At 41.4% G+C, this 72,089-nt stretch overlaps 1 pseudogene across 1 annotated transcript; it reads right to left on the bottom strand.

The window, feature by feature from the left end:
* Positions 1–36,854: 36,854 nt before the first annotated feature.
* LOC308419240 (protein disulfide-isomerase A3-like) lies at positions 36,855–38,367 on the bottom strand (annotated as a pseudogene). The gene has a single exon. The product of its transcript is annotated as a protein disulfide-isomerase A3-like (transcript).
* Between the last annotated feature and the right edge of the window lie 33,722 nt (positions 38,368–72,089).

The following is a 72,089-nucleotide window of genomic DNA, read 5'->3' as shown; positions in this document are numbered from 1 at the left end:
TTTTGTAGGGCTGGATTTGTGAACAGGTATTGTGTAAATTTGCTTTTGTATTGGAATATCTTGCTTTCTCCACCCATGGTAATTGAGAGTTTTGCTGGATATAGTAACCTGGGCTGTCATTTGTGTTCTTTTGGAGTCTGTATCATGTCTGTCCATGATCTTCTAGTTTTCATAGTCTCTGTTGGGAAGTCTGGTGTAATTATATGTCTTTATATGTTATTTGTCCTTTTTCCCTTACCATTTTTAGGATTCTTCTTTGTTTTGAATATTCTGTGTTTTAACTATTATGTGTCAGGAGAAGTTTCTTTTCTGGTCCAATCTATTTGGAGTTTCTGTAGGGTTTTTGTATGTTCAGGTCATCTCATTTTGAAGGGTAGGGAAGCTTTTTTCTATGATTTTGTTAAAGATATTTACTGGGCCTTTTAGGAGTCTTCGCCGTCTTCTACACCTATTATCCTTAGGTTTGGTCTTCTCATTGTGTCCTGGATCTCCTGGATATTTTGGGTTAGGAGCTTTTTGTTTTTTGCATCATCTCTGACTGTTTTGTCTATGTTTTCTATGTTGTCTTCTGCCCCTGAGATCCTCTCTTCCATCTCTTGTATTCTGTTGGTGATGCTTGCATTTATGACTCCTGATCTCTTTCTTAAGTTTTCTATCTCTGGGGTTGTCTCTTTTTGTGATATCTTTATTGTTTCTACTTCCACTTTCAATTCCTCCACCTGTTTAGTTTTGTTTTCTTGTAGTTCTTTAAGTGATTTTTGTTTCTTCTTTAAGGGCTTCTATACGTTTATGTGTGTTTTCTTGTAATTGTTTAAGGGAGTTATTCACACTCTTCTCGATGATCTCCATCATCATCATCATGAAGTATGATTTCAAGTCTAAGTCTTGTTTTTCTGGTGGAGAGCTGGGTTCTGATGTTGCCACATTGTCTTGGTTTCCATTGCTTAGGTTCTTTTGTTTTCCTCTTGCCATCTTATTAACTATGATTGTAGGTGATCTTGTTGTCTCTGCCTGGAGCCTGTATCTCCTATGAATCTGAGGGCCCGTGGGTTTAGAAAGGAGATTGCTTCTGGGTGTTTGGCTCTTTGCAGGTAGGCAGTGAGTTCTGATGGCAGTGACTTTATTCTGTGTCTATGTGCTCAGGTAGGAGAGTGCTTTTGAGGCTGTTCCAGGGGCTCAGCTGTCTCTGAGGGGGTTCTGAGTCTTGATGGCGGTCACCTGGTCCTCTCGATTGGCTGGAAAAGACCAGATCTCAGAGTGTACTACAGTATCTGCCCTCTGAGAGATCCAGGCGTCCCCTCCCGGCACAGCTGGTAGTGTGTGTGGCAGGCTCCATGTGATCTCAGGTGGGAGAACCCTTGCAAGGCTGTTTTGGGGGCTCAGTTGTCTATGGGTGAGTCCCGAGTCTTGATGGCAGTCACCCGGCCCTCTTACTTAGAGATTGTCTACTTTTTTAAAAAAAATTAGAACCTTTTGAAAAGAACTTCACTGTGAACTTCATATATAACAAAGGCCTTATGTCACAAAAAACCAAACCCAAACCCAAACCAAACCAAACAAAACAAAAAAGCAAAAAACCAAAAACAAGCCCAAAATGGGTATAAAATTTGGTATGTGGCTATCAGTCTTACTGTAGTCTGGACCTTTGAGTTAAAGGAGAAAAATGGGCTAGCCCAGTAGTAGCTAGGAGACAGCAAGGTGGGTGCTTTGCTAGGGCAGTGCGTTTGGAGATTCTATGAACCAGAGAGGTGTTGTATATGGTAACGAGGGTGACAAAAATCTATGGGCTTCTTAAAAGGAGTTCATTCTGAGGCACACTGGAGCGATGCTGCAGGTGTCATGTTCGTCACAGCCATAGAAGGAGCAAGAGATCCTCCAGTAAGCTACATTCCAATCACACAAGAGGTCCCCGTGACAACACAGAAGATCCCAGTTCTGTCTGATCAGGGACAACATTGGCTCGAACTTATTGCCCAATCTCAAAGCCTGAGGTCATCAGTCAGGAGGCCAGGTGGGTAGAAACTTGCTTCTCCTCTTTGTCTCCTTCAATCAACCACCCATTCTTGGGAAGCCAGCAGAGGCTCCACACAGATGGAAAGGGGCAGTTGGCATATGAATCACTTTCAACACCCCCCCCCCAACTTGTAGCATGCCCTGGCAGGGGTCACAGGTGAAGTCTCAGTGAATGCAGATTCCAATGTATCATCAGAAACTGTAAAGGAGACTGTTTGAGGACAAAAGACCGCCCCTCCCACACTCTGTGCTACTTGAGAGCAATCACAAAAGCAGGATTTGGGGCTGCTGACTTTTCTCTACAGGGATTATATAAAAGTAACACTCCTTAAGAAATCATTGTGAAATTAAAGTTATAGTTCCTTTCTGATCAAGTCCGACATTAACTCTTGTCAGACTCAGTCATCTACACTCATGATTTCTTAGCTTAGATCCCAGGAACACATGTGAACCTAAGACGGCACCATTGCAAAGTTCACCTATGCAGAAAGAAACACACACACACACAGACACACAGACATACAGACACAGACAGACAGACAGACAGACAGACAGACACACACACACACACACACACACACACACACACACACACATGAAGAGGACGGGAAAGGGTCTTACCAAGAGAAAAGATTGTGAACTTGGAGAGTTACCAGCACAGCACCGTACCACAAAGAGTTCCCAGATGGATCGGTGAACCAATGTCTGTAGCCCAGGAACAGACAGTCTCTGTGAAAGCTAAGCATACGGCAAATGGCATGAAGTAGGAGCGGACTGCCCAACACCAAGCGCCAAGACAAGTGATTAGATGTCTTAAAACAAAACAAAACAAAATGAAAAACCCAAAACTCACCAAGTTTGAATCTTCCATTAAAACACTCGAATAAATAAATAAAGCTAGACTCTAGAATGAAATCAAGCCAGCTGAGCAGGATTTTCTCTTTGCTTTCAGGCCATGCCAGGGAAAGCAATGGCCGGACACACATAGGACTGGGGTGTTGAAGTGGAACTTCATTATGGTGTCTTTGCCTGGCACCTGGCAATCAGAATTAATGTGCTGACTGCGTTTTCTACTCGTAGAATGAACTCTGAGTCTAGGCTTCCCAAAATTAGCAAGTTGTGTCTGTTTTAAAACTCCTGAATGCACCTGTAAGATATTAAAAAGCCTGAAGGCAGATGAGAGGGAATCAGAAATACCCATTTTTTTTTCTTTCTTTTTGAGGCAGTGTGTATGGCTTAGTTTCTATTACTGCCACACACAGGGAGTCAGAAGCAGCCTTGGTCAGATTGGCCTGTGGGCAGGCCTGGGGGCATTTTCTTAATTTCTCCTTGATGTAAGGAGGGATCAGACCACCATGAACAGTGTCAGTCTCAGGCAGGTGGGGCCGAAACATTTAAGGTAAGTGCAGCATCCTGCAGAGCAAGCCAGCCTGCAGCATCTCTGCATGGTCTCTGCTTTTGTTTGTTCTAGATTCCTATCTTAGGTTCTTGCTTTCCGTTTCCCTCGACCATGGGCTATGACACGGAAATGTAGGACAAATCCCTTCCTCCCCCAAGTTGCTTTTGGCTAGGAAGCTAACTAGGAAACAAGACCTTGTCAAGTTATAGCCTAGGCTGGTCTGGAACCTGTGATCCTCCTACCTGAGGCCTTTGGATGCCGAGGCTCAGGCCACAACTTGCTTCATTATCTGGCTCTTGACTCAAGTTATTTGCTAAGATCATGGCACGGTCTCAGATTTTATTCCTGCTAACTATGCAAGGAAGAGATTTGGATAGGAGACACAGGACAGCTAGAATTCCAAAGAGCTACATCATTTGAATGTTGAATTAGGGGGAAAAATCTTGCTTTCTCACCTTCAGGGGGTGGCTAGAATACAAGTTGGAATTGAACTTTTGAGGAGGCTATTGCATGAGAATTTTCTGACAGACTAAACCTTTTGTGTGTCTGCTGTCCACAAACCTGCTGTCCTGGAAGTCAATGAAACTCGATTTGAGAAATTTAGCTTAAGGGGATGGTGATTTCCACAGGTGTCTGCCAAGACTGAAAACTGGTTCCAACTGGAATATGGATCCTCATTTTCAACTCAGGTTCTGGATGAGAATAAGGAGCTCATTAAAAATAAAACCACAAAACAAAATAAAAGACACCCTGAGTGGAAGCCAGCAGCAGGAAAACCCAAGACCCCTAAAGACCTCAAATGCTGCGGTGTTCAGATGACAAACGTGACATTTCAAAGCAGAAAGACCCAATCTGAAACTGGAGAACAGGAAGATTCCTAAACGAGACAGACATTTCAGGAAAAAAAAAAAAAGGTTGACATTTAAAACTTAAAAGTAGTCTGCTTCCAATTTTGGTCAAAGTTGAGGGACAGAGACTGCCTTCTTATACTTTTAGAAAACAAAATAACAAATTTGTGCCTGCATGTAAGTACAACAGCTCATGTCTGGTGCCTATGGCAACCCAAGGAGGGTGTTAGATCTCCTGGAACTGGAGCTATAGATGGTTGAGAGCCATCGTGTGGGTTCTGAGAACCGAACCCTAGTCCTCTGGAAGAGCAACTGGTGCTTGTCATCTTTCCAGTCCCATTCTCATATCTCACCTTAAGTAAGGGATTGGAGGAAATATACAAAGCAAAAGCTGACAGGGTTTCTTGTAGCCCTGGGTGATCTGCACTTGCTATGTAGCACAAGATGGCCTCAAACTCCTCATCATCCTAACTTCCAAGTGCTAGGATTACAGGCAAAAAGGAACACTCTTGGTTTATGTACTGCTGGGTATCAAACCCAGGGTTTTGTGTATGCTAGCCAAGGACTCTACCAACTGAGGTACATAAATGTTGCAGTAATTATAAAAAATGGAAAGGCTTATCTCTTTATTGGCCCCCAAGGTCTCACTCCGCAGATGCCGCTCTAGTTTGGAGTCATGCGCATGGACTCTGTCACAAAGTCCACGAGCTACACTTTCCACGAGATTCTCTTCCCAGTCGGTTCACTTTACCTGCCCTGGTGCTTCTGCTCTGGCATGTTTCTTTACCCCACCACCCGGCACAAACATGACTCTAAGGCCTGATAGCTTTTCATGCAGGTTTATATATTACATTCTCAATCCACAAGCCCTCTATACCATAAGATTACATAAAATGGACAAAGATACAAACTGCCCTTCTATAAGAGATAAAAGACCTATAGAATCCCTTAAAAATATTCAATTCTACCTAACACCAATTATGGCCACCAGGATCCAGGTCTACTTTCTCCAGCTCCATCTTGGTCTCTTCTCACCTCTCTTCCTCTCTCGTTTTCCTCCTTTTCTCCGTCTATCTCTCCATTGTCCAAATACCTGCCAACTCTCCACTGTCCAATCATATATCAACTTAACATAAATCTCTACATCAACACTCTACAAAATGTCAACTTCTAGAGGCTGAGTACCAGGCAGGCAAGGACAGCAATCTAGTTGCCAGCTTAACAAACCACAGAGCCCCCATATGAGTTGCCTCACATTTAAATGGGAAATGCTAGGCTCAGGGAGGAAAGACTCTGACTAAGGCTAGTGAGACAGAGTTGAAGAGACAGAGATAGAATGAGGGAACCAAATGTACAGAACCTACAGGGCAGAGTGACAGCAATAATAATAAGTCATTTAACAAGTTCTGGATCGTCACAAGGAGCCCCAGGGAACTCTGCCTAGCAAAGGATTGTTAGGGTAGTATCATTGTGCATGGTGTAAAGACTGTTTTTGCATTATTCAAATGCTGATTTCTGTAACCACAGAGATTTGAGGACAGGCTGGAGTGATCTGTACTTGTTATTAACAACTCTGCTGTTGTTAATCTAATTGCTCAGCACCTGTATCATATTTTGTAACTGTTCTCCATCGCCTTCCAATTGGTTTAATAAAGAGCCGAATGGCCCATGGCAAAGCTGGAGAATGTTAGTGAGACCTGTGGGCAGGGACAGGGACTCTGGGTAAGAATCTGGTGCTGGAGATTTGCCAGCCAGACTCAGAGGAAGTAAGATGTACGAAGCCGAGGAGAGGCAGTGAGCGCATGTGGCAGAGCGCAGATGAGAAGAAACGGGATAATTTAAGTTCAGAGCCAGTTGGGAACAAGCCCAAGCCAAGGCCTAAATCTGTCATAATTAATAAAAGGTCTCTGTGTCATTATTTGGGAGCTGGTGCTTCAGAGTCAGTCTGGTGATAAAGAATCTGTGTACACTTACAAAAGCACCCAACTCCGGGAAACAGGCGGTGAGCCATTTCCTAGGGTTCAAGAAGGACAGAACTCATTTGGTTCTGTTACAAAGAATAAAACTGTTCCTGCCAAAGGTCTGTTGAGATAAACTGGCAACAGGGTGATCAGCAGAAAGAAATGCTTGTGAACTTATTACATGCCCCACGGGAGCAGAGAAAAGTGATTCTCTAAACCGACTGAGGTCTCAAAGCTAATGTAACACCTAGGCTACAGAGAGAAATGAGTAGGGCTTTGCAGATGGTGCCAGGGTGGCTGCAATCGCAAGCTATGGGAGAATGCAGAGAGGGGGTGAACACTGCACGGAGACTCTCTGATGCAGAGGGGAGGTCTCTCAGGTAAAAAAAATCCTACCATTTCATGACAGAACTGGCCAGAATAGGTGCCAGCCCTTCAAGAGACTTTCTGAGCCAGTTGGCCATCTCCCTAGACTCTTTTGTGGTCCCACTTTCCCTGGTTGCTGAGCCTCTCGAGGGATGGTAGTCATAAGGGTACTTGAAACCTTCTCTAACAAAACCTAAAATGATCCAATTCTACTAACATGTGGGTCAGGGTAAAACCACATAGTGCTTAAAGAAAGCTATAGTTGACATCCAGCATTAAATTGTTTTGCTAACTGGGATCCAAACCCCCCTCCCCCCAAAATCACCATGCATGTAACTCTCAGGAGCATATGAACCACACCCAACATAAGCATCACTAAATATATAGATATTTACCAGCACCACCACCACTGTAACTACCACCATTACCACCACCACCACCATCACCACCACCACCATCGTCACCACCATTACCACTCCAGCTGTCATCACCACTACCACTATCACCATCACCACCACCATCATCATCACCACTACCATCATTGACTATTAGCAATAACGTTCAGTTTTATTTTTAAATTTTATTTTTATTTAATGTGCATTAGTGCTTTGCTCACATACATGTCTGTTTGAGGGTGTCAGATCTTTACAGATAGTTGTGAGCTGCCACCTGGGTGCTCAGAGTTGAATCCAGGTCATCAGGAAGAGCAGTCAGTGCTCTTAACTGCTGAGCCATCTCTCCTGCGCAATGTTCAGATTTAAACATAAGAAACAGCTATAAAGGGGAAAAAAACAATTCCAGTTCATCAAAGTTAAATAGATTGATTCCAAATTAGACACTGTCAAGAAAATGAAGGGTAGGCGCTGGACTGGGAGGAGACTGTATGTAGGACCAATATTTCATAAAGCCCGTGCGCCTGGAATACACAAAGAATAGAGCGAAATGACCACATTGCAGAACGGACAAACGCTTTGGATATACATGTTACCAAAGATAGAGGCACAGCTGGGCAGAAAGAAACCATCCCCAACACCATCGAGTGGTCCTTAGAATGGGTGAATCACCCAAGCCTGATGCAGTGTGATAGAGAAGGTGTGTCTACATACATTTTACATACATGGAAATGTAAAAATGGGACAAAAAGTTTGGAGAAATTCATCTGATAGAAATGAAGACACGGCCCGAGGAAATATCTCAGATATGGAAATGCTTGCTGCCCGAGTGTAAATCTAGGATCTCCGGAGCCCACATACGAGCTGGAGGTAGGTAGTAGCATCTGTAACCCCGGTGTGGGACAGCGGGTTGGGGGACGGAGACAGGTGCGTTCCAGGGACTTGTTGTACAGACATTCATAGTTTAACCATCGATCTTTGAGGTCAGTGAGAAGTCCTGTCAATGGAGAAAGGCACCCAGCATCAACCTCTAGCCTATACACATTTCACACTGGAAAGCACTCCTGCATACACACACCCACACATGCATATGCACAACACACACATACACACATGAAAACGTGCATTTGTGAAAGGAACTGTACCTACAGATTATAGTAGATGTTTTACTCGAATAGCCAGTACTTATAAAAGACCAAACTGTCTGTCATCTAGTGAACAGAAAAACATGTTAAAACAGTTGTATTTCTCACTGGAAGAGGGAATAACTACTTACACACAATAACATGGATGACTCTCTGGTACTGCGCTGTAGTAAGTAAAAGACCGTGTAGATAAAGGGATGCATTGCACCATTTCACACATGTGCTGTTCTAGCAGACATAAAGTATCTGTGGCAGAAGACACACAGTGGAATCTTAGGGTCAGAGAGGGGAGTAGGAGGGAAACCCCAGGGGATTCCAGGATAAGAAGGAAAGGGAAAAAATCGGTCCCCAGTGGAATATTTGAATACAAGAAGAAAGTAAAGAGTATTAAAATATACAAATGCTATAAATAGGCTTTGACTACACAAGATAATGCTTCATGAGGCAAAAGGAGGACAATTCGTAATAATGACAGAAAACATGTAAAAACTTTTTGCACATGTGCACCAGGAGGATCATTGGATGTTCACAGTGGTGCCCACAATAAGAGAAGTTGGACATTACCTCAGTGACCATTGCAATAGCATGAATGGTGAGTACGGTCATGCGATGATATGTCGGGACATGAGTTACAGAACACGATGTTTTAACTCTGGGAAAATATTTTTGCATTACAGATGATAACAATCAGAAAACCCAGAGATAGAGTACCTAGTTTTTTTTTTTTTTTTTTTTGTAAATTAAACAACTCAATTGTAAAAAACAGGGATAAATGTACAGATTTTAAAAGCACTTTTGAATAAAATTATATGAATATATTTTTTCAGTACTTGGTTTTTTTTAAAGGTTTGAATGTATGCAGTGAAATCTTATTAGCTACAATGAGGATGAAGTACATGTAAAACAAAAATGTAACATGGAAATAGTCAAAGTTTTTTTCGTGTGTAAAGATTAAACATAATGATTTTTAAATACCAAGAATTGCCACAAGGCTACATTCCTAACTCTTGAATTATTAATGATTCAAGGTCTAGGTGTACCACACTCTGAGAGGGTGCTATACACATTTTTTTTTTTCTAAGAAGGGCCGAGGCTTCCACTTTTTGGCCTTTCTTTTGTTTGAGCTTCATATGGTCTGTGAGTTGTTTCTTGGGTATTCAGAGGTTTCTGGGGCTAGTGTCCTATTTTTTAAAGGAAATAAAAAATGAATGTCTGTTTATGTACCTAAACAATATGGTGAAACTAAACAAAAGACCAAGATGTAGAATATGGTTACATCTGATGAGGAAGGAATAAGTAGTATTCCTGTGTGCGTGTGTTCATGTGCGTGCGTGCGTGCGTGTGTGTGTGTGTGTGTGTGTGCTTGTGTGCAAGTACATGAATGTATGCATGTGCATGTGTATGTATATGTGTGCATGTGTGTGTGCATGTATATGTGTGCATGTATGTGCACACATGTATGTGTGTGCAAGTGCCTGTATGTATGTGTGTGCACATGCATGCATGTGTGTGTGTGTATGTCAGGTACAACTGAATTATCTTTTCAAATGGAGAGGCTGGTCATAAATGACAATCATTTTAGGACCCTTTGTCTCTTGTATGTATACATTCCACTATGTCAGTTTTTAGTCACTCCATTAAATAAGTATGTAGCTGCCAATGTCTTCCATTGGCCCAAAGGATGGTGGGATGATAATACGAGTGCAGTCCACTCTTAGAGGCCACAGGGTAAGGTGGTAGGAGCAGGGGCATACAGTGGTTAGTGAAAAGGTATCTCTCAGCTTTATGACGGTATATGACTCCTGACACAATAAGCCATTAGCCCTAGGTCTACAGTGGGGCTCAAATCCACAGAAATGTGAGGGTCCCATGAAACTCAAAACATTCATGGGTCAAAATCCAGGACATGGAGTTTCCTGAAACACTCCTTTCTATTTTGCAAAACCCTAGTTACTTAGAACCCCACCGAAACAATCAATAATATTGATGGGGTACACACAGGAATTGTCCCACCAGCTTTCAGCGGTGAGCAGGACAACCAGGAAAGCAAAGGATGTGATTTGGTTTAAGTCTGAGTCAGAAGAGCCAGGGGGCATAGGTCTCAGTTGAAGTTCAGAGGCCAGAGAGTCAGAAGTGTCAGGTCCAAGGGCAAGAGAAGATAGATATTCCAATTCAGAGCCCATTCACATCTTTGCTTCTTTGGTCCCCTGTGTCCTTGGTGAGGACCATTATCTTTACTCATCTATCAGATCCTATGCTTACTCCCTCATAGGCATACCCAGAAATAATGTACTGCCCCTGGGTATCCCTTAGCTGAGTGAGAAAGGCTCAGGAATTTATCATCACACTGCCTAAAGAAGTGGCTAACCCTCCCCGTTAGAGCCCATGCAGTTTTTGGTAACTTGGTCACCTAGTTCTCCAGCATCTTATTAGAATTTCTATTAAGAACTTCAATAAAATTTAATACATAAAAAGGAATATATCTATTTGCCACACTGTGCAACACTAGGACCAGATTCACTCCCTGAGGGGCCGGACTTTCCTCTACTGCCTAAGGTGGCCATTTTCCCTTTAAATCCCCTGACTAATCAACCTACTGTGTTTTGCTTTCTTATCACCTCACCCACTATCTCTGTTATTCTTTTATTGTCACTGAAAGACACTTTGTGCTAGTTATGTAATTTTCATCAAATTTACTGTTTTTCTTTGGCCAAGCAATTCCCGTTAGCATTAAGGCAATCGAGGGTTTTGAGACATTCTCCGTAAGTAATGTGTGGCCAGGAGATTATTATCCTCATATGTTTTGTGTTTATTTAATTCTATAATTGAGCCCCTTATTACTTTTTGCATAATTGAAGCAAAAGATCAATGCTTAGTGCACTTACATGTCAATATTACAGAATTTGTTTTCCTTCCTTCACTGTAGAGATGGATTTACTACAGTTGGAGTTTACAGTTCTCTATCTCCCTCTTCTAGAAATGTCAGGATTTGAATTTAATCATACCCAGTCACAAGGAACCCAGTTTCCAAAAAACAGGAGCTTCCCAGATACCAGTGTGGAGCACCGGCCTCTCCCCTCGGGCATGAAATGATGCTAGTCTTTAATCTGTTCAATCTCAGATTGTACCCAGAGGACAGGCAGCTTTTCCTCATTTGCAGCCACTTAACCATGGGAAAACAAAGGGCACAGTAACCACAACTAAAGCCATGCTACAGAAGACCCACAGAGTCCTCGCCATACCTGGGTCTTCAGTTCCCTCAGCCAGATTTGCCTGTACTTAGATCTAAATGAGGGTGTATGTGTCTCCCTGCAAATGGGCTTTCCTATTGACCTGGCTTCTTTGGTCATCAGGAATATGTAAACTTTGAGGCTGCATCTTACTCCAGTCAGGGTGGTTATCAGCAAGAAAACTGGCTGGAGTGAAAGCTCAGTAGTTAGTGCCTACCCTTCCTCTAGAGGACCAAGTGATAGTCCCACTACCCACACAAAGCATCTCACAACCACCTGTAACTCCAGCTCTACAGAGCCTTCCCATGGGCCTCCATGGGCACCACCCCCATACCTGTAGCCTATAGACAAAGTGGAAAAAAAATATTAAAGAAAATAGCAGCAAATGTTCCCAAGGATGTGAAAGAAAGACATCTTTACATGGGGTGCTCAAGCACATAAATGAGCACAGATTGTGGAAATACTGTGGTGCCTCCCCCCTCAAAAAAAAAAACCCCAAAATCAAAACCACAAAAAAAATCTTCAAATAGAGCTATGATGTGACCATGTTCCTACCACTGAGCATATACCTAAATAAATCTCAGTCATCGTGTGACGGAACTACCCACATCCACATGTTTATTCGTGTGCTATTCAGAGAAAAACAAGTCATTCTTTAGTTGTAAAGAGCGAAACTCAGTCCTTCGTAGGAAAGTCGGTGGTAGAGGACACGATGCTGATAAAGACAGTATCGGGTGTTTTTCCTCATACATGGAATGAAGATGTTGAAAACGACGAGGAAGTACAAGGGGAACTCTTTTGGAAGCAGGAGAAGGGCAGCAGGAACTGGAACCAGAACAGGGGAGCACAGCAAGGAATGGAGATGAACAAAGCTCATTGTCCAGGTAGTCCCTCCCTGGACACCTACTGGCCACAGGGCAAGGGAATCAGGTGCCTGCTTGCTTTCTAATGAGAGAAAGCAGGAGAAGAATGGGGGTTTGGGTAGGAAGGGGTAGGGAGGGTGTGGGAGGAGTTGGGGGAGGGGAGCAATAATTGGAATATATCGTATAAAAAAACTCTTTGTACACATGGGTGAGAATGTAATAAGAAAACTAATTGGTCTTCATGTTCTATTGACATCACAGCCATGGCCCCTCGGACAAAAGAAAACATTTAACTGGGGCTTGCGTACAGTTTCACAGGCTTAGTCCCTTGTCCTCACAGGGAGCATGGTGGCATGCAGACAGACAGGGCACTGGAGAAAGAGTTCAAGGCCACGAAGGAAGAAAAACACTGGGGTTGGCTTGGGCATTTGAAACACTAAAACCTGCCCCCTAGTGACACACTGCCTCTAACAAGGCCACACCCACTCCAACATGGCCATACCTCCTATTCTCTGTCAAGTAGCATCACTCCCTGATACACTAGTATTTAAATATTAGCCTATGGGAGCCATTCCTATTCAAACAATAGCACCGCTATTTTTTATAGTAAATATACATTGATACAAAGGAAACCTCCCAATTTTACATTTTCTCTTGGAAAAGCTAACATTTACAATATTTCTCTCCATCAATCTTATCCTCCACTGTACCTAGAGTAGGTCTGAGGAAGTCAAGATTACCATGTTCCTGTTGGATGAATGACTATTTCAAGAGGGTCACCTCTACTCCAGCTTCAGGGCTCTGCAACTAGGTCAACAGATATCTAAAACAATTGAAATGTGGGCTTTAGTTGATGAGTCAGGCTGACCAGGAAACAGAATTCTCTGGTGGCCAGGCCTGGACTACACGATTTACCTGGGCATCTAAGAGCACATTTTTCTTCATACCATATAGCTTTGGTTGTCTAGATCTATTTCTTTATGAGCACTGATGAAGTACCTATTTTACAGGAAGGGATTTCACCTCACTCCCTTAAAATCAAGGCTATTCTAATGTTGTGAAATGCAAATCTTTCTCAGAAGTATTCTCTGAGTTAATGCTGCCTTCTGTATAATCACACAAAAATGACAGTCTCTTGTTACCATGAGGTCATCATGATACATGTCTTTCATTGTTTTGTATAAAAACATTACTTTCCTAGGCTACTAAAGTTTTAAAATCCTTTCCTTAAAAAAATCACAACCCCTGCCAGTTGTATTTTTAGCCTGTTGTTATACAGGTTTTGGGGAGGTATACCTCTTTTGAGGCTATATTCCTGTCTTGGTTAAGGTTTCTACTGTTGTGATAAAACATCATGACCAAAACCAAACTGGAGAGGACAGGATTTATTTCACCTTATAGTCTGTAGTTCATCAGTAAGGGACATTAAGGCAGAAACATGGAATTAGGAACTGATGCAGAAGGCATAGAGAAAGGTTGTTTACTGACTTGTTCCTATGGCTTTCGCAGTCTGCATTCTTATAACATCCTGAAATGCTACTACTCATGATGGGCTGGGTACTTCCATATCAACCACTAATTAAGAAAATGCTTTACTGGCTTCTCTATAGCTCTACCATATGGGGAAAGTTTCCCAGTTGAGGTTCTTTCCTGTCTTAGGGTTTCTATTCCTGCACAAAACATCATAACCAAGAAACAAGTTGGGGAGGAAAGGGTTTATTCAGCTATACTTCCACATTGCTGTTTATCACCAAAGGAGGTCAGGACTGGAACTCAAGCAGGTCAGGAAGCAGGAGTTGATGCAGAGGCCATGGAGGGATGTTGTTTACTGGCTTGCTTCCCCTGGCTTGCTCAGCCTGCTTTCTTATAGAACCCAGGTCTACCAGCCCAGGGATGGCACTTCCTACAATGGGCTGGACCCTCCCACCTTGATCACTAGTTGAGAAAATACCTTACAGCTGGATCTCATGGAGGCATTTCCTCAACTGAGGCTCCTTTCTTTGTGATAACTCCAGCTTGTGTCAAGTTGACACACAAAACCAGTCAGTATACCTCCTCTCACATGACTAGCATGTATCAGGTTGACATAAATCTAGCTAGCACATCTCTTAATACATGAAGCTGTTAGCTAAAATATGATGTTCTCTTTTCTTTGTTTGTTTCTTTTGTTTTATTTTTTGTGTGTGTATTTAGGGAGGAGAATTTTAGACTACATATAAACAAAGAATAAACAAGTTACAAAAGAAAGGCCTGATTTTCTTATTCCCATGTAAGAACACCACAGCTGAGCTCTCTAAAAATTTCCCCAATTTCTGAGACAGAAATGATTGTAACCTCACTATTTCAGAGGACTGTGTACAGTTTAGGCAAGTCAGTATTTGTTAAGCATCTTGGAACACAATATTCTGTTTTCCATCTAAAACCCAAAGAGTCCATGACCGTACCACACTGAGAGCAATTGATCTCACCTGTAAACTAGAATGACAGATGATTGATTGCCTTTCTAGGGATGTATATGAAAACTTTCAAATCTACACTACTGCTGCACTCTAATACCAGCTGCAGAACACAGCTGAATCTCAGCCCATTACCCTGTTTCTACAAAAACAAGGAGGCGAGTTGTGGCTGGTCTTCTAGGAGGTCATTTTGTTATTATATGAACCGAAAAGTCCAAACTCCAATAGAAGGTAGAGGGCTGAAACTGTGCTGGCCCTAACACTGGTAACTCTTGGTGACCATATTTATTACATTGTTTTAATCATTCTACCTGTGCTGGATAGGGAGATGGATAAGCTTGAGAGTATGGGGTATAGCTAAACCTGTCAGCTGTTTATAGTCTATTAAAGTAAACAGAAACATTTCAAAAAGAGTATAGTCTACAGCAAGAGTATGATAGAGAGGTCTAGAAGAGGGGAAAGATTGACTATTTGGGTCACTCGGTGCAGGTGTCAATAATGCTATACTTTCAAATATCATTAGACACTAGCTGTTGAGCATGCATGAGTCTTAGTCTTTGTTTTATTTCTGTGAAGAGACACCAGGACCAAAGCAAATATAAGGGAATTGGGGCTTGCATACAGTTTCAGAGGTTTAGTCTATTGTCATCACGATAGGGAATACAGTGGTATACAAGTAGACATGTTTCTGGAGAAATAACTGAGAGAGTTTTACATCTGGATTCACAGGCAGCATTAGAGAGAGACTATGAGCCTGATTTGGGCTTTTGAAACCTCAAAGCCCACCCCAAGTACCATAATCCCTCTAATAAGGCAACGCCTCCTAATCCTTCTCAAGTAGTTCCACTCTCTGATGGATGACTCAGCATTCAAATATATGAACCTATGAGGACCATTCTTATTCAAACCACTAAAACAACAAAAAAGTGTATTTGTTAATCGATGTTGCTGTGCTAAAATACCCTGAGAAAAAGCAAGTTAGGAAAGAAAGGGTTTATTTTGGTGTCTAGTTCTAGAAGAGTACAGTCTGTTATGATTGTGAACGCATGGCACCAGCAGGAGGATGAAGGCCCTTGGTAGCCAGGAATCAGGCTGATCACACTTCATATGCATATAGGAAGAAACAAGAAAAAAAGATAAGAGAAGGAAGAGGAGAAGAAGGAAGGAGGAAGGGGAAGAGGAAGAAGAAGGAGAAGGGAGCTACGAAACAATAAAATCTCAAGTCCTGCCCTTGGTGACATATTTTTTTCAGCAAGGGTCCATGTCCTAATGGTTCTAACAACTGGAGACCAAGTGTTCAAACCATGAGACTCCAGAGGGCATTTCATACTCAAACCGGAGCACCAAGTGACATCCAGCAGAGGGTTTGGGTTGTCTGCGTGTGAGCAGAGGAAGAGAGCTGGCGACTGGCCCTGCATTTCCAGTTTGAGCTTTTTGGTAATGGATAAACGCAAATCTACTCCATTAGGTCATGTGTGCACCTATGAGGTGATGGAAGGCCAAGCACATAGTATGACCACAACAAATGACAACCTTCTTTTTTCTCCATAAAGGAGTAAACTCTAAACTTAGCATTGTGAGGAAATCAAAAGAAGCCACCTATGTTTTAGAAATGTCAGGGTTTCTATTGGTGTCTGGGTGACAGTGTCCCAGCTGCTATTGTCAGCGAAGTGGAACGACCCTGCTGTGCTCCTTTGCAAAGTGTCCTTACAGGCTGAGTGAGCATTGCATTAGGGCAGGGAGACTCACGGGGACATAAGGGACAGATACAACATCAGCAGATGCACTTTATTTTGATTTATCTGTGAAGTTAGATGTCTGCTTGCTTTTGCCCTTCACCCTTCCTGGTTCCTAGGCTGCTCACTGGTCCCACATGGAAGGACATTTTCCCCCCTTGTCTTTGAAAGTGGGAGATAAAATTCAATGTCTTACTTTTCTGGCAGTCCTTTTCTCAGCATACCATTCTCAGATGGCATGAAGCCCACCCTGCAGTGCTAAGCCTTCCACCTTCACTCGAATTCCAACTCTCTGGGTTCCCTTGGGCATAGTCCAGGCTGTCAGTGCTTCCAAGTGTTACCTTACCCCTTACCCCAGTCATCACAGAGACCAAAGATGCTCAATTGTCTTTTGATCCCCTTCACCAAGGCTCCTCATCAGCCCAGGGCTAACTAGGCTGCCTGCTCAGCTCAGGGACAGTGTCTACTTCACATCAAAGGCTGGTTTACATCAGCAGGTACTCCTTGGCTCTGCTCCTACCTCACAAAGGAGGGAGCCACGGGCTGGGTGGGAAAGGGAAATTCAATCACAGTTTGAGAGGGACGGGAGGCTTTTAGTCAAAGTGCCAGTCACCAGGGACCAATGATACCATCGCCCACCAGGTCTGGTTACAGCTCTCTGCCTCCCTGGAGCACTACGGGGAAGCCAGCAATGGAGACCTGAGAAGGGGACGAGGCGTTCCTGAAGGGCCTGGAAGGGTGGAAAGAGGAACGAAGAGGAGGAGTGAGGTGGCAGCATGAGTTCAGCAGAAGTTCTTACTCTCCAGGAACATCACCTCTCACCCATGGAAATGAAGATCTCTTCCCATCCTATTTTCACCTGAGAAAAAGATAATAGAAAGCACATAAAGAAGCTGTTCTTTCGGGTACAAAAGGCTTTCCTTTTGGTGTATGTGGGATGTGTCCCCTTGCATTTGTAGCAATAGCTGCTACCATGTGGCTTGTGGATGTTCAGAGAGGCCGTTATACCCTGGCCTTGAGTCTGAAACTCTCTTCTTAAACGGAACAAAAACCACCTAGGAAGAGAGGCATCAGGCCATGTAAAGCCAAGGCTAAGTTGCTACCGTGCATTCAGGGCTAGGGCTGTCCTGTCTTACGTCCATCTTGTTACCTTATTTGGTCAGAGTTTTGTTTTTGTACCAATGCCAAGAAGGTAAGCCACAGACAGTTACTTATTATTTTATATGTGTGTGTGTGTTGTGTTATATGTATGTATACATGTATGTATGTGCATTTGTGCATACATACATATAGGAGGCAAGAAGCCAATTTCTTGTATGTTCCTTCTATCAGTATTTATTTTTGAAATGGGCTCTCTCACTAGGACACTCAGGTAGCAGAACCCTGTTGCTATAATCCAAATTGTTTGATGTGGGTGCCTGAGATCTGCACTTGGACCTTCACAATTGTACAGTAAGCACTTTGCCCACTCAGCCATTTTCTCCAGCGCCTCATTATCATTTTCTTGCCTGAGACAGTGTACTGGCCATTCATTCTTTCATCAGTTGCAGGAAGGCTCTTTGTGCTTCAGCTTAATTCTCTGCTGATTGCTTCTGCTCCCTACAGGGAAACGCCTGCTTCTGACCACAGTGTTACTATTACCAAGGAAATACATTTATTTCCCTCCAATGGAACCTTCCCTCCAGGCTTAGTGTTGAATCACTTAGTAAGCATTATTGTATTGACTGGGCAGTAGCCCTACTGCCTAGTTCTTGTTTGGATTCTCCCGTTTCACGGATAAGGAAAATGGGGTCAAGCAGGGTTAACATAAGGAAAACAACCCAGCAGAGGCATAAGATGACAAACTTTCCCGACTCGAAGCCTCTTGACCTCACTTTAAGGTGTCATTGAGCTGGTATGTGCTACCTGTCAGCACTCAAGATAACTGAAGACCGTCTTTTCTTCACTCGTATCTCACTGAAGAGGTTTTGCAGTCTACTTGACTAGAGCTGCTCAAGGGTGCTCCAGAAGGCAGGCTGAGTGAAGCATCAGGAAAAGAAAGCATCCTCCAGACTCAGCACCATGCCCATCATGTTCCTTTGCTACGGAAAAAAAAAAAAAAAAAAAAAAAAAACAACAACAAAAAAACAAAACAAAACAAAAAAAAAAAAAAAAAAAAAAAAAAAAAAAAAAAAAAAAAAACCAAAAAAAACCCCCACGATGACCAAGGGAATTTACGGAGAAAAAAAAATTTGCTTTGAGATACGATCCCAGAAGATTAGCAGTTCATCCTTGTCAGGGAGGCATCACAATAAGCAGTAGCCATGGCAACAGAAACAGGAAGCTGAGCAATCTCTTTAATCACAAAGCAGAAAGGACAAACTGCAAGTGAGGCTAGGGTATGAATGATCACCTGTGTCCCTTTCTCATTGCATGTGCCATTCTTCCTCCAGCAAGGCTTGACCTCATAAAAAGTCTCCTCCAAAACAGTGACACCAGTTGGGGACCAAGTGGTTTTATATATATATATATCCAACTCATCAAAAACATTCTCATTGTAATCCTCTGCAATTGGTGAAGGTGTGTCAACAGCCATAAGTCTGGACTTTTTGACTTTGAAGGTTCTTCCCGAGAGAAGGCATATCAAGGCTAAAGTCATGGAATAATGTCAGAGGAATGTACCTTTAAGGTACTAGGTAGGCTGTGTGCAGTCAGTTTATGATGTGTTTGCTGTTTGCTGATGTGTTAGAATTTTGGGTTTTATAAATGTTCTGTGGACACTTTAGGCAGGGAAGTGCCAAAAAGAAAATACAAGTACATCCCTGAGGGGTTAAGGAGGTGACTCAGTCAATGAAGTTCTTGCCTTACAAACAGGAAGATATAAGTTCTAGCCTCAGATGCCATGTTAAAATGAAAAGCCAAGTATGCTGGTGTGTGTTGATAATCCCAACATTGGGGGGTTATCAACAGGCGTGAAAGGAAGGATCCCTGGGGTTCATTGGATAGCTAGGCTGGCCAAGTCAGTGAGCTCCTGGCCAATGGGAGACAGAGTTTCAAAACACAAAGTGGATATCAGTAGGTTGGTCTCTGGCCTCCACATAAACATGTATATATTCCTTTATACACATACACACTGAGGGAGAGGGGAGGGGGAGGGGAGGAAAGATGGAGCGGGACACACACACACACACACACACACACACACACACACACACAGACACACACACCCCGTCATGCTTACAGGCCAATCTGATAGAGGCCCTTTCTCAAATAAGATTTCTTCTTCCCAGATGACTTTGGTTTGTATCAATTAATAAAATAAAACCTAACCAGCAAATCACTTAAAGTTCAGATGCTCAAAAGATTTTGGATGACATTTTAATAGCTTGCCTCTACAGGACTGGGTCATGTAGATTTCAGTGGAGAAAGTATTTATTATTCAGGTCTCTTATGGAGCCCTGGATGCTTCCTTCATCATATCCAAGAGACAGTACTCCAGAACGTTAAACCATCACATGGGACTTTAAGTTGTTCTGAGTACTTTTCATCTCCCCCTTGCTTGCTTCTCTATCTCTCCTACACTCATGAGCTCAGAGTCGGTCTATTCTAGCATATCTCAACACCACTGGCAGGTGATTCTGGAAAAGCTTTTGTTGTGGGTTATTTTGCAAGCTGCAGAATGGTTAATGGCATCCCTGGCTTCAACCCAGTAGGCACAAGTCTCAACATCTCAGTTATGACAAGGGAAAAATATCTTTGGAGATCTCTAAAGTCACCTGGAGGGAAAAGGCTCTTAATAAGGACCACTGGTTCTTAGAACATAGTGTATTCTAATACACTGTATTCTAATCCTAGCCTTTTCAGTCCTTTGGCAGATGGCTGCAGCACCAGTACCTTCTTTATTTATTCAAAAGAAATGAAGATCATTGTGTTTGCCTTTCAGGGTTGTTCTAAGAGCATGATTGCCAAATGCCAATAATTTCCCTCGATTCACAGGAAATCGGAGTCTGCCCTTCCCACCCCCTTGAAAATGGCTCCTGGCATAGGGAACATTCCTGCCATTCAAATTGGTTTTGAGCTCACTCACATTCTACTCATAAGGAATTTGTTGACTTGAAGCCCATAGAAGTGCAAAGTGACAGATTTTCTCTCTGGCTTGCACATTGTTAGCAGGTGAGTTGGTTTTGTACTTTAGTAGCTGAGCATTGGGTTCCAGATGTGCCACTCCTGCACTGCCCACTGAATTTAGGGTTGGAATAAAGCTCTGTGTAAGTTGATCCGAATGCCCAATTGCTTGCCAACCTCATTCTTCTCTGTATACTGTTACAATCTACTTGTAGTTGCAGATTAAAAATTTCTCTTTGAAACTGCTCTTTCTGTCCCCACCTCCCTTCTTGTTGGCTCATAGAGCATAAACAGTTAATGACATTTGGCTTGGCTGCATTTTTATTCCCTGTAGACTATACTGGAAGAACTGAATGAAACTGATAGTCTTAAGGTTACATTGCTCAAATCCCCAAAGAAAGAATAGCTGGGCGGCTGGAAGGAATGACCCTGGAGAAAACAGCTGTCAAGGGCAGCTATTGGCTTATCTTTCACAGAAAGAGAGATGTAATGAATTCTAAATGAAGAGTAATGTGAGGGAGAGCAGTTCATAGTTCATGTTAGGCTGCTGTAGTGTCTTGGCACTTTGGAAGGACTGGTGGCTGTTTTGCTTGCGCTAGGTGTTCGGACAGTCTCTTGGATAGGCTGTGTTTGAGTGGACCACTCACACTCATGTGTCTTGCAGATATACAGTCTTTGGAGTCCAGGGACCTTCAGGGAAGGGAGGGCTGATACTCCAGTTGTGGCTGCTTGTAGGATGGAACTACACTTGGGTGAGGGAGTGCATGCAGACTGGGCAACTTCTAGAACCTGGTCTCATAGGAACTGACCTCAGAGGACCATGTAGTCCTTTCTTGGACCCTTTACTGTTTCTGTTTCCTTTCTTCTATGTCTGACTTAGAGTCTCTTGATACCAGGCCTCAGTGGACATTTATGAGGGAGGGTTCTACTTTCATTTCTGTTGCTATCCTTAAATAACCTGACCAAAATCAACTTAGAAAAGCAGGGGTTAATTTGGCTCATAATTCCAGGTTAGAAGTCAAGCAGTAGGTCCTGATAAAAGGGGCACATGGAAGTTTCTCTTGGAAATGGTCCCTTTTCATCTAGGAAGACAGTTATTTCATGTCCGTTGTTTTCATAGCATTATCTATTTACCTTGAATTACTATTTGAGGTAATTTACCATTGCTATTCACCTTGACTTTCCTAGCTTGTTACACCGAGACCTGTGAAACCTCAACTCTGAGGGTTATATTGTTGAGTATCCAAAGATGCCCAGTGATTGTGCTTAGGACTCTTCTGGTTATCATGGTCTAGGTTTGTAATCTCAGTGAGCAAAGCTATTCCATCCCATAACAATACTAGGGTAATTATGACTCACAAAGTAAGTGTTCCATCAGGTGGACATGCGAACCAGGAAAGAAGAACACCAGTTTGTTTTTATGTAGACCCTGGCCTGAGCTGCTCTAACTGGCGGTGTTCATCCTGACCCAAGAGTACCAGGAACAAATGGGGAGAGATAATAGGAGGCTTATAGAAGAAGGGATTTCTTATAAGAAATTGGTCCATGAAATTATAATAGCTGGGCATTTACACTCTGACAATTGGAGAACTGGAGATGCCAGAGTCCTAAGAATAATTCCATCCATATCATAAGACTGGGAGCCAGGGGACCAGTTGGTACAAACTGTACATTTTAATATTGAGGCAGGAGAGCAGGGTAGAGGATGGGATCTAGAAAAAAAATCCAAAAAACTCCCAAAACCCCCAAAAAAACAAAACAAAACCCCCCAAAACCCAAAACAAAAACAAAACAAAACAAAAAACAACAACAACAACAAAAAAAAACCCCCTGCAGAATGCAAAGTTGAAGTAGAGACTGGGTCCTACCAAGTTCATGCTGTTGTCTCAGCAACAGAGGCATACCAGAGAGTCCAAAGTGAACTGATGGCTTGTTATAATACTAAACCACGTGATTCTGAGTGGAGACTTAAGATACCAGTAAGACGTGGGATGATGTAAAAACTTGTAGGTAGCATTTCACATAATGCATCACATGCAGGAAAGCGTACTCAAATGAAAGAAAAAGTGCACACTAGGGATGTAGGCGACTTAGAGATCATCCCTACTCTAAGTCCCCACAAAGAAGAAGCAGGCAGGCAGGCAGGCAGGCAATATTGGTGAATTCTTGTGTTTTCTCCTAATTAGGCACTTAATGAGTTGGTTGGGACCTGACAATACTGGGGGAAGATGAATTGTCCTTACCAAGTCCACTTATTCAAATTCAGATCTCACCGAGACATACAGTCACAGACATGCCTGGAAATAACCTTAAACCAGGGTATTCTGTGGCTAACCAAGCCAACAAGAACATCACATTCCAGATTTCCCATTACTTACACTTTCCCGTGCATATAAGAATCACTTGGAAGGACTGGAGAAACTGCTCAGTAGTGAGGAGCACTGACTGCGCTTTCTCAGAGAACCTGGATTTGATTCCCAGCTCCCCTATGGCAGTCTATAACCATCCGCAACCCCAGTTCCATGGAGCTCCAATTCATCCTTCTGGCCTCCATTGGTACTAAAAATGTATGTGGTGCTACACACATGTATGGAAGCAAAACAACCAGACATATACAAATGCATTAAATATATATGAAGTAAAATCATCTGGATAGGACTTTCCAGAAACAAGTGCAGAACCCGAGATAACAGAAGTGCTAGACAGAATAGTTTGGCTTCCGAGTTTGACTTTGAGCAGATTCAGACTCATGCACTTCCTTTTCAGTAGACTAGACCATCTTTCTACTTCACATCAGGAAAGCTAAGGGCTTGGGACATGCTCCTCTTGGCTCAGTTTTATTTGGCAACCAAACAAATGTCCCAAATTCAGGAACTAAAAGAACCCCAATCAAAGCAATTGGCAATGGTTCAAAGCCTTCCATTTGAGCATTCCCAGCCATTAGCAAGAGAATTCATGAACACCGCACAGCTGGTGCAAGAAGGAAATGACCAGAATCTAAGTCACCTGACATCTTATTCATTTTTTTTCTAGTACATTTTCTGGTTTGCTTGGAGTCAGTGATTTGAACCGACTCCACGTAAGTCAGCCATGTCTTTAATGAGTGCACACTCCCAAAGTTCACACTTCCCTTTGTTCAGAAATTTATACTTATTCTTAGTTTCCCTCATTGGGGAGGTCTCATGGCCGATCCCCACTGGTTTCTGGCAAAGCTTCTAAAGTGTGTGAGATTTTAATCTGTTGTACACACTGAACACCCAACCTACCCCAGTGATACCACACTGTGATTGCTGGCCCAAATCAGTATAATTTCCTGAGGAAGAGGCTTGCTAGTTAACTTCTTGAGAATACATATTCCCTGATTTAGCCAGATTTATGTATCATCGCCACCTTTCTTACATCTTTAATTGAAAATTGAAAAGGTCCATTGGTCTGAACCGTGAATTCATATGATTGCCTTATTACTAGCACACGCCACCTTTGCAGTCAAATGATTTGCAATGTAATTAGATGCAAATGATGTTAAAGGATGATTAGCCCAAATGGTCTGTGAGCACCTGGTTTACACTGGACACCTGATCTTTTACACTGGGCTTTTCTGGTGCAGGAGGGCTGGACTGAAACCCTCGAGTGGGTTTTAGGATGGGAAGGAAATATGCATTCATAGTTTGAGGATGTTTGTTAAGTTTTAGTTTTCATGGATGTACAGAGACAAGATCAGAAACATTAATGAAGTTGTGGTACATGTATATACTGTATAATGTTACTATCAGGTTAAGTCTAGCTAGCTTCTTAAATGCTGCTGTTATCATTAGTAGCACACTAGTGAGCTAAGGCACCCCAGGGACTTCTTCTTCCTATGTGCCTGTAACTTAGCATTCATTTATTACTCTTTCTCTACCACCCCACACTTCCCAGCCTTCTCACCACTTACGGGGGTGGCCCGAAAGATGTTGGCTCCCATAGGTCCATAGGGAGTAATGCTATCGATCTACTGTAGAGATGTACCACATTTTCTTCATCCATTCATCAGTTTTTGGCCATGTGGGTTGTTTCAACCTCTTGATTTACGGTTCTTTAACTTGAGGGTTCAAAAAAAAAAAAAAAAAAAAACTTAAGGTAACCAATTAAGGTAAGATAAACTGGATGTATTTTCTTACTCAGAACATATGCAGCTTGACTTTGTTCCCTGACACTGAACTTCCTTTAGTCTGGGCCCATTGCACCTTGAACTAACTGTGGTCTTTGGCAGCCAAGAAAGTTCCTTGATTGGGTTTGACTTTTGTATACTGTCACCACCCGCAATGACTCTCTTGGCACCTGTTGCTTTATCATCTATTCCTGCTTTCAGTGGGCTCCTTTAACTTTGTAGCTCATTTAATCCTCTTAGCTATTCTGTAGCTTTTATATCCTTGTGTGATGAGACCTAAAGCATGAAGATTGGGATGGAGCAGGATAATCTGTTTGCAGGTGGGCAACAGTGCCAAGGGAAATGGATGATACTCAATAACTAACTTCAAGCTGGTGAAATCCAAAGAGCTTGGAAACTTATTATTATTAAGTAAACAGTTAACAGTGTGTGAAGGCACACATGTAATGTATTAGTTAGTTTTATTTTCTATGCCTTGACTAAATACCTAGCAAGCAACTTAAGAGAGGGAGGATGTATTTTGGCTCATGGTATTAGGTGCTGTCGTGGTTGGGGAGGCCTGCTGACATTAGTTGTGCATGTTGTGTTGGCAGAAGCTTAGGCTGCTTGGATCCTCTTCATGGATCAAGAAGGAAAGAAGGTAGGAAGGAGGGCTGAGCCAATAGCCTAGCAAAGTCCCCTGATCTGGCTAGGATCCATCTCTCAAAGTTTCTATGGTCACCCATAATAGTGCCACCAGATAGGAACCATGTATTTTCAAGCACTCTGGCCTGCAAGGTGGGAAGAACATTTCACATGCAAAGTAGAATATTTCTCATGACATTGATAGAGCTTACACTGATTATTACATCTCCCCACCCCCGTGACCTGATACCAGATTACAGGAAAAAACTGTATGGCCTAAAACCCAGAAAGTTGCCAGATACAGAGCTAGAGTCAGCCTTCTGAAGCTCGTGCAATGTTTTTGGCCTGAAAAGACAATGGGCAGACTTTCAATTCCACTGTTCTCCTCAGACCAGGGGTGACAGATAAAAAAGCCCAAACCTCTCTGAAATCAGGATATCAACATGGGGCATTGTCTTGCAAACATTCTGATAAAATCTCCGACAGCCTTAAAGGTCACAGGCTGGAAAAGTGTGAACATTTTTGAGTGGGGAATTGATTACATCTTTTTTTTTTTTTTTTTCTTGAAAAGACAATTCTGGTGAGTTCACAATGAAATCAATACCTACTGGTTTCAATAGCAAATGCTGAAAAAAGGAAGCCTTCACACACAACTGGGGAATGAAATGTCAGCTTGTGCTTCAGAGCATCTGGGGTTCAATTCCCTACTTCCCAAGGCAAGGACATTGTTTTCCTCTCCAGGAAGTCAGTAGCAGAAGGTGAAGGGTTTCCACGGAGTGTAGACTTTAAAATGTTCTTATCTGCTGGCTCTGTTTAGCTAACTGGTTTCTTTAGACATGGGCAATAAAGAGGAGATAATAGTGGGATGGTCTTGCCTTGACTTGAGCAGGGAAAGGTAGAGTTATTATTTCGTGTGTGTGTGTGTGTGTGTGTGTGTGTGTGTGTGAAAGAGAGAGAGAGAGAGAGAGAGAGAGAGAGTTTCCCAGAATGGCTGTTTATTCAGAGACATCAGACACTGATGCTCAACCCCATAAGATGGGAATTTTAGGTCAATTCCTTTTCCTGAATCACAAAACATACATTACAACTAAGCATGGACACCTCAGTGTGGTATGAGCCTTGGGCCCTCTGAACATGGGATGAAGGCTTTTTCACTGGCCTGTTTCTATCCAGTGATGGAGCTGGGCTCAGGATGACAGGGGTTCTGTGGTCCTCACATCACAAAACAGTACAGGTTTCCCGCAGAGCCTGACACTGCAGACACATGTACAGTGTGAGCCCAACTGATATCTTTTAAGGCCAGATCTGCGACTCCACAGAGTTCACAGAAGACTCCAATGCTGCCTTCCTGATGATTTTCTAAGGTAGGTGTGAAACACTTGCACAGAGAGGGCCACATCTTCCTGCTCCTCCAACTGACTCGTCACCTGAACTTGAACCTGCCTTGAAGAACTTCAAAGCTTAAGATAAAAACATCTTTCCCTGGTCTCAAAATAGAAATGCAAATCTTTGAAAGCCTGATGGCTTTTAAATGAAAATTTCTGGAAAGCCCTGCCTTGTCAAAGCGAATTATCACTGTTGGAAGCATTTCTACATTTATACAGCAGTGTGAAGTTTGTACCATCTCTCTTACACCCCAAATCTCTTTAAAATTAGACATGTATTCATGCTTATTGGCTTAGCATAGGGATAACACTTTGAATTTCTGGAAAGAGCCTTTGAAATTTCAAAGTGTACTTCTCATGACCCGTGTACAAGAACACTCTGCACTTAGGGTAGACTTCTTTTCCTTTGTGCCTTTCTCATCCTAAGTTTAAAAATAAATCAAGAAAAACAAATTAGCACCTAGCATTTTCTTAACACCTGGAACTTTACAATGTTGTGAACAGTTTATAGCTCATTTTAGGATTTGTTTTGATTAGGAAACAGTCTTTTTTTGTCGTTGGGAGGCCGTTTGCATACAATATGCTAGTTTGGATCACTTGAAAAACACCTTGTGGGAACTGGGGACAGATGCAGCTCAGTTGGTGGACTGCCCGCCTAATGTGAACGAAGCCCTGGGTTTGAGTGCTAGCATCACCTGAAACCAAGCACGGTGCTGCACACCAGCAATTGCATCTCAGCAGATGCTGTCTCAAAAGGCACCCAACCAATGGTCAACAAAATAAAACCACAATAGAACACATTCCATTTTGAAGAGTGAAGGTCGTCTTATAGACGGAGTGTTGTTAATCAGTTGGTGTCTTCTCCTGCCTTTCCTTATATATTTGTTAAACAAAAATCACAAAAGGCCATTGTTTTGGACCAAGCTCCTATATAGACACTAAAGTGGAGTCACTTCTGCTGAAGCTCGTTGACAAGACGAAGTCAAACTTTCTCAGGACTTTGGGGAGCCAAACTTTCCAATCCTGCTGGCTTCAGTTGACATTAAGGTCCCTTTCACTATGTCGCCTGTAAATGGAACTGAATGCAACCCAATGGTAACACATTAAAAACATTGTGCTGTCTCGTTGTCATTGGCTAATTTTAAGGAAATAATCTGCTCTTTTGGCTTGTCTAGCTTCACTTTCTTCAGCATACTTTGGTCTTCTCTTGGAAGTGATCAGCTCTGCAGTTCTTCCCTAAGAGAACACACCCAAAGGTGTCCAAACTATGTACAGTGTATATACTGGTCATTCATTACACCATTCAAGCCTATTAGACACATCCAACAGATAGGCACCTGGCAGATCCCAGCCCCATAGTCAGGTGCTTTCTTTTCTTTTTAAAAATCAGTTATCATTTTATAGATACATTTTCCAAATAATAATTTATTTATTTTATATATGTAAGTACATGGTTGCTATCTGCATGGGATCTCTTTACAGATGATTGTGAGCCACCACATGGTTGCTGGGAATTGAACCCAGGACCTTTGGAAGAGAAGGTTCCTGAGCCATCTCTTCAGCTCCTGTCTTGTAGTTTCTTAAACTGTGCTTCCTTCTTAGGAAGTTTCACTGATGTTAGAATGGGGAAAAAAAAAACCTAAGAGTAGACCCTCTGGCCTGAGCAAAGGTCTGAATAAGAGTCTAGCTGAATTATTCACTAGACCAGGGGTCCATCCTTAGGAGGACAGGCTTATCTTAAGCCATGCTGAAGAGATAGGTACAATCACTAACCCTTAATAAGATACTGTACTGTTCCTTCTCTCCAGTATCCACCCCATAGTGCAGTAGCCTCCTAGGCCATAGCGATGTAGCTTTATAAATCTATCTCCTTTTATGAATTATCCAGAAAAGCACAGCCCTTCCTTTCTGTATCTCTCTCTCTCTCTCTCTCTCTCTCTCTCTCTCTCTCTCTCTCTGAAAACTTAGTTTTGTTTTATGTGCATGGGTGTTTTGTCTGCCTGCATGGATATACAGTATTTATATGTACCACCCACAGAGGTCAGAAGAGGACATCAATTCCTCCAGGACTGGCATTGCAGACAGTTATGAACATTCCTATGGGTTCTGGGAATCAAACACAGGCCCTTTTAAAGAGCAAGAAATTCTCTTTATCACCAGTCATCTCTCCCGTGCATATTCTAATGCTTTTTAGAATATGCTTTCCTTTACACTTTGGGTTTCCCCAGGTGAGCTTCCTTACTCCTTTTCTAAAGTTTTCCTCCCTGTCATGTGGCTGCTTGCTGGTCACAAGACTGACTTCTTTACCAGCTGCGTGGCGTTCCCCTCCCACTTCCTTCCCCAGTTCTCAGTTGTTGAGATTTACATCCTGCCTACCTCTTTTTAGACTCTGATAAAAATTGTTTTTGAACTTCTGCTTGAGTCCGTTGTTTTATATATATGTATATGTATATGTATATGTATATGTATATGTATATGTATATGTATATGTATATGTATATGTATATGTATATGTATATGTATATGTATATGTATATGTATATGTATATGTATATGTATATGTATATGTATATGTATATGTATATGTATATGTATATGTATATGTATATGTATATGTATATGTATACGTATACGTATATGTATATGTATATGTATATGTATATGTATATGTATATGATGTATATGTATATGTGTGTATATACATATATATATATATATATATATATATATATATATATATATATATATATATATATGTAGTTTAAATTACTGAGACTAAGAACCTCAAGAGGGGACTCATAGTGTTGGCTCTCCTCCACCCAATCCTCACACCAGGAGGAAGTTTCATGCCAGTAAGAAAAAAGATGAGGAAATTGTTATACATTAAATCAACTGATGACTTGCCAATGTCTCCGTTTCCTTGGATGGACCTACATGTATTGAGTTTGGATTGACCTCACTGAGCTGATGCGGGAGCTTCTCATGGTCAGCTGCTACCACTGCTAGGAGTGACAGTGTATCCTATACTTCCATAAAACCCTTTGGAATTCCCTCTAGAAACTATTATATGCTACCCTTCAACTATTCTACCCATATCCTTTGTTGATCATTCTCTGACTGGTAAACTTGGCTCACCTCCTTAGCTTGCCCTTTGCTGACATTTTCTTATGAGAGTTCTTGGAGTGTGCATTCTTTCATTTGATTTTATGGGCTGCAGAATCTAACTCATGTCTCATTGATTGACCCCAGTTAGTAAAGCATTCCTCTGCCTGGGCATCTGTAGCAATAACTAAGCCCTTTGGTTGATATTAAGCTCACAAAAGCTTAGAGAGATAATAAAGAGAGAACACCCATGGAACCATCTGTAGAGATATTCAGCTGGTAGGAGTGGGTTTTTGGTGAGCAATTATGTACTTAGGAATAAAGTCTCTCCCTCTCTCTCTCTCTCTCTCTCTCTCTCTCTCTCTCTCTCTCTCTCTCTTGTTGAATTGAAAGAAATCTAAAGAAGTTAATTATTTCTACAATGAGCCAATTTGCTTATAGGCTGATTTTTAAATTAGCATTATGGTAATTATTTTACAATGATCATTATGAAGTTTACCCTAGTCCTACTAAGAACATTTCTAATTGCTATATTAAAGGATCGTTACTGCTTGAAGCTTGTCCTTTTTACCCCCAATATGTTGGGGTCCTACTTTTAGGTACTTCAGAAGAGGACTCTATTTGTATGTAATGGCCTTACTGAGGTAATCAAGATGAAGCAATCATTAGCCTGACTCTCTGACTGGTGTCTTTATAAAGAGTGGAAATTTAAACTGAGAGATGATAAGATAGCAATAAGAAAGCTCTGGACCACAACCCAGCTCACAACTTCAAAAGAAGCCAATCTTGCTCCCATATTTATTTTGGATCCTACTCTCTGGTATTGTGAGACAACACATTTCTTAAGACATCCAATTTGTGGTACTTTGTCATAGAAGATATAGGACAGAAACACAAAAACTTAGGGAGGTCTTTTGTGCATTAAATCTAAGGATGTCTTGAGGATGATGACTCTGGAGCTCTTGGTGAAGGTTAAGGTGATAACTGGGCAAAGGCTCTCTGAAAACAGATCAAGTGGGTGGGTTGTAAGTGATGTGATCTTTAGAGAAGGCCAATGAATCAGAACTGGCTCAAGCCAGGCTGATAGTGTGATCAAGAGACTAAGGTGACATAATCTCATTTCTACCTGTTTGCCAAGTAAGATAGATATTTTGAGAATTGTTCCATTACCACCAGTGGGGTTTGCCAAGTCTGAGGACTTATGATCAAGTCCACTACATATCCTCCATGTCATGGGAGTTTATTCTTTTTCACAGTCAAATGGAAAATAACAGTTGTTCAGGCATTTTGAAGACCCCTCCCCAACTGGGATGTTGAGTTTTCTTCTCATCTTGGAAGTAAAAAGGAGGAAGCCCATTCACAATGAAAACCATACAACCTCGCCTTCTACAGCAACCATTTCCCAAGAACCTTCTCTGTCCCAGACTGATTAGGTGCTGGGGCTGATGTACGGCTGGTTAAACACACACACACACACACACACACACACACACACACACACACACACACACACACACTCCCCTATACTTGGGCTCATTGTTTAAGGAGCAAGCTTAGGCCTGAGATGCATAGCCAAAATGTTCATGTTCACAGAGCAGGGAAAGATGACATTTAAGTAATTTATGTGTCAGGAGGCAGCAGGGGTAACCAGACAGGAATCATCAAAAAAACAAGAGAGACTTGAGGGCCTGGAAAGATAAAGTCTCCCTGCCCTCTGGAATCCCTACTGCCATTTTTGTGTTAGCTCCTGCTCTTCTGATCACCCATTGCTATTGTTAAACTCTGAGTATCAGTGACTTTGTTATTCTTGCTAATTCTTCCTAAGCCTGAGCTCCAAGCCTGGAGGAGAGCAAATCCTTATTTTGTGTTTTTCATTTGAAGAGTAAAGTTCACCCATTTATTACTAGATTGTTTTGCTTCTTAGCATAAGGAAAATGAATGTTTAGAAGTGTTTCTCTGCTCAGCCGCTATTTATCTTGAAACAAAGGCCAACTTTTCAGAACATGTTGTAATATGTATACTCCCAGGCATGAAGAATGGAGCTCTGTAGAATCTTGTAGATACTTGTATGGTTCATAAAGTCCTAATAGTATTACCTCATGCTCCAAGAGAGTCCAAATGAGCCGATTCTCAGTGGCATGAAGGTGGGATGCAAGCATGGAACATTAGCTCCTACCCAGATGAGAGTCATTGAGGGATCTTCAGAAGTCACCAGGAAGCCCTAACATCATTGGAGACATTGGAAAAGTGTCAGTGGTCCAATCCATACTCCTCCTTAGGTCTGATTTCCCCTGGACTGCTATTTCCTGGGTTTTATGTCTTCTCTGCTTTGTTGTGCCCTGCTTCACTCCTGTCTTTCCTCCCCCGTCTTGCCTTTTCGAATAACATGTCATGGCAATCTTAGGACTTGCTTAGTTTAGCCCTTTGCTGAAGAAATACAGACTCTTAATCTAAACTTTCTATTTGGAAATTAGAGAAGTACAGAATGGCAGCCTGGATGGAGCCTCAGCTAGATGGTTAAACTTTAGCTTTAGAACAGCAGTTCATTACCCTCTTGGCATGTGTAAATGATCCATAAAGACAATGGAAATTAAAAAATAAACCCTGCAAATCAGAGAAAGTCAATGGTCAAATTTAAATATGTTTATTAGCCATAGATGATCTACACAGACATCCAGCCCTGAACTAGGCATGGATATATTCTTGTCACTGAGGCCCTTTCTGTTTAATAAGGAAGAAGAATATTTAAGCAATCAAAACATAATGTAGCACAACATCATAGGGTTTGCGGGTAAGGGGAGCTGCAAATAGAGAAGAATTTAAAAAGGAACCAGAGGAGCTGGTCTTTGACTCCGCACTACATGAGTCAGTGCTTCCTGGTAAATTGAGAAAGATGTTTCAGGTAGGGAACAACAAAAACTAGAGAGAGAGAGAGAGAGAGAGAGAGAGAGAGAGAGAGAGAGAGAGAGAGAGAGAGAGAGACAGACAGAGAGAGAGACAGACAGACAGACAGAGAGAGAGACAGAGAGAGAGACAGAGAGACTGTTTAACTGACATGAGGGAATTAGGGAGGCAGGACAAAAAATGTGCAGTTGGATAAATCAAAAGCCTCTGTGGAAGCTGGAGTTCCTACACATAATGGGAAAAAGTTAGGGAACTATAAAGTCGAGTTTCTGTATCATGAAGATTCTGCTGGAGGATGGGATCTTGCTAGCTGGAGACAAGAACAAAGCTGGAGTTTATTTTCACCCTAGAAACTCAGCCAGGTATGAGAGATTGAGCCTCTGTAGATCTGCAGCTAAGATGTCAAGAGTGTCCTATAACCTTACTCTGCTATTATGAGAACACCTGGGGAATGTACTCTGTAGCTGGACTTAGTTACTTTGTGGGTTCTTTTTTCACCCTTCTCTACCCTTTTCTTCCACCCTTTCAACCCCCTAACACTAGATAAGAGAGAAAAAGGATAGAGAGGAAAGTAAACAGATCCCAAATAAAGTTATGAGTTGGAAAGGGGGTTGCAATATTGTTAGACTACTTCTTACTAATTAGGGGTGTCAGATTGCATGGGGGAAAGTTTAATCTTTGCTGTTAGGATATCTAATTTGTTCTTGTTGTTCCTTCTGCATGAGTAGTTAATAAACTGTGACCATCAGTGGCCAATGCCCAACACCAACCAATCAACCAACCAACCAACCAACCAACCAACCAACCATACCCCCACCTCAGGACCATAGCATTTATATATTCTAAAAAGTTCCTAAAATTCTAAATATCACAAAATTACAAAAACTATCTGTAGCTGGCAAAACCATGCCTCTGCTAGGGCACTAGGCAAATCACAGTCAGCTGCTGTGAATAATCTAAAGCAGCCCACAACCCACACTTGGGATTAAAACAAAAACATATTCTTATAAAATTTCTGTGCTTTTTAAGGAAACCAAAGGTGTCACTAAAGAACTCTGCATGCTTAAAGATTTCCTAAACTAATTTTTCATTAAGCTAAACTCCGTTGCTCACCATGGATCTTCTCAGATTTTAAGCTTAGAGGAAACGAATTGGGATTGCCTCTGACTCTGAAGATACTGCTTCTAATGAGATACTGTAAGACCTAATTTTAGATATAAAGGGGTACACAAGCTCGAGGGCAGGGATGGATTACACAGATTCCACATGTTAGGTGGTAGGGAATAATAAAGGTATGGGCCAAAATAAACACAGAAAAGGAAGCTTATAATTTATAATTGAGGGAACAGTGAAACCTCAAAGAACAGCTATTTTAACAAGCTTGTTGTCTAGGGGGTCATCATCTTGATGACCTTAGGTCAAGGCTTAATGTGTGTCAAGGAGATCAAATGTGCTCCAGATGCATTTACTGAAGATCTCTGAAGCCCAGTGGTGCCTTGGGATCTGTTCACACTCTCTGCTGCAGACACTGAGGTTGGTCATGACTACTCTTTCTCTGCTTAGAGATGCTCTTGAATGCTAACATCTTTCCATCCTCTTCTCCCCATGTACCCTCAATTTGTTTAGGAAGAAGATAGGAAGTCCAGCTTAGCTGTTCACCGTGTTCTCCAGAGAACCCTCTGTTGCCAATTTAACTTTCCAGATGGTTTGATTTACCAGGAAATAAGTAGCTCACCTGACTGGCCCAAGCCCACACAGTGAGCCATGGACTCAGCCAAAACATAATCCTAACATTGTTATTATTATTACTTTGAGTTACAGAGTTTCCAGAATACTAATCATGCTCACTGAAAATTTGTTCAAGACTCCTGGATGCAAAAGCCGTACATCTAGCTGGGGGAATCTGTCTGAATGCACTTCTCTAGCAGAGAAGAATAAAGAGGAAGACCCTTCCCACCTTCAGTGGAAAGCCCACTTTGCATGTGACCTGAAATTTCCCCAGTTGGAGACCTTCCAGTGCAGCTTGATTAGGGGTATAGCCCTACTCAGTTGAATGATTACTTCTCCTTCCATTTCCCTTCTCATCATCATTCCTATGGTCTGAGAGCAATTTCGAATTCATAAGCAAATTGCTGCAATGGTAAGGGTTTCTGCATAGTAATATGTCATTCTGTAAGAAATATTGGGAGCTTGGGTAAGGTTGAAGTTGGCACACATTTAGAAAATTTAAAAAGCATATTCTTATTTGTGATTCTACCTTGAGGTGAAGAATTTCAAGAGAACACATTCAACTTTGGTTCTTTTTTTTTTCTTTTTTCTTTTTTTTTTTTTTAAATTGGATATTCTCTGTATTTACATTTCAAATGTTATCCGCTTTCCCCCTACTCCCTTCCCCCTCCCCCTCCACTTGCTTTCATGAAGGTGCTCCCTCTCTCAATCACCCTCTCCCATTTCATTTCCTTGGCATTCCCCCATACTGGGAAAACACATCTTCACTGGACTAAAGGGCTTCTTTCCCATTGATGCCAGATAATGCTATCCTCTGCTAAATATGCAACTGGAGCCATGAGTCTCTCCATGCGTGCTCATTGGTTGGTGGGTGTTTTAGTCCCTAGAATTTCTGGAGGGTTTGTTTGATTGATAATGTTGTTCTTCCCATGGAGTTGCAAACCTTTGCAGCTCCTTTAGTCCTTTCTCTAGCTCTTTCACTGGGATCCCAGTGTTCAGTTTGATGGTTAGCTGCAGACATTTACAAAGTATCTGGCAGAGCTTCTGAGAAGACATCCATATTTGGCTCCTGCCAGTAAGCACTTCTTGGCATCAGAAATAGTGCTTGGGTTTGGTGACTGCTTATGGGGTGGATCCTCAGGTGAGGCAGTCTCTGACTAATCTTTTCTTCAATCCCTGCTCCTCTATTTGTCCCTACATTTTCTCCCGTGAGTGTTTTGTTCTTCCTTCTAAGTAGGACTGAGGTATCCACATTCTGGCCTTCCTTCTTTTTGAGCTTCATAAGATCTGTAAATTGTTTCTTGGGTATTCAGAGCTTTCTGGGGCTAGTATGCACTTATCAGTGAGTGTATACCATGTGTGTTCTTTTGTCACTGGGTTACCTCACTCAGGATGATAGTCTCTAGTTCTATCCATTTGCCTAGGGATTTCATAAAGTCATTGTTTCTAATAGCTGAGTAGTACTCCACTGTGTAATTGCACCACAATTTCTGTATCAATTACTGTGTAGAAGGACATCTGGGTTCTTTCCAGCATCTGGCTATTATAAATAAGGCTGCTATGAACATGGCAGAGCATGTGTCCTTGTGTTATATGTTGGAGCATCTTTTGGGTATATGCCCAGGAGTGAAAAAGCTGGGTCCTTAAGTAATACTATGTCCCGTTGTCTGAGGAACTGCTAGACTGATTTCCAGAGTGGTTGTACCAGTTTGCAATTCCACCAAAAATAGAGGAATGTTCTTCTTTCTTCAAATCCTCAGCAACATCTGCTGTCACCTGAGTTTTTGATCTTAGCCATTCTGACTGGCATGAATTGGAATCTCAGGGTTGTTTGATTTGCATTTCTCTGATGACTAGGATGTTGGGCATTTCTTTAGGTGCTTTTCAGCCATTCCATATTCCTCAGTTGAGAATTCTTTGCTTAGCTCCGTACCCCATTTTAATAGGGTGATCTGATTCTCTGGAGTCTAACTTCTTGAGTTCTTCGTATGTATTGGATACTAGCCCTCTATCAAATGTAGGATTGGTAAAGATTCATTCCCAATCTGTTGGCTGCTGTTTTGTCCTCTTGATAGTGTCCTTAGCCTTACAGAAAATTGTCAATGTTATGATGTCTCATTTGTCGATTCTTGATCTTAGAGCATAAGCAATTAGTGGTCTTTTTTTTTAAATAAAGAGGGTACATTTATTGTCACTGATCCAAATGTACAAAAAAATTAGAAAAGAACTCCCCAACTCAGTTCTCTCACCCCCACAACATCCTTTCCAACACAAATAATTTTTTCCCCAAACCACAAACATAAACTGGTCCTGGTATTTTCAAATAGTGCAGCTAAGAAACAAAGAAAATTTAAAAGGATTTGGAGTATATCCATTCTGTCCTCTCTGATGGTTTTGCCTTCTCTGGTTTAAGAGTCCTTTTATAAAGTGGTGCATTTGGCTGTTGCTTTAGAGGTCCTCTCGTGCCTTCTTCTTCTTAGGTTTTTCTTCTTGAATTATAGGAGGGTTTGTAGCTTCTTGTAGATAGCTAATAAAATCATTTAATTCACAGCCGCTTTCATACTTTTTTGGAGTTAGCTTCTTGTTGGCTGGTGAGAAGTAGATGGTAGGGAAACCCTTGACTTCATATGGAGAAGGCACATCATTGGCTGTGGCATCCATCTTAGCTATGACAATATTTGGGTCTTTGCTGAGTTTTTCTCCCAGCTCTTTATACTTGGGTTCCAGATTCTTACAGTGACCACACCAAGGAGCATAAAATTCAATCAGCACATCCTTATCTTCTTCATTCACTATGTCATCAAAATTTTCTGCTGCCACAACCTTGACAGGCCCTTCATTGGTCTCTGGAATAGGTTCTGAGTTCAGATATCTCTTCAAGGTGCCATCAAAGAATTCCTGCAAGAACCGCTCAAGAGCCTTGCCATCCTGAGAGAACTCTTCCTGCATGACAAACTTCTCTCCTTTAGCAGTTCTGATAGCCACAACAGGAACCTCTCCAGTAGTGCTTTGTAAGCCAAAATCAGACAGATCATGGCTAAAGGTTTTACGGCTAGCTACAGCAAAGTTGAATTTGTGTCCAGCATCAAGAAATTTCTTTGCCACCATCATGATCCTGTTTCTCTAGTAGTTAGAACCTTTATCATTCTTTTCATAGTCCACATCATAGTAAGCTGTGAGTAAGTCCTTGCCTTGTATCAAATCTTTATTATCTTCTGTCATATGAGGACAGAGACCAAAAATCTTTCCTGAATAAACTTCTTGATCTTGCCACTGGTCATTTTTTTTTTTCAGTATATGCTACAGTTTTGTCTTCAAACTTGTTAATAAGATGTATGGGACAAAATATAGTGATCCCCTCTCCATTATCTTCATACTCCTTTACCAGAGACTCAAGGTTGGTGTGTGCAAATCGGTAGTTATCTCTCAAGTTGCTGGCTGCTTTGAGGATCTCAGAGTGTCCATCACTGAATAAATCACTGAAAAACCCACCACTGAGGCATCTTTTTCACTAATGAACTTCTTAAATTCTTCCTCAGTCCTGAGAGGAACTGAAGCTGGTCCTGCTTGTTTCTTCAAGTGGCTGACAATTCCATCGGCAGTCCTAGGCCCATCATGAGCACCTGCTTCTTCACCATCTCTAAATATCTTAAGAGTTGGGTAGCCACTGACTCCATATTTATTACAGGTGTTTGTGTTGGCAGTGCAATCCACCTTTGCTAGTGGGACTATTCCTTTTAATCTGGTTGCTGCAGCTTCATACTCAGGAGCAAGTCTCTTGCAATGTCCAAACCAGGGGGCAAAGAACTCGACTAGCATGAGCCCTGTTGAGCCCGTGTTGGTGACACGACTCTCGAAGTTTCTGTCTGTCAGTTCCAACACATCTGAGGCCGCTGTGAGGCTGGCTGAGGCGAGCAGCAGCGCCACATGCCGGGAGCAGAGCTAGGCAGCTGAAGCGCATGGCGGCGGGATGAGGCAGGGGCAATCGGACCGGGAGAACTGAGTTGGGAGAGCCCCCCAATCTGCAGCGGCTGCCTACACTTGCGCGTGTAGCCATTGGTGTTCTGTTCAGGAAAATTTTCCCTGTGCCTAAGTATTCTAAGCTCTTCCATACTTTCTGTTCTAATAGTTTCAGTGAACCCGGTTTTATGTGGAGGTCTTTGATCGACTTGCACTTGAACTTTGTACAAGGAGATAAGAAAGCATCGATTTGCATTCTTCTGCTAGTTGACTTTCAGTTGAATCATCATCATTTGTTGAAGAGGCTGTCCTTCTTCCGTTGAATGTTTTTAGCTCCTTTGTCAATGATCAAGTGACCACAGAAGTGTGGGTTCATTTCTGTGTCTTCAGTTTTGTTCCAATGGTCTACCTGCCTGGCTCTTTAACAATAACATGTGGTTTTTATCACGATTGACCTGTAATACAACTTGAGGTTAGGGATGGTAATTCCCCTGGAAGTTCTTTTATTGTTAAAAATAGTTTTCAATATCCTGAGGTTTTTTGTTAATCAAAATGAATTTGCAAATTGCTCTTTCTAACTATGAAGAATTGAATTGGAATTTTGATGGGGATTGCATTGAATCTGTAGATTGCTTTTGTCAAGATGGCCATTTTTACTATGTTGATTCTTCCAATCCATGAGCATGGGAGACCTTTCCATCTTCTGAGATCTTCTTCAATTTCTTTCTTCAGAGACTTGAAGTTCTTGTCAAATAGATCTTTTACTTGCTTGGTTAGGATCACACCAAGATATTTCATATTATTTATAACTAATTCAATTCCTTCATTTTATTCTCAGCCTGTTTATCCTTTGAGTAGTGAAAGGCTACTAATTTGTTCAAGTTAATTTTATATTCAGTCACTTTGCTGAAGTTGTTTATCAGCTGTGGGAGTTCTCTGGTGGAGATTTTGAGGTCACTTAAGTATTCTACCATATCATCTGCAAATAGTGATATTTTGATTTCTTCCTTTCTAATTTGTATCCCTTTGACTTCCTTTTGTTGTCTAATTGCTCTGTCTAGGACTTCAAGTACTATACTGAATAGTTAGGAGAAGAGTGGCAGCCTTGAATACTTCCTGAGTTAAATGAGATTGGTTCAAATGTGATGTTGGCTTCTGGTTTGCTGTATATTGCTTTTACTATGTTAGGTATGGGCCTTGAATTTATGTTCTTTCCAAGACTTTCAACATGAAGGGATGTTGAATTTTGTCAAATGCTTTCTCCATATCTAATGAAATGATAATGTGTTATTTTTCTTAGAGTTTTTTTATACAGTGGATTATGCTGATGGTTTTCCATATATTGAACCATTTCTGCATCCCTGGGATGAAGCCTACTTGATCATGGTAAATGATCATTTTGATGTGTTTTTAGATTTAGTTTGCAAAAATTTTATTGAGTATTTTTGCATCAATGTTCATGTGGGAAATTGGTCTAAAGTTCTCTTTCTTTGTATGGTCTTTGTGTGGTTTAGCTCTGAGCATAATTGTTGATTTTAAGAAATTAAAAGTTGGGTAGTGTTCCCTATGTATTTATTTTGTGAAATAGTTTAGAGAGTATTGGTATTAGGTTTTCTATGAGGGTCTGTTAAAATTCTGCACTAAACCCATCTGGTCCTGGGCTGCTTTTGGCTGGGAGGCTTTTGATGACTGCTTCTATTTCTTTAGGAGTTATGGGACTGTTTAGATGGTTTATCTGATCCTGATTTAATTTGGTACCTAGTATCTGTTTAGAATTTTTAAAAATTTCCTCTAGATTTTCTAGTTTTGTTGAGTATACGCTTTTTTAGTAGGATCTGATGATTTCTTAAATTTCCTCAGCTTTTGTTGTTATGTCTCCTCTTTTATTTATGGTTTTGTTAATATGGATACTCTCTCTGTCCTTCTTATTATTCTGGCTAAGGGTTAATCAATCTTGTTGATTTTCAAAAAGAGCCAACTCCTGCTTTTGTTTGTTTTGTGTGTAGTTCTTTTTCTTTCTACTTGGTTGATTTCAGCTCTGAGTTTGATTATTTCCTGATGTCTATTGCTCTTTGGTGTATCTGTTACTATTTGTTCTAGAGCTTTCAGGTGTGCTCTCAAGCTGCTAATGGATGCTCTCTTCAGTTTCTTTTTGGAGGCACTCAGAGCCTATGAGTTTTCCTCTTAGTACTACTTTCATTGCATCCCATAAGTTTTGTATATTATGCCTTCATGTTTGTTAAATTCTAAGAAATCCTTCCCCCCTCCTTCTCCCCACTCTCTCTCTTCCTTTCTATCTTTCTTGACCAAGTTATCACTGAGTAATGCATTGTTAAGCTTCCATGTGTACTGTGGGCTTTTTGTAGATTTTGTTTTTATTGAAGACCAGCCTTAGTCCATGGTGATCTGATTGAATGCATGGGATTATTTCAATGTTCTTGTATCTGTGGAGGCCTGTTTTGTCACTGTTTATATGGTCAATTTTGGAGAAGGTACCATGAGGTTTTGAGAAGAAGGTATATTCTTTTATTTTAGAATGAAGTTTTCTATAGATGTCTGTTAAATCTGTTTGGTTTATAGCTACTGTTAGTTTTCCTGTGTTCCTGTTAATTTTCTGTTTCCATGATCTGTCCATTGATGAGAGTTGGGTGATGAAGTCTCCCACTATTATTGTATGTGGTGCAATATATGCTTTGAGTTTTAGTATAGTTTCTTTTATGAATGTGGTGTCCTTATATTTGGAACATAGATGTTCAAGATTGAAAGTTTGTCTTGATAGACTTTTCCTTTGATGAGTAAAAAGTGTCGTTCCTTATATTTTTTGATAAATTTGGTTGAAAATCTATTTTATTCAATATTATAGTGGCTATTCTAGCTTGTCTCTTGGGACCATTTGCATGGAAAGTTTTTTTTTTCTCTCAGCTTTTTCCTCTGAGGTAGTGTCTATTTTTGTTGCTGAGATGAGTTTCCTGCATACAGCAAAATGCTAAATCCTGTTTACATATCCAGTCTGATAGTCTATCTTTTTTTAAATTGGGGAACTGAGTCTATTGATATTAAGAGATAGTAAAGAATAGTGATTGTTGTTTCCTGTTAATTTTGTTTTTAGACGTTGAATTATGTTTGTGTTCTTTTCTTTTTTGATGTTGATGCAAGAAGATTATTTTCTTGCTTTTCCTGGGTGTAGTTTCACCACTTGTGTTAGAGTTTTCCATCTATTATCCTTTGTATGGCTTGGTTTGTGGACAGATATTGTGTAAATTTGGTTTTGTCCTAGAATATCTTGATTTCTCCATCTATGGTAATTGAGAGTTTTGATAACCAGGATGTAGTAACCTGGTTTGGCATTTGTCTTTCCCCTGGGTCTGCATGTCGTCTCTCCAGGATCTTCTAGCTTTTATAGTCTCTGTTGAGAAGTCTGGCCTAATTCTGATCAGTCTGCCTTTATATGTTACTTGTCCTTTTTCCCTTACTGCTTTAAGTATCCTTTTTTTGTTTTGACCATTTGTTGTTTTGACTATTATGTGTCAGGAGGGATTTCTTTTCTAGTCCAATCTATTTGGAGTTTTGTAGGCTTCTCATATATTGATAATCATCTGTTTTTTTATGTTAGGGAAGTTTTTTTCTATGATTTTGTTGAAGATATTATTGGGCCTTTTAGTTAGGAGTCTTTGCTCTCTTCTCCACCCATTATCCTTGTGCTTAGTCTTCTCTTTGTGCCCTGCATTTCCTTTATGTTTTGGGTTAGGAGCTTTATGATTTTTGCATTTTCTCTGACTGATTTGTAATGTTGTCTGTTGTATGTTCTGCCCCTGACATCCTCTCTTCCATCTCTTGCATTCTGTTGGTGATACTTGCAACTATGCGTTGTGATCTCTTTTCTAGGTTTTCTATCTCCAGGCTCTTGTCTTTTTTTTGTGATTTCTTTAATATTTCTAGTTCTTTTTTCAATTCTTTCACCTGTTGGTTGTATTTTTCTGTAGCTCTTTAAGTGGTCTTTGTGCTTCCTCTTTAAGGGCTTCTACTTGTTTATGTGTGTTCTCCTGTAGTTCTTAAGGAAATTATTCATGCGCTTCTTGAGGACCTCCATCATCATCATGAAATATGATTTTAAGTCCAAATCTTGTTTTTCTGGTGTGTTGGGATATCCACTACTTGCCGTGGTGGGAGAACTGGGTTCTGATGTTGCCAGGTTGTCTTGGTTTCCATTGCTTAGGTTCTTACGCTTGTCTCTTGCCATTTTGTTTTCTGTGTTGCTATGTGATCTTGTTGTCTCTGACTGGAGCTTCTCTCTCCTCTAGGTCTGTGAGCCTTTGGGCTCAGGAGGGAGCCCAAAGTCTCACTTAGCCCAAAGTCCTAAGTGTTCTGCTTTTGTGGTTAGGTTGTGAGTTCCGATGTCAGTGGACTAGCTCTGGATCTGGGTACAGATGCATGCTGTAATAGTTTGCTCCCAGGCAGCATGATGCTACTTCAACTTTGGTCTTTTAAACCTTTGATTTTGCATCTATCAATGCTGTAGAACCCTGTCTTCACATAAATGGCAACACGGGAATGAAGTACATCATGCTTTCCCAGAAGCTTGATTTCACCCTAAGCCATCTGCTCTGGCCTCCTTTACCATCTTCTTTTGTAGGGATCTCCACAGATATACTATGAGCAGCAAAATGATTCGTGAAGAGGTGAGAATAAAAACTCCGTTCAGTTTGACTTAGACTGAATCACACTTTGGAAGTCTGATGCCAGGCTGTCTATTGCCAGAATGTTTAAATATTGTACAATTTGGGGGAACATTTTCAGGCAACAATCATTCTAATTTCAGGTACACTATAGAGCTTAACGTGTGACTACATATAAACTCCTTTATACATGAAGGTAGGTTTTGTGACCATGAGGGTGGGTTGTATAGCTAGAAGGCCCAGGACCTAGTGTGGTTTCCAATCAATACAGCATGAAGATCAGCAATCTATAAAGTACATATTTTTAAGGATGGGTTCTATTAACTGAAAGATAGAGATAAAGGTCTAGAGAGGTAGAGTCTGGGAGAGATATTGTGGAGGATTTGGATGAGTTCTTCCTCTACAGATGGCAAAAAGTTAGCAGGTGAGCCACAACATTTATTCCCAGCTTTCTAGATGGAATGCAGGTATTTTATTTTCTCCATTGATGTTCTTGCAGATTGAACATTAATAGGTTTTTTCCTGCCAACAAGAAATAAGCCAATTCAAGCAGAATAAAAAAAAATATAAATGCAGGTTTACTGGGGGCATTTCTGATCTTATGGAATTAGGTTACAGAAGTGCAGATGGGAAGACAGAAAAAGTGGGAGCAGAGAGAAAACACAAATGTATGGGGATGGGGGGAACAATACATTTGACAATGGGAATGGGTCAGAGGTAGAAATTCTTGCCATCCTAATGTAAGATCTGGAGTTAAAATCCCCAGAATCCTTGTAAATGCTCGGTAGGCATGGCAACTCAAAAGTAATTCTATCCATGGGAGACAGAGAATTCCCAGAGATGATTAGCTAGCAAGACAGTGTCTTAGTTAGGTTTCCATTGCTGTTATAAAACACTGTGACAAAAAGCAACTTGAGGAGGAAAGGATTTCTCTCATTTTACATGTCTAGATAACAATTCATCACTGAAAGAAGATGGGGCAGGCACTGAAGGAAGGTAGGAAGCTGGAGACTGAAACTGAAGCAGAAGCCATGAAGGAGTGCTGCTTACTGGCTTGTTCCCCAGGGTTTATTCAATCTGCTTTCTTATTTAACTCAGGAACACTATTGGCGGTACCTTAGTGGACTGGGCTTTCCAATATTAATCACTAATTAATAAAATTCCCATTACAGATTTGCCTACAGGAAATTTGATTGAGGCATTTTCTCAATTAGGTTCCTCTTTCCAAATGGCTTAGTTTGTGTCCGGTTGACAAAAAACAAAAACAAAAACAAACAAAAAAAAAAAAAACCCCACACAACTAGAACAACTAGTCCTGCCAGTGAGCTCTTGATTACATTAAGAGAACCTGTCTAAATGAACAAGGTAGGGAAGAAATCATAGGAGACTCCCAGTAGTAACCACAGGCCTCAATTGACATGTGAACACACAGGCACATACATTCTAAATGTATATTTCACAAGCACATGATTATGGCTACACACACATAAATGGATACCACATATAGACAGATAAAAACAGAACCACTGAACATTAAAGATGTTTGTATTCCTAGAAACATTTTATACTCTAGGAAATAAATCAATTTTTATTCAATGACTGATATCATTTAGTGCCCAGTCTATAGTAAGTGTCTTTTAGGGTTATTATTTGTGTTAGTTTCTTATTTTGAGAGAAGATGATCTTACTGTACAGTTTAAGACTTTCCCCCACTTCCAAATCCTTCTGCCTGAGTATCTTTACATCACAGATACAATGACAACCTCTCCTAGCAATTGGAGGAAAAGAAAGGCTGCAGAAAGAATGAATAAAATGTCATTGGACAAACAATAGGACTTCAGCGAATACCACCATTGACTGAAAATACACATCACACAACAGGCCTATTTGTCTTTTTCAGCCACCTTTATCTTTTTTCTTTTTATTCTTACCATATGTGGATAACTATCTTCATACAGTTCAGGGTATACACAGTGAAGTGGGCTGCCTTGTCTAGCCTCAATAGAAAAAGACACACATAGTCCTACTACAAATTGATATGCCAAGGTGAGCTGATATCCATGGGAGGCCTCCCTTCTCTGAAGAGAAAAGGATGTGGGTTGGGTGAAGAAGCTGGGATAGGGAAGGACTGGGAGGAGAGGAAGGGAGAGAAACTTAATTGAGATGTAAAACAATAAAATAATAGAACAAATATTCTGTCTAGAATCATCTTTTTAGAGCATTGCAGCTCCAAGCAGTTTATTAGCAGTTTATCTACTTATAGAACAGGATTAACAATATCTTTTCTGAGAATTTTGCAATGTTAATACAGCTCACACACCTTCCCCAGGCTGTGCATGATGAAAGTGTTGGCTGACAGGGCAAACCCGAGGCACACTGAACAGATTTTATCTTATTTTTTATAATAACTTTATTAGTTATTTGGCATTTCACATCGTGAACCCTGATCACACTCACTTCCCAGTCCTCCCAGGTTTGCTCCTCTACCTGTGTGATCTCCCTCCCCCACAAAGAAGAGGAGATAGAGAAGGATAAGGAGGAGGAGATGGAGGAGGAGAAACAAGTCCAATTTGTGTTAGCATATACTCACTGGAGTACAGTCTAGCTCCTAGTGGCTAGCTCCTTAAAGAAAACTGAGTCCTTCTCCACCTGAACCTCTATCAGAAGCCATCAGTTGTGCAGAACATCCTTACCACAATGTTAAAAAAGTTTTTATCGATTCTTTGTGAATTTCACCTCATGTACCCCAGTCCCACTCATTTCTCCATCCCTTAATGTCCAGCTTCTCCTTGTAGCACCACCCCCAAGGAAGTAAGAACAAAAAACAAAACAGAGAAAACATCTCATTATGGACGCTGTAGTATGTCACAGTGTGTGCCACAATATACCCCCTTGCCCACAAATTTTTATTTGCATAAGTTCCTTGCAATGAGTCATTGGTCTGGTTTGAGGCCTCTGGTTCCTGTCACACCACCAATGCTGAATCCTCACTGGGACTCCTTCCAGTTAGCCTGCTGTTGCCTTGTGTCATGGAGATCCTGGAGCTCTGCAGCAGCAGGACAGGCCACATGCTCCAACTGGTCATAGATGAGGTAGACTTTTGGGGTGGGACAACTCAGATCCCTGGGGCTGGGCCTGGGTGGTAGCTGAGTTGGTCAGCCCAGCAGCTCCCCTGTATCTGCACCACCAGGAAAAGCTCTCCAGAACTGCCCTGAACAACTCACTCAACGTCAGTGAGCATGGGGCAAGGTCAGCTTTCCTGTTCCCATGCCACTCATACCTGTCACTGCTGCCGTGTGTTTTTCCTCCATCTCTCTCTACTGCAATTCACCGCTCAGTTCCTGTATCTCTTCTATCTTTCCATCACTCACTCATTTGTCACAATGCCACTGATAAACTGCAGTGTGTCACACACATACACACACATTTTCCTCAAACAGAATTACATGAAAATATTTATTGCAGCAAACTGTTGCTCTGGTTCAAGGTTTCTGGTTTCTGATGTACCATAGATACTGACCATTATGGAGCCCTGTCTTACATATACCGCTGTTGGGTGGAGTCAGGATGATGCTGTTGCTAGGCAGGATGTTTGGGGATAAACAGATTTTATAATAAATGACTACAAATTCGAGGGATAGGAAGTACTCTGTAAACATTGTCTTTAAAAGAGATCGTACGGCTCTTTTTAGCTTTACCTGGTTTTTGTTACCACTGGGTCATTCTACTAGAACATGGTCTTTGTGGAGAACCAAGCATTATATAACAATAAAGGTCAGCTGAGCCTTGCAGATTTCATGCGTCTGGATGCTGCTGAGTGCATTATACACAGAAGTCAGGGAACATAAAAGCTCAAATACGAGTCAAGATGTCTCATGATCAAAAACTGGTCTTCATACATATAGTGAGGAGCAGGTGGAAGGGGAATAGGACTAACATACTCAGGACAAAGTAGAAAGAGGAGCTACATGCTTGCAAATGTGTCATTCTGCATGAGGGCAGGGTATAATTCTGTATAAGGATGATTTAAAGACAGTTTCACAGCAACACTGGTCCCAGCTCCTTCTACTCTTGGACATCACGCTGAATGACTCTTACCTTTATTGTATGGACCAGGCAAGGGCCTTTTATACAGAGAGGCAATCGAACACATATTGGACCTGTTGAGCGCGTTGGCAGGGGATGAACTATGTGAGCACCTTGTCCTTCAGTTATGATAGGCTTCAAGGTATAGCAGGGAACAGCCTTGAACAGGAAACCACTTGGCTAAGCAACTTCACCCTGGAAAATTTCCTTCTTTTTCTAGACTATACACTGAGGAGATTTGAGTTGTTGTGAGAGAAAGCCCGGCAAAAACTGGAATTCCAATTCCTAGGAAGTCGCCTGTTTCCCCCACACCTCTCTTCTCACGTCCACATTCTAGGCTTTCACTCTCTCCCAAGCCAATAGCGTTCACCGTGGCAGTAATTTTGACTCAGGGAGGTGCCGGGGTTAGGGCTTGACCCCAACCCTCAAGAGTGGGCTTTGACTGCTGGTGGAGACTTTTCTGCCCTGGGCGCCATCCCACGGCTTCCAGTCAGGGCTCTTGTGTGGATGCTTCATGTGAAGCAGAGAGTGCTTCAAAGGAAGACACAATAAATTGTGCCGGGGGCTCCCAACCCCAGCTGCCAAGGGCAGAGTTGCAAGCGACAGGGCCTTGTTCTTTTAGAAGAATTCTGAGTCTCCGGGGTAAGGTTTCCTGTAAGTGTGGGTGTTCAGATGGCTTGTTTTGGTGATGTTTTTGATACACGCAAGTACTTCCAGAGGCTCAGAAATGAAAGAGCGGTGCCAGAAAATCTTCACACACAAGTAAATAATAGCACAAAGGAACCCCAAAGCCCAGAAGTCATTCTTCACGCCCGTATTCTCCAACGCCCTTTCCCCAGTCTCCAGTTCCAAACTTGTCGAAGTTTCAGCAGAAGCACTGCTGAAGAAAAAAAGTTCCAAAGGCGGTTAGGCTGAGGGCGGCCCGCCCATGCAAGGACAGGGAATTCCAAGATAAATAAACCGCGTTATCGCTCCAGACTTTGTTGGCACGGAGCACCCCTTTCCAGCCCCAGAACATATTTTGTGTGGATAATGGACAAGCAGTTACTACGTAAACACACGAGGAGCTTGCAGGTGCTGTGTTCCTCAGCGTTTGCCAACCAGATGTTCTTCTGTGGGACTTGCCTTTTGGCCCCCTCTGCGCCTGGAGCTGAGATGAAATGTCACTCTTTTTCTCCCTGTTGGTGAAATAAAGCGATGTGCTCATGGGAGATGCCCCAAAATAAGAGTAAGTTCTAGTTTTCACTTGCATATGATTCATGTATTTGTGTGTGTTGTCTTTCCTTTTCTAGTCTCTCTCCTCCTCCCTCCCTCTCTTACTTTCTTTCTTCCTCCTCCCTTCATTTTTTTCTTTTCTTTTAGGGCAAGATGTTCCTATAAAATTAAGCATGTAACTCTTACCTTTTGCGAAGGAACCACTCTAGTAGCCCCTTTGGGAAATCTTAGCTGTGACTTATTCTCTTGTCTCTGTGCTTTGGATTGACTTGAGGTGCAGCAGGTGTCCCACACAGTGTTTTAAAAGAAGGTCAAAGGGTGAGTGTATCAGAGCCATGTTTGGTCAGCAGGTTTTCTCTCTTTATGGCTAAGGCTCTGATACATCAGGGCTCAGCCAGGAGAAGGCTGTTTGCCTCAGAGAGCCTGGAAGGTTAAAGGAGCCAGAGTCACGAATGGACTCGTTTTTAGAAACTGTAATGTCATCAGAAGCTACAGTGAAGCTCTCTTTCATGTGTCACTAACCTAGGAAGGGTCAATCTGGCTTTCGTGGTGTGTGTGTTGGATTCTTGGCCTGAGCTGTGGCTCAGAGCAGAGGCTCATAAAAACGGGTACAATTAAATCTCAGAAGTCCCACAGGTAGCATGGAGTGGGCCTCACTCCTCTACCCGACCTTTTACACTGAATTGGCCTTGGACAACTGTACCTCAGCAGCTAGCTGGGCCTTCAGGTTCATCTTTGTCCGTCTGCTCAGCGCAAGGCAGCTACAGCTGCTCTGACTCTCTGATCTTCCTCAACTGACTACAAAAGGAGACAGTTGCCAAGCCCCCAAGAGGTTAAAGGTTGATTATGGGAAATACAAAAAGTGGGGGTGGGGTTTGGCTGCAGAAGAGATCAAGCTCTTGGCAAAGCACTTGAGGGTTAAGACCCCCTTTGCTATTTCATTTGATCCTAGCTAACATCACCTTTTGTGATTATAAATAGCCATGGTTTCTAAAACACACCCTGCTTCCCTTATTTAATACCACCAGCAAATGTGGGAGGCAGGGAAATTAAGCTCTCTTTGCTGGTGAGTTCTGTAGGTCTTAATGAGCTTATTTAATTTACTGTTTCCCAATCAGTAGCAAAGACTATCCAACTTTAAACCCTTAAGACCAATTTCTAAGCACTTCCCAGAAGCTCTAGGGTTCAACGGACTAAGAGCCACTGTTGATGTTTTAGGGATGGGATCACCAAACATAGATTGATTAACTAGATTTTACCCTCCTTTTTTACACTATTTGGCATGGAATGCGCCAAATTTTGTGAAATCGGTCATTTTGCTTTCAAGGCAACGGTGGACCATTACTCTCTGGAGTTGCACTCGAATTTCACATCCACTCATGATGGTGCCTCTCTCTGCCTAGTGATTCCCTTTGCAAGAGATTTATTTGTGGTCCTTCCCGAAGAGACACGCTTCCAGACTGACTCCCGACTGGCATGGAAGAGAATGACCTGAAATTAGTGCTGCCACACGTGGAAGGACATCGACCATTCCTCAGTACTCATCAGGGCATGGGCATCAGTTACCGAAGAAGTAACAGCTCTGGTAGGAAGATAAGGTGCATGTTGGAGAAAGTGCAGAGGCAGCTGCCATGGGCGTTTCATTGTTGTTCAGGACTGGGCTCTCGCACCCCAGGGGGCCCTGTGGGATGGTCTTTACATGCTATTTGTTCTCCCAGCTTTCCTGAAAGCACAAATACAGAGGACGTTGTTAGGTATACTTCAAGGGTGTCACACAGCATCAGGCATGAAGCTCACCTTAATTTGAATTTGAATTTGATGTCAGATTTGAGGCTGGTGAATATATTCATTATAAGATGAGAAGCCGATCATAGGTAAGGTATAATGGTTTCTCGTTTTCCAAGCAAAGTGACATGGCCCTTTGTTGTGTACAGGCTTGAAGCTGTGTGATTTATTTACATGTTGTCCAGGCCTGGTTTGATAAAAGCACTCCCATTTCTCAGTGTATGGAGTCTGGACTCCTTAGCCTGGCTGACTAGGTTTTCCTGTGGGTGCCTTGTTTTGCAGTAAGGTGTTCAGTTGTCTGCACCAAGAACACCAGTCTCACATGTATATAGTGACTCCTTCTGCCTGCAACCTCCTGTTCCCCTGGTCCCTTCATGCCAGCTAAGGAGACCTTTGATTTTCTTTGTCTTGGTAGCTATAACTCCTCTTTGATAGACCAGAAAAAATTGCTAATATCCCCTTAAAAATTAAACCCCTTTCCCCTACTCACCCCTGGAAGTTTGTATCGCATTTTGATTATATAAGAACTATCATGAATTATTGAAAACACCTACATGGTGGATTTTAAGGTCAAAGGCTGGATTCTGAACGTTTCGATGTTTTCAGAATCTAGGAAAATACTTAGTAGAGATCAAATGCTTAAATACTCATTGGATCTGTAACTCAGAGAAATGGAAGTGGGATGACTATCAGACATTGTTTTATTTTTGGAAAAAACGTGAGATGGCTTATTAACAGTTCAAAATCAGTAGATATTTCTAGTAGATCCAAGTATGCGCTACCAGATGGTTGCCTGCCTGGCTCAATACCTAACATATATTAGAGACTCAGTTTGAATTATACACATGCTTGAATAAAGGTGCTCATCATCTCTGCCAAAGCTATGGGCAGATCTTGAACTCACTTAGCTGTGGTAGCCATCTTTGATCACATGCCTTACCTCACATATTCCTTTTCTTTGTCCCTACTAAACTTAGGAACTTGGGATGCTCTGCTATATTTCTATATTACAAAATTATGGTACAGGGAAGCCTGAAAACATTGTCAAATATGGGAGGGAGCACATAACATCTTACTGGCTATTTTTAAGCATGACCTGTCTTCCCTGGGTTTCCAGCATCCAAGATCATTAAAAATAGATAGCATTTTAGACATTTAAAACAACTGACTATACTGAACCACCACCACTGGTTTTATTTTCTCTTCCTGTGGTTCTCTGAGGTTGAACAGAGAAACCTCAAGGTCACTTTCAATATCAAGCAGTCTTTCAGCCCAGGGCTTATACTCCCTATTTGTAGGTTATTTGATTCTTTTACTCTCCTAGGGAACAAGCCTCCCACCTTTCCTTGACAAAGATGGCTTGCAAAACTGTACTTCATTCTCATGATATAGGAGACTGATTGACTCTCAGATAGGGTAGACTATTCAGCAAAATAGTTGACCCAGTAATGAGACAGTTTGTGACTCAAGCCTCTTTACACTGGTATTTCATTATTAAGTGATCATAGGGACAAGGCAGCAGCTTCTCCTCATATCCCAATATCGTCTGCCTCCCCTAATGCACCTGGGAGCAGAATGAACATCCTTGCTCATCCCAACACTGAGGAACTCAAACCACTCACCTAACTTCTGATCGCCTCACCCTCTTTGATTCCTGGCTGCTCACATTGCCATCGATACACGCTATCCTTTTTAGACAGTACACCTTTGAGGCAGACACTTTCCTTGTTTGTCTTTTGCTCTTATCCACCCCGAGGCTCACTGTAACAGGCAGTACATGCCTATTGAATACATACAGCCTTTCTCAAAAGGATAACAGATTCCCCAAATGCTAGCAATGCCAATCATTGGAGGGCATTGATGTTTTTTATTCCACTTAAGTTCTGTGCACACTAGCTATGGCCAGACTTTCCATTTTCTTCTGGTTGGAGTACTCTGAGTATGCTTGTCACAATAATGAAAATGTTGTCTGGCTGGGCCATTGATCAAATCTCAAGGAGTGAAGAAACAAGTCTCCAGAGGCCTGACTCTGCTTTCGAAGGCACCAGGCCCGGGGAAGCTGCTGGTGTGAAGTCCGCTGGGACAGGCTGGCTCGAGTGCCTGACACACTGCAGGAGCAGACACTTTCAGTTTTCCTCCGGAACAGTGTCTGAAATCGATACTGCAGCACAGAGTGTGGGGGTGGCAAGCGGGCAGTCTCTGATGTCTCTCACATTTTCAGGAGCATTGATGCTGTTTGGGGGCTGTTCGGCCTCAGTTCTGCAGTGAGCAGGGTGTGGGGAGGTGTGTGTGTGTGTGTGTGTGTGTGTGTGTGTGTGTTGGGGGGAGGGGTGTGTGTGTGAGTGTTTGTATGTGCACGCGTGTGTCCTGAGTTTTCTCTTCCAAAATCTTGAAGTTGTTTTTTTTTTTAATTAGATTTTTAAAATTTACAATTCAAATGTTATCTCCTTTCCAAGTTTAAACCTCCTATCCTCTCCCTCTCCTCCTGCTTCTATGTGGATGCTCCCCCACCCGCCCACCAACCCACCCCCTCCCACCTCCCCACCCTGGCATTTCCCTACACTGGGGCATTGAGCCTTGGCAGGACCCAGGGCTTCTCCTCCCACTGATGCCCAATAAGATCATCCTCTGCTACATATGCAGTTCTAGCCATGGGTTCTTCCATGTGTACTCTGTGGATGGTGGTTTCGTCCATGGAAGCTGGTGGGGGGGTCTGGTTGGTTGATATTGTTGTTTTTATGGGGTTGCAAACCCCTTCAGCTCCTTCAGTCTTTTCTCTAACTCCTCCATTGGGAACCCCATTCTCAGTTGAAGTTATTTTTGATCAGCACACACCAGTGGGAGGAAGGGAGACTCAAAACCCATGACCTGTGTCTGTCTTATTCTTGCCTGTCCGCTTTAATTCAGCGAAATGATTTGTAGGGCTTCTGTCACAAAAGAGTGAGAGAATCAAGACAATTTGAGGCTCTTCTTGGGGGGACCCCAGAGCAAACCCACACAAGGCGTGCCAGGCTGGCCCCGGAAGCATAGCAAGGGCTACAGTGAACCATGAGCGAACATTTCTTTTGCAAAATTGTAGAAAGTGTTCAGTGTAGAGCCTGGGAGAGCACCACTGCTCTTGAGTGAGAATGTATTTCCTCAGTGCAACTCATAGGTGCATCTCCATCTTAAACCTGGGAACCACGGAGACTTATGGAACCCTTTGAGGACAGCTGTGTCCTCTGGCAGGTACCACTTTTCTCTACGATTTTTTTCTTTCAGAACCTGTATTTGTCTCTGCTACTCTAAACTCATTTTTTTAAAAAAATTATGTTCACTGGGCATTTGAGTTCATCTTTGTTTCCTAATCTGTGTTTCCAGTGGAATCTCTTTGCTTTCTTTCAGAATGCTTCTTATGACTCCACAGAGCCATCCGTGTGTTCATTCTTATGTCTCTGATGATGCACGTGACTAAACAGGGTTTCCACGAACGTTCAGGCATGTCTCTGCTTCAGTCCACCTGCCAGGTCCACGGTCTGCCTCCCTTTATTTCATATATAATTTTTTTCCTTAGGAAGCGTGTACTGAGTATCCCTTCTTGGACACGGATGACCGAGTTCTAATCTGGTTCTCTGCTCAAGTGCTGTTTTATCTCTGACTGTTTAGATCCACACTGGGAATAGCCAACTATTCTACCTCCTCTAAATCTTTTATTATGCTAATATTTAATCTACCTTGATTTATTTTGGAATTTATGGTTCTTGATATGGTACTTGGTATTTGTCTAGTGGCTATTTGGTAATAGCCTGGGTGGAATCTTAGCAATTTAATATACTTAGCTCTTGCATTTGAACATCTGTAAGTGTTACTGGTATATTTATACTTACTGTTTTTTTTTCTACCATGCTCTGATTGACTGTAGAACTGTGATACTTTAAAATTAGATTCTATTGGACGCTTGTACAAAAGTTCATGAGGCCTCAACTCTATACAAAGAACTAGAGGCAACTATAGGATAGGATGGTAAGAGGAGAAAACATCTTTCCCAGGAAAGAGCACACCAACTGGTTATCTAGTACCAAAGGATATATTACACATATAGAGGTAATACACTGAATGAGCAGGTTGTGTTTGTGTATTTAGGGGAGAGAGAGAGAAGAGAGAGAGAGAAAGAGAGAGAGAGAGAGAGAGAGAGAGAGAGAGAGAGAGAGAGAGAGAAAACACACACACATACACACTGAACAAAAATTAATGAAAAATGCCAATTAATTTGAAATGTATCAGGGAGGGTATATTAGAGGGAGAAAAGAGAAGTGGGAAATGATATAATTTATAATACCAAAAATAAAAAATAAATGGAAAGGTTCTTTTTAATATTTTATATTTTTATCGAAAATTTTATACAAGAATCTTTTGATCATACCCACTCCTTCCGTTTATTTATTCACCTTCCGTTCCTCTCCTTTATCACCTCCTCTCCCTACCTCAAAGCTTAATTTACTCCCTGTCCCCTAAAAAAAAAAAAATCCCAGTGAGTTTAGTGCTTAGTCCTGCCAGTGTGTGCACTGATGTAAGACCATCAACAGTGTAGCTGTTCAGGGGCAACATCCTTGAAGAAACTTGCTCTTCCATCTCCAGCAGCCATCAATCGCCAATTGCTTCTTGGTTAGACAATTGACTTCCTGAGTCCCTTTCCCCATCCAGGCTTGAATTTTAGATGGCTGGATCTTATGTATGTCTTGTGCATGTGATCACAGCTGCTGTGAGTTCGAGTGTACAGTGGCTCAGCAAATGATGCTTCAAGGCAGATGCCGCTGCTCTAACTATTGCAATCTTTTGCCTCATCTTCCTTGATAATCTCTGAGTCTGCACACATGGAAAGCTCTTAGTAGGCTCCTGATCTATATACTTTTGGGTTCAGAACGATGTTTCTTAGGGTTTTTGTTGCACAAAAAAATTGCAGGTCCAAGACACATGAAATGATCTTTACTGTATCTACCTATCATGCACACACACACACACACACACACACACACACACACACACACACACACACACGGATATGTCTACCCAAGGAGATTCAGGAAAAGAGTACTCCTTGTTTCTCCTATTTGATATCTTCTGTATGGAGAAGATATGCATACATACCAGTTGTCATGGCTTCTATCTTTAAAACCGGAGACTGGTTTTTCAGGAACTCCACTTACCACCAAACTCAGTGGGCATGCTTGCCCAACTCTTGGATGCACCCGTTTTCTGTTGTAATGGACATAGCTGAATCTGAACAGCTCATACAGAAAAGAGTTTTAGTTAACAATGTGTTGGAGAATGTAGTCCAAACAACAACACACCAGCTCTGAGAAGGTCATTCTAACTGTGTTGCTCCATGGTGGATGTCATTACAGTGCCAGCATATGGAAAAGGAAAGACCTGAAGCAGGAGAGGGCCAGGCTCATCCTTTATAACAGCCCACTTTGGGACCACCAGAGGTTTACCATTCCCTTCTGAGGTCAGTATCAGTGACGCAATACTTTCCAATAGATTTTTTTTCTCATAAAGATCTCACCATTTTCTAACAGCACCACACTAAGCTTCCTCCTCATGAATTCCTGGGGAACACACTCAGACTGTATTCTAACCGTCAAAGTTTGTCTAAGTCATTGCCTTGGGGCTAAACAGGTGAAAGGAGATGCTTCCATTCTTTCTGACTTCATTATCCATATCCACTGAAGCACACTTCCTGCTTTTTGGGAGAAAGGCTCTGGAGTCAGAGTGTCTGGGTTCTAATCCCGATTCTGTTGAGGGGTGTGAGCTTGAACATGCTACCTGCTATCTTCCAGCTTCACTGTCCTTGCCCGTAACATGGAAATAATAGAAATTGCTGGGAGGGATGAAATCGCAGCATGACACATCAGGAAACATCACATACCTATATAGAGGACTTGGCGTGGTGCCTGCTGTGACTCATCAATAAACACAAAAGGATATAGAGCATGGTTATTTCCACGTTATGAATTGGCCTCTGGGGTCAAACGCATTATTCTCCAGTATAGGACAGCTCCATTTAATCTTTTCCTTTCCTCCCTCTCACTCTGTGTGAATGTTTGTGCATACGCCTGCTCTGCTGAAGCCAGAGGAGGGTACTGGGTGCCTTGCTCCATTGCTCTGTACCCCATTTCTTGAGGCAAGGCCTCTCACTGAGCCCGGAGCTCTCCAGGTTGGCTATGTTCACTGGGCAGTGAAGTCCTGGGATCTGCCTATTTCTGCTGACCAATTCTGAAGTCAGAGGCTTTTATGGGTGGTGGAGATTTGAACTCAGGTCCACTTTACTTTCATGGTAGACCATCTGAAACCAGTGTTCCACACGAGTCATTTCCTTAGTCTTTTAAAAACAAATTCTCTAATCAGGAGCAGTGGACCCAGGGAGGGCTGAGTCCTTGGCACAAGGGTTGAGTGTTCCTTCCTTTGTATCAGGGGATATTTTGTAGCCTGTGCACCCTCAAAAATTTGCTATATGTGTAAAATAGAAGCTGTCATGTTTTTTGCTCCTTCTCTGGCTATAGGAAATGCAATGAAATATGCTCTGGAAATGTCAGGGGAAGAGCAGCAAATGGTACCTAGGTTTCTCACTCTAATTGGACTCCAGCTAAGGCTTGATCAAAATCTATTTCATGTCCTTTTGGAGTGTTTCAAGATTCTCTCTCTGGAGTAATATGAACATCTTCTGTGTATATATAAAACTGACAGTGTTCCATGCTGTCACTATTAAAGTATCTGAAGAAGGCATTCTTTTATAATGCAGTTAAGGTGTTTTTCTTTGTGTGTAGAGGGTTAGATCAGTGATTCCCAAGCAGGGGTCCACACTTCCCACTTTTATGCCCTGGAGGTTTTTAAGGATGTCTAGAGACACTTTTGTTCCACAAAAAGAAAGTAGTCTTTTAGGAGATAAAGACCAGAAATAGTCTTGAGTATTAATTGATGTGCAAGACGACAGATAATTAAAAATGTCAAATGGGCTAATGCTGAGAAACTATGCATTAGTTTAAGTTGCCCTAAAATCTCTTCCACATTTCAAATCTGAAATCTCTTTAAACATATTTCTCCCTTCCAGAACATGCAGTTAACAGGGCACTGGCTCCTGTGTGGTCTTTGCTTGAACTGCCAAGTCCACCAAGGGGATCAATGTCTTGTTTCTTGCCTCACTGTCAGTTATTGATTTCCTTTCAGCCGCTGGTACCCACACCCTCGTTGCTGTGATGCTGTGAGGGGCATGGGAGATAAAGTGGAGCTTAAACCATCTCTGAGATATGCCTTTAATGAGATGAGGAAAAATTATCTAATAAAATCAATTTAAAGCCAGGATAATGAAGAGATTAAGGAGACTGATATTCATCTTTCTGATCTTTTTTTAAGGAAATTATTTATGCAATAGATAGAGTCCTCTGAGGCCATATGCAAATGAAGTGCTTCATTCTCGAGACACAGTGACTGTTGACCCTCCTCCCCCCAGCATTCTAAGTGTGTCCCACATCGTCCAGTCTGCAGTATTCACAGCTCTAGGTGGAAAACAGATGTTTATGTGGTACTTTGTGTCTGGTTTCTCCATGATTTCCCATTCTTATGTCTGCACTCTTTCACATTTTAGGTACAAAGTAATAAATAAATGAATTCAGTATATTAGATATTAAATTATTATTAAATATTAAATATTAAATTATTTTAGAAATATTAAATATTTCAAAATATTAAAGAGCACAGGTAGTGTGTTGTGGCAGAAGTACAGGATGAAAGATGAATGGATGTGGAAGACGGCATCACATTCTTTCAACCATGGTGAGCTCTCTGGGGAAGAATTCAGTCCTTTTCTTTCTCACTGTCTATAGCACTATTTGGTCTACAGTCTCTTATCAAAATCAGCCTAACATCAGCAAAAACTGCAGATTTTATGCTGTGAGTTTATAAACAGACACATCACATGCTTAGAGTTGAATTCCTGGGGAGGGTGTTTGGTCCTGTGGAAACTGGGCAACACTTTGTTAAGAACCATGGCAGGAAGGGAGAAGTAGGGGAAAGGATTCTGACACACTTGGCAGGTAAATCTAATAGAATTAAATAGACCAGGCATAATGAAATGTGGTGTATGGTAGAGTTGCATGTACCATATCTTGGGCAGTGCTGGGCAGAGACTGATTCTTCATGGTGTGTGTCACCGATGGAGCATTTAGTGTGTCCCCTTGCAGGCAGTGCTGTTATGTGTCAAGGGAAAGAATCATCAGATGAGAGATGTCATTGAAGAGCTTCTAGTTCCCACAGTCATCTTCTTGAGGACATATCTCCAAGGTCACCAGCTACTGGCTTCTAATCTGCCTCTCTTGGCATCTCTTGTAACTGACCAGTGTATGTCTGAGCTTTATGAAGTCTCTCTGCCTTTCAGGTCCTCCACCATGAACTGTAATTATAGATACTAAACTAACCTCCTGGCCATCTCTAGATTCTTCTGACAATGTACTCTTTTCAAACTCATTTCCCAAGCTTTCCTCACACAAGAAGACGAAATGTGACTGGTTCACCTTTTTTGATGATGAAGTTGGTGATTCTTTTTCATTCTAGAGATTAGAGGGAGTTCTATCTTAACACCAAAGCCCCATACTGTCGTTTTAAAACAGGATTTACATACGCTTATTAGTATGCATTGCTACCAAATTAGGCTTCGAGAACTATTCGTATACATTGGTAATTTTGGGGAAATGAACTAAATTTTAGCATGCACAGTGCAGAGAAAAGCAAACAACAAATTCTTCAAAGAGAAACTTTGCCATGAGATTTGCATTCTAAATCTCCCAAGAAATAGTGCTGGCAGCAGTCCATACTGTCTTCATATTTTTGGCCACGCCAATATAGATTTTTCAACTTTTATTCTAAAAGGAATGTACTTAGTGCATTCCTTAAACAAAGAGTGGTTTCTGGTTTTATTGCTCAACAGCTCCTCCTTAAGCCTTGGTTAGCATAATGGAGTTCATTCTAGGTCAGCTTCAGTGTATGAAAAGTAGCAGCATGTTTGAGATTCTTAAACAGAAACTCAAGGTTATGGCTCAAGCACTTCCTTCCCTTTAGAGCACACAGGACCTTACCATTGTCCTTATTCTTCGTTAATGCACAAAAAGCTTAATTCACCCAGTCCTTCTGGCCCATAGTATATTTCAACTCAAGTCTTTTTTATAATTGGATAGTCATGGATGCTGGAATATGTGAAAGATCAAAGTTCTTGAGAAAGATTTTAGTTCAAGTCTACCAGCACTTAGGCCTGACTCTGAAGAAAGAGTGGAGGAAAAGTGGATCACCGTGCCCTGTTCAGTATTATCCAACCTAGACAGAGCCGAGCCTTTCAACTTTGTTCTTCATATCTCCCTTGCAAAAAGGCTGTGATATTCCAGTTTACAGCTGAGTTATCACATAGTCTGAGAAATTCAGAAACTATAAGTTCTTTGATAACGCCTAACCTAGGGGGTCGGGGCTTGCTGAATTCTGCCAGGCCATCCTTTCTAATTTGTGTTCTGGTGGATAGTGTGCTGAGCAGAGACAGCCAGAAGTACAGCGTGTTCTGCAGGAAGTGCCAGGTCCCAGTGCAGTCTGGGTGGGAGCACACTATTCGGCTGTGCTCAGGAACAGCACTGTATGCACACAGCAGGTTTCTGTGTTAGAGGTCATCTCCTAGTGCAGCAATGGGAATTATAATTAGAGTAAGTAAAAGAGATTGACTCACAGCTATGCCACCTTGGGCCACTTTGGGCACGATCATCTATTTTTATTATTTGAAAGATAGAACGGTTCTCTGTGTTATACCTTAATGCAAAATTCCAAGAAAATTCTTTAGACTGAAAATAACTAAATGGCTATTTTGTACAAGCAATGCTAGATGGTATAAACTCAGTTCTAGATATCCACTCTCTATGTGTTAGATCATTAAATCCTAACTAGAGATTGATAAGTATATATTTAATGATCAAGGTATAAGTGGTGAAGAAATTATAAAGACTTTATCAATCATTATTAATTTAAAAACATTGGCCTTTGGGTTGATGTAAAAATAATGATATTCAAGGGAAAAAAAGGCAAATGCACAGCACAGAAAGGAATGGATGTGGGGATGGAAGTGGAGAATCCACATGTGTGAGCTTCATTTTCGGGGTACTCAGGAAGGCAGATGTAGGTGGGAGGCGGTCCATCAAACGCCTTTTCATTTTGAGAACCGTTTTTTTTTTTTTGTCTTCTGATTCTTTCTTTTTGAGGCAAGAGAGAAGGAGTGTAGAATTAATTTCTTTCTTGGATGAGTGTTAGTAGCTCTTGGAGAGTTAAAACATAGATCATGGTGTCCACACCTTCCTGTGTCCAAGCCATCCTATCTTTCATGTTTCTTAGCAACTATCTAGCACCAAAGGATGCAAACTCCATAGGACACGGGGCACATCCCTAAATGTCCATCTTAAAGCTTCTCTTAGTGGTCTAAAGTCAGATGGAGATATGTACTCCTGTCCCTATGGATTCAAGAGGCACACACCAAAGCACCCCAGTAGTAGCTCTTTTCCATTTTCCGTACCTGTCTGGTGAGTAAATGCAGATCTTATGCCTCATGAAGAAAGCTTCAGTCAGCAGCACACACACCATCACAGAAATCCCCAACTCATCAGGATACTGAGCTCAACTGGCCTGAGATGCCCAGACCAAATGGTAGAGGTCAACAGTCCAACCCTGTCCCCAGGTCCCAGAGCATTACAGAAGGGACAGTGGAGAGATCATAGGAGTCAGAGGCTCATGATGTGTGCTATAACCTCCTTATCACGAACAGCCCCTCTTATCTGTCTGAGGCTTGATTTACTGTCAAGGAGAAAAATTTTAAAACAGTAATAGGAACCCAAATTCTTTCACAAGATAAAAAACGTCAGAAATCGTGTTGTAAAACCTGTGCAGTTACTGGAATTCTCTGGAGAGTGAGTCTTGTCACAGCATTTCTGTAAATATCTCAACAGTCTGCAGACACAGACCTAATGCTCTCTGAGACCATTTGCATGTAGATGTTCCTGGTCTCTGCTGCCATCTGGGGCCATGTTCGTACCCAAAGGTGGCACAGTAAAGCTGGCCCTGAGGGCTTGAGAGTGGGAGACCTCTTCCGGCTTTTTGCCGGGGCAGTGTTGGAGATCTGGCCCTGGTGGTGGGGGTGCGGGAGGCCTGGCAAGCTGACCAGCTTGGCTTCCACCCAGGCCCAGGTCTAAGACTGATTTCTCCCACCCCAAAATCTACTCCATCTATGAACTGCTGGAGCATGTGAAGGGGCGGGTCATGAAGACCCAAAGTTGCAGGGTCTCCATGACAGGGGCTAACAACAGGATCTCTGAGAGAAGATCTGAGGATCCAGTGGAAAGAATGTAGCGGAAGCCAGAGGCCTTGAACAAGATCAGTGGCTCATTGCAATGAGCATTTGCAAGTAAAGCTGTTTGAACGAAAGGGTGTGCTGTGTGACACTGAGCAATATACCTTGACACACTGCGACTTCAACATGAAGGCGTTTTCTGTTTGTTTGCTAGGCTGGTTGGTTAGGGTTCGGGTTTCTCACTTTTTCTGTTTTGTTTGTTTTCTTTTGGTTGTAAGGGCAGAGAAGGAAATGAAGGGAGGGGGTGATGAGTGGGGTTGGGGTACATGATGTGAAACTCACAAAGAATCAAGAAAAGATTTAAATAAATAAATAGAGAGGAAAAAAATCACATCGATATGTAATGGATTTTCATTTTCCATAGATTATGTTGTCCAAAGAATAATTTGTCTACTCAGAAAATTAGTTTCTTCAGAGGGCACCAGGTCTCAGATATCAGTGTTAATTTGAGTTGCAGATAGATTTACTTGACTTTATACTGAATGCTGGGGTTTGTTGAGAGAGTAAATGGCCATAATAACTCTACTCATATTCATGACACTGTATGGAAAATAGTGCATGAAACCTTCAAGTGCATGTTCTGTTATGTGGGAAACTGTAGAGCGTTCTTCTGCCATGTGAGGGATGTTCTGACGGCAGAGGTGAGAACAAAGCGTAGAAGCTCATGAGGTCACACAGACGGTACCAACTGAGGAAGGAAGGAATAACAGGCTAAAGAAAGGGCGTTGGGATCCTATGATATATGCCCTTATTCCTATTTGAATTCTGGAGACAACATCTGCAGACTGTCTGGTCCAACATGATGATGTGGCTTAATTAAACAGAAATGGGTTTGCATGAACTGAATGGGATGCAAGAGATCCACATCAGAAGTGACTAAAAACTTAAGATTTTTGTGCTCTCTATAAATATAAAGACCATAAATCCCAGCCAAAAGATTTGTGGTGTAGATTTTCTGATGTGACTTCTTTCCAGGCTGCTACACAGTGGGTTTAAAAGCAAAGGAAAGGCACATGAAGTTGAGGGGCAGAAGCAGTGATTTGGGAGGAGCTGGAGGGGAGGGGATTGGAGTTCATGAAATTCTCACTGGAAGAGAATTGCCTCAGATACACTGCAGGCCGTATACTTTAGGTCACATCCAGGCTGGCAGAAAGAGCAAATACCTAACCTTATGTCGGCCATATAGAGTTGTCATTGGCTTGGAGGCAGTGGTTGAGAAAGTGTCAGTGTGATTTTCCTGGACATGTAAAATAATAACAATAAAAACAACAGCTAAGATGAGAGCAGCTCTGGCACAGTTGTTTAAAAGCACAATAACTGGGGTGTGAAGAAGGGATTTATCGAGCAAGATGTTGATGTGCTTATTGGCATATTCATTAGAGTTAATGTGGCACTATATGCCAAGCCATTGTAGGGCAATTAAATTTTGTGAACCATAGGCTATTCCAAACTTCTCATAGTATGACATCCTAAAACTTGGCAGAAGAGTTTTTATTTTGATAAAAGGACTGAGGAAATGGGATGGTAGAATTGATCCTCCTGTAAGAAAATTGTTAGGGAGCATCAGAGCAAGCTTCACAGAGCCTATGGCCACAGCACTGTAATCTTAGCACGTCAGAGGCTGAGGCAACAAAATCACATATTTAAAGTCGGTCTGGTCTACAGGGTGAATTCAGGGCCAACAAGGGCAATGCAGGGAGACCCTGTCTCAAAATAGAAAATGGAGATATGGCTTGGCAGAAGCAGCAACAATATTAAGTTTGTAAAATATAAAATGCCATGCCATGGACAGGCATAAATACACACAATGGAAAACATGGGCTTTTAGTGTAACAAATGGTTTGAGAAGTAGAGCATGGTTTTTGGACTTACAGCTTCATGCATATACTCTGTCTGTCTGTCTTTCTGTTTGTCTATCCAGCCACCCATCTACCCAAGCATCCAAGCACCCACCCACACAAACATCTGCCTATACCTACCTACCTACCTATCTACCTATCTATCTATCTATCTAGCCCTGGCTCTCCTGGAACTTACTTCACAGACCAGGTTGGCATGGAACTTAGAAGTCCACTCTGCTCCTGCTTCCTGAGTGTTTGGATTAAAGGTATGCACCATTACCCTCTCTGGCTTACATATTTTAATTGTCTATACTTGATGTCTTACAATTTTTACTTAATTGTTTTAATTTGTGCTTTAGAAGGGAGTCTGATGGGGCTGTGTAGGAGGCACTAGGTTTTGAGTGTAAATTCCAGGGCAGGTCTCATTTCCAGGATCTCCCTGCCTTTATCTTATCTCCCGAGTCTCTTAGCCTAGATCTTGCCTGGCTTCTTTCATGCTGCTACAAGTTGGGCTGGTAGATTTATTGGTAATATAATATGTCTAGCTCAAGTCCCTCCCCTTTTTCTGGCACCATGTATTAGTCTAGCAGCTTGCATGAGGTGGGCCTTGGAAGTTGGTGATGTATGCACAATCATGCTCTTGAATCTATGGGAGAGCTACTTTTGACCCCCTTTGTGTGAGAGGGTTTTTATTATTAGAGGTATAGAGATGACAAGATATGACCCTAACTTCTACAACAAGGGTCTTTGGAGTAGTTTATTAGTCAAACACTAGCTCCAAGAAGAAGGGCACTTCATGCTCTGTAGGGCCATGCTGGAGCTGCACATAGGAACAGAGAGAATAAGCAGTAAGGCTGGGAGGAAGGTGTCACCATGACAAGAGGATGAGGTGACTCCTGGCTCCCCGTGTGATGCGCTTGGCTGCTTACTGTTTCCTGGTGCTGGGAGGATAGTGAACCTCGAGGACTATGCCAGGTTCTGAAGACAAAGGAGGTCTGGCTGGAGGACTTTCTTTATGGGTAGAAGCAGATATATGTCTTCTCAGCTGTAGGGTCTGTATTCTGAATATTCTCATCAATGATTATGATCCTTCATATAATCACTAACATGTAAATTGTAGTTTTAAGGCACTGGGATAAACCATTGTTTACTATGTTTTCAGCTATTAGTGGATATAAAGGGCCAACTGATAATAACCTGTCCTCTTTACATTAATAGCTAATCTAATCCAGTGACTCGTGGGCTTAAAAATCATTATTTTTATTTTTAAAGTCATTATTTTATTTCTTTGCTTATTGAATTAATATTTAAAAGGTAAGAAAGTAATGCCTACTTATATATTACTTATCAACCTATCTAGACCATCTATCTATATTTCCCCTCTCTCTATATATATATATATAAAATATTTCTTTCTATATCTATCTGTCTATCTATCTATCTATCTATCTATCTATCTATCTATCTATCTATCTATCTATCTATCTCCCTGCATTGGACCTTAAAACTTTACAAGTTGTATAACCAGCGTTGCAGACAATTTAGAGAACAACTTATGTAGGTCTTTTATTTTTGCTCAAATACCCAGAGGGTATTTGAGTTTGGATCTATGACACAAGTGGAATATATATATATATATATATACACACACACACACATACACACATGTGTGTATAGGTTTGATACAGATATATATGAAAGCATATACACACATATATAATTAGTCACTTTTTTCTTATTATAAATATCCTGTATTCTGTATATACATATTATAAATAAATATACACACACTGTATATCTCTAAACATACACATATAGAAAGAAAGAGAGGAGAGAGAGAAAAGGGACATGTGTTTCACCTTTTCAAGGATCTCCTGGATCAAGATGACAAGACAGCACAAAGTAACAAACTACAATTTCAGATCTCAAACCAGGGGACATATTGGCTTCACGAATATCTTAGTGCTTGGAGGAATGCAGTGTTACATCATTAACAATAGATAAGTAGTGGTTGTGTTCATATGCATTTGTATATGTGTACATGTGCCTGACAGAGAGAAAGGGACAGGCTAAAGCAACTAGAGAGTAAAAGCTTTCTGCTTACTTTCTTTAATGTTTTTTCTCCTGTCTCCTGAACAAAGGCTCTTACATTGTGACTTTGGGCTGGGTTTTACAAATTATGTAGCCAGTTGTATTGACAATTTAATGGAAAACTTGCTTAGGTGTTGGGTATTTATTTATGTTGCCTACTTAACCCCAGAGGGTCTTTGAGTCTGTGTCAAGAAGTGATCTGTGAAATATGCAGAGGTGCTACCTGGGTAAGCTGTATGTGAAACCCCAGAAGTCAGATAATAACATGTGTCTTCTGTATTATTGTGTCTGTATTTCAAATATTCTCATCAATGATTATGCTTCTCCATGTGATCATTAATATGTAAATTATAGCCATAAAACACTGGAACGAACCCTTGATCCCTGCATTTTTCAGCTATGTATAGATTTGATGGGCCACTTGATAATAACCTGCTCTCCTCTTCTGCACTAATTGCTAACCTGGCCCAGTGACTTTTAACCTGTCTGTCCCCTCATGGGTTTAAAGTCATTAGTTTTATGTTCCTGATTATTGACTTAGTATTTAAAAGGTAAGAAAGGACAGAGTGTGAATTAGGTCTATGCTGGCTGAGGAATATGGTAGCTATTTGCCACGGGGATTCTGGAGGAGAAGAGGTGGCTTTGTTTGGCTTTATGTGATGTGAGTAGTTCCAACTGCGAGATGTTCTTTGAATAAGATAATGGCCCCCCTTGCTTGCCACGTGAAAGTTAAAGAGGTTCAACTTCTATTAGGCAACAAGAAGTTAGAAAAGCCTAAAAATTGTTTTGTGGAGGAATATTAATCCAAGTTAGAGAATTCTCACTCTTCTCGCCCTTTACCAAAAATAATTCTTTTCTTTTCAATTACAGAGTATTTCTAAACTGCTACAAGGGAGGTTTTGCTAAAACAGGCAAACTTGTGACAATTGCACGGAGAATGGTTCTCACCTTTCATGTGGAAGTAGATGCTCAATCCAAGGGTACTTGATAAGGAATTATTTCTGTAGTGGCATACTGCTGCAGAGCCCTCTGTTCAAACCTTTGTGAACTGGAAGCTTCCTAGTGATCATTTTCATTGTATGGTGGAATCCAGATTTATGTTTGGGTGTATTTGAATAGGATTTTTTTCTAACTGATGGGTTTCTAGTATTTTTGGAATCGTGATTGATTTATGACAGCTGAACAGAATAGATTAAGAATAGAATGGGGAAAATTTAAGGAATTTTACAACAAGAAGGAAATAAACTAAAACTTCAGAGGAGTCAATATTTGTAAAATATTGAAAACAGAACCTAGAATATTTAGAGAAATTGATTTACTTGCTTCCTTTCTCCCCAGACGAGTCTAGCTTTCATCTATTAGACATAACAGTCTTCTGTCCAGACAGATGGTAGAACAGATTATGCTCTTCTTGGGAAGAGCTTGGTACTCTTGATCAATACAGAAATAAAATTGGAATTTGTGCTTTTCAGAAATAGCTCAGATTAACCTCAAACCAGGGCCTTTGCATTGTCCAGACGGCACACACGTGAGAACTGAGTGGTACCAACATCATCACAGATCCTCCACGTCTGAAAACTCAAAGGCTGATGGGATGGCTCTGTCCCCACCTGCAAGTTAGTCTCATCTTGTGCTTAAAGCATCCAGTTGCTGGGGCATCATGTGCTGCCGATTTCCTCCCAAGCTGAGTTGCCTTTGCATCTTTCTTCACCATTGATCAACTTCATAAATGGGGCCTTACCATGGATTCTGAGACTGCCTCTGACATCTTCATTCATCCTCCAACTGACTGGTCTTTCTTATAGTGCCACCAATCAGGCAGTAACTTCCACTATGTGCCCCTTCTTTTCAAAGATGGTCTCAGCTCATTATATTATGAATTGCCTATGAATTTGCTCCATGCTATACACGTTTTACAGTTGGTCACTATTTTTCAACAAAAAAAGGGGAAGCCTTCTTGATTCATGTCCTCATTTATGTCTTTCTTCTTCTCTTTCAGATGTATTTTGAGGATTTTTTCTCTCTTTCCTGCTATGAAAAATGGAAGTTTAATGTGAGTTTTTATTTGTAATTACTTGTTCCTAGTCTAGAGAATATAGCTGACTTTCTCATGGGAACTTGCTGGATTTAGAGGCTTTGTGACTGGCTTTTGAAAGATAAAATAAATGAGAAGTTCGTTCTAATATCTTTTTTTTTCTCCTGGGGATAACTGATTTTTTAAATTGGATATCTTTTATTTATATTTCAAGTGTTTTCTTCTTTCCTGGTTTCCCCTCCAGAAATTCCCTATTCTATCCTCCTTCCCCCTGCTTCTATGATGATGATCCCCCACCCACCCACTAACACACTCCCTTTCAGCTTCCCGCCCTGGCATTCCTCTACACCGGGGCATTGAGCCTTGGCAGGACCAAGAGCTTCTCCTCCCACTGATGCCCAACAAGGCTATCCTCAGCTATATATGCAGCAGGAGCCATGGGTCCATCCGTGTATACTCTTTGGGAGGTGGTTTAAGCCCCAGAAGCTCTGGTTAGTTATTGTTGTTCTTATGGGGATGCAAACTCCTTCAGCTCCTTCAACCCTTTCTTTAACTCCTCCTTTGGGGACCCCATTCTCAGTTCAATAGTTAGCTATGAGCACTGACCTCTGTATTTGCCATGATCTGGCAGAGCCTCTCAGAAGACAGCTATATCAGGCTTCTGTCAACATGCACTTCTTGATGTCAGCAATATTGTCTGTGTTTGGTGGCTTTATATGGGCTTGATCCAGGTGGGACACTCTCTGGATGGCCTTTCTTTTGGTATCTGCTCCGCACTTTGTCTCTGTATTTACTCTTGTGAATATTTTGTTCCTCCTTTAAAGACTAAAGCATCTGTACTTTGGTCTTCCTTCTTAAGTTTCATGTGGTCTGTGAATTGTGTCATGGGTAATCCTAGCTTTTGGGCTAATACCCACTTATGAGTGAGTGCAGACCATGTGTGTTCTTTTCTGATTTTGAGTTATCTCACTCAGGATGATATTTTCTAGTTCCACTCATTTGCATAAGAATTTCATGAAGTCATTGTTTTTAATAGCTGAGTAGTACTCCGTTGTATAAATGTACCACATTTTCTGTATCCATTCCTCTGTTGAAGGATGTTTGGGTTCTTTCCAGCTTCTGGCTATTATAAATAAGGCTGCTATGAACATGGTGGAACATGTGTCCTTGTTATATGTTGGAGCATCTTTTTGGTATATTCCCAGGAGTGATATAGTTGGGTCCTCAGGTTATGTCCATTTATCTGAGGAACCTCCAGAGTGGTTGTACAAGCTTGCAATCCCACCAACAATGGAGGAGTGTTCTTTCTTTACATCTTTACCAGAATTTGCTATCACCTGAATTTTTGATCTTAGCCATTCTGACTGGTGTGAGGTAGAATCTCAGGGTTGTTTCGATTTGCATTTTCCTGATGATTTTGCTCAACTAAGAATGTTGAGCATTTCTTTAGGTGCTTCTCAGCCATTCTATATTTCTCAGTTGAGAATTCTCTGTTTAGCTCTGTACAGCAGATGGCGAGACTGAGGAGAAAGGGGAACACTCCTCCACTGTTGGTGGGGTTGTAAACTATCCACTCTGGAAATCAGTCAGGTGGTTCCTCAGAAAATTGGACATAGTCCTACTTGAAGTCCCAGTTATCCCATTTCTGGACATATATCCCAGAGGTGCTCCAACATACAATAAGGACACATGCACCACCATGTTCATAGCAGCCCTTTTTATAATAGCCAGAAGCTGGAAAGAACCCAGATGCCCTTCAGTAGATGAATGGATACAAAAAATGTGGTATATTTACACAGTGGAGCACTACTCAGCTATTAGAAACAATGACTTTATGAAATTCCTAGGAAAATGGATGCATCTAGAGAATATCATCCTGAGTGAGGTAACCAAGTCACAAAAGAACAGACATAATATGCAGTCACTGATAATTGAATACTAGCCCCAGAAAGCTCTGAATACCCCACAAACAACTCACAGGCCATATGAAGCCCAAGAATAACAAAGGCCAAATAGTGAAAGCCTCAGTCAGTCCTTCTCAGGAAAAAAAGTAAGTGTATAGCACCCTCTTAGAGTGTGGTACACCTAGACCTTGAATCATTAATAATCCAAGAGCTAGGAATATAGCCTTGTGGCAATTTTTGGTATTCAAAGATCATTATGTTTAGTCTATACACACCAAAAAAAAAAAAAAAAAAAAAAAAAAAAACCCAAAAAACTATGACTGTTTCCATGTTACATTCTGTTCTACATGTACTTTATGCTTATAGTAACTAGTGGAATTTCAATGCATGCTATCAAATCTCTAAAAGAATTGTCAAAATGCTTTAAAAAATCTCTACATGTATCTCTCTTCTTTAAAGTTGTAAGAAAAAATAGGATTATTTGTTTCTCTTGAGTGTAACTTCTTGAGTTCTTTGTAGATATTGGATATTAGCCCTATATCAGATGTAGGCTTGGCAAAGATCTTTTCCCATTCTGTCAGTTGCTGTTTTGTTTTAATGACAGTGTCTTTTGCTTTGCAATTTTATGAGGTCCTATTTGTTGATTGTTTATCTTACAGCATAAGCCATTGGTCTTCTGTCCAAGAAAATGTTCTCTGTGCCAGTGTGTTTGTGGCTCTTTCCCGCTTTCTCTTCTATTACTTTGCATGTATCTGACTTTATGTGGAGGTCCTTGATCCACCTAGACTTGAGCTTTGTACAGGGTGATAAGAATGGATCTATTTACAGAGAAAGGAAGGTAAATCAATAGAATAGAATTAAAGACCCAAAAATGACACACGTATGGTCACTTGATCTTTGACAAAGGAGCTAAAACTGTCCAGTGGAAAAAAGACAGCATTTTCAACAAATTGTGGTGGTTCAACTGGAGGTCAGCCTATAGAAGAATGCAAATCAAGATCCAAGTCAAATGAATATGTCTTCCTGACTCAAAGGTATGAACTAGAAGTAGATTCACTCACCTCAAACCAAGAGAAAGATAGTCAGAGGTGTGCTCTCAATTTCTGGATTCTAGTTCACTGCAAATATAGTCAAGTTGACACGCAAGAATACCCATCACATTGCATGGAAATATTGTTATCTGTAATAAATTGCAATGCATATTTGTTTAAAATTTTTCTGATCAGGGAAACAAAAATTCTAGCTTCCTACTACCCCAAGTGAAAGAATATTCAAAGCTGTACTTGGCCACTGTCCATTGTCCTGAAACCGAGAGATTATTCAGGCAATGGCAGTAGGAAGGAGTCATGGTCAGTTGTGTCCCAAGGGCTGGCCACTCACGGATAGATTTTGTTATCTACTCCTAACATCAAGTTGGGGTTATTAATTGCCGAATGTTAATTAGCTTTCTAATATTGTTCTAGCATGAAGATTGCACTCCAGCAGGATGCTAGGAGAGTGAAGGCAAATATGGTTCACGTCGTCTACAGTCACCTTCATCAGAAAATAATGTTAATTTGCTGAAAATTCTTCTCATTTTCCTGATTTTACTCAATAATGCCTTCTAGAATCCTTTCTTGTGAATTTTTCTTTTTTTCATAAAACATTAATTTTAATTGTCATTTATGTGTATGTGTGTATATGTTTGTGTGTGGGTATGTGCATGTGAGTACACATGCACATAAATCCAGAAGAAGAGGGCATTAGATCCCTGCAGTTGGAGTTAAAGTCAGTTGTGAGTTGCCTGCGCTGGGTAATGGGAACTGAATTCAGGTCCTCTGGAAAAACAGCAAGCAGTTTTAGCACCTTCTTTCCAGGCCCAAGCTTGTTTGTTCTCAGTGGTGACATATCACTCTATGATACAAAAAGTACTGTGATCAATTCAGATGCTTACTTATGAACAGACTAGCTTCATTTCTATCCTTTTGACATTCTGTAGGACTTATGCCATGATTTCTTAGCTATGATCCCCTAAAATACAGGTTAAACATAGAATAGATACGTTGTACTCCATCAAAATGTTAAACTTGTATGTGCCGTATGACACTGCCTACAAGGGCACATTGAAGTTCATAGATAGGGAGAAATGTTTGGGGCCAGATGTCTGATAGGAACCTACTATCTAGGATATATAGCAAACTCTTACATATAAAATCAAAAGGACAAGAATCCAGTTAAAATGGGTAAAAGGACACAAGTATTTCTACAGGAGGGAAGGCAAAAGGCCAACAATCAAATGAGAGGAGCTCAGATTCTCCATTAACAGGAAAATAGTTTCAAAACCACATCCAGATACCACTCCATCCACTCCCACCAAGCTGGGTAGATGAAGCCCGCTAAAGCAATACCCTGTAAAAATCCAGACTGTCATGTATTTCTAGTGAGGATGTGAATGGATGAAGCTCTTTTGAGCCTTAACTTGGGCCTTAAATTTAGACTTACCATTTCATCTGTCAGATTCACTTCTTGGGATTTACAGAGGAGAAACTGAAGTGCATGTTTACACCCAAGCTTGTGCATACTGCTAATCCCAGTCTTATTCACAATAGCAAGAGAGGAAACACCTTAGCTATGCATCAGCTGGTGAACTCAGGTTGAAGTGCACACACTCAGTGGACTATTTCTCATCCCTAGAGATGCACTA

Source organism: Micromys minutus (assembly GCF_963924665.1).
Source record: "Micromys minutus genome assembly, chromosome: 3".
NCBI classification, from domain to species: domain Eukaryota; kingdom Metazoa; phylum Chordata; class Mammalia; order Rodentia; family Muridae; genus Micromys; species Micromys minutus.
The sequence above is the reverse complement of the archived record's forward strand: the minus strand, read 5'-3'. Positions and strand labels throughout refer to the sequence as shown.